We start from the raw sequence: 70,601 nt of genomic DNA on the forward strand, positions 1-70,601 counted from the left end.
TGTTGAGCAAAATTATTTTTGTAATTTTAAAACTTTAAAAGTGTATTTTTATAAATAAAAATTTACCCCATATAATGTTTTATTAACATTTTTATCAAATTTACGATTTGAATTTCTAAATTGGTTGCAGCGCTAGTTGCATTAAGGTCGGGTTTCTGTACGATTTTTTGTTGCAATTTAGATTGCAGTGCTAGTTGCAATATAGATTTCTATGTAGAATTCCGTAAAAATGTAAAAAAAAAAAAAAAAAAAAAAAAATTATTTTAAAATGTAAAAATGAAAAAGATCCAAAAAAAATTTATCTTGTAAAATTGTAAATAAATAAATAAAAATATTTTAAAAATTGTCCATATTTTAATTTGTTGCATTAAATTTATATGTGACTATAGAATTTGGATATTTTAAATAAGATGTACTCTACTACTCATGTGTTTGTCTTTTGTTTTCTCTAATTTGAACACAATTTATACATTTATTGTTGAATTAATGTTGATTATTACTGTCTTGTCTTGTGTCATTTATATTTGCTCATCACTTATACTTTCCATTAGTTCTCGAAATAATATTTTGTTAGTAAAAAACCTCCGTGCGTCGACAATATGAATGATAAATTAGACCATATCGTATTTAATTAATTATATATATTAACAAGTATCTATAAATTAATATATAATTCAAATATAAATATAGTGAAGGATGAGAAGAAAGCGATGCCTTTACGCGTACATCTAGATCTTAATTTGTATATATATTGTATTTATATATATATAGGGACACGATTTTGTCCCGTAATGTACTTTCACGGAATGTATTCTGTGGTACATTAAATGGGTCTTGGGGTACATTAAATGAGTGTCAGGGTACGTTTATACTTTTTAACCCTAATTATCCCTAGATCAATCTCAGCCGTCAGATCAAATAAGTCTCTCATCTGACGGCTGTCGTACATCACGGAATGCATTCGTGAAAGTACAATCACGGGACAAAATCATATCCTTATATATATAAATGTTAAGCTAATTAATAGTGATAAATAATATTAGTGAAAATCTAATTCTGCCGACCATTGCACGACGTGTGTTCATAATTATAGCTTCTCATTATAAATATATATATAACCTGTCTAGAAACACTCTTGAAAATCAGAATTAATTATTTGCATGATATGAATATTGATCATGAGTAATAATAATATATTAACTAATAATAATATATTTGGCCGGCTCTACTATAACAAATTGTAAACCAATGTGCCTTCTTTAACCAACTTGGCCATTCGATATAGGAGGAGCCCAAGGCAACAACCATATAATTCGTTCCTTAAAACAAGAAAAAAGAAACAAAGAAAAGCTTAAAGGAACACTCCATCGATCTCACTCCCAATTTTAGTTTTATATAATTTATAGTGTAAGTAGTGAAGCTATATTAGTTGGGATCGATGCTCATAATATAAGAAATTTTGGCTCAAAGGTTCAGTCTTTTAGACCTTTAACATTGCTTAACACTAAATTGAAAGAAAAAAAAATAGATTACTCTGCCTTTGCATGCAGGGGACGATGCCCCTATAATTTTTTGGTTTATTATAATAGTATAAAGGAAATTAAGTTTTATACAATGTGTACAAAAATATTTATTATTTTTTAAAACAAGTTTTGTATGGGAAAAAATTATAAAAATATATTAAGGAATATGGGAAAAACTATATTAAGGTACTAATTACTCCCCATGGGTATCCATCACTATTTTTTAACTCTTTTTTTGTCCCATAAAATATTTTTTTTCTAAAAAAACTCACATTTTTGCAAATTTACGCCTTAAAAATCATAGAAAAGATAATACTCATATATATACACTTTGCTTCCATATATAAAAATAAGTATTTAATTTTTAAAATAAGTACTATTATGAAAGGTGCCTTATGAATTGCCCGATTAATATTTAATAAATTTTCTTAGGAACTTGATCACTTGCAAATTTAAGAAGAAAAATGAATATTCATATTTGGCCCTCCTTACATATTCTTTAAATAAATAGTTAATTAGATGAATATACCCGTGACAATACACACTGAATACAAACCACTGATGTTAGCTCAGTAACTAAGAAATAATGAGAAAAAAAGAGAAAACATGAGTTCGAACATTATATATAATATCATATTATTCTTAAGACAAATTAAATAACACTGAATAGAGTGATGTGAAAACTGATCATAAGGACGAAAATAATGTTACACTAGCTCTAGGCGCTAGTTATATTAATCAAGTAAATATACCAATTAAAATTGTAAGACTAGTAAATTACTAATTGGTAAATAATAATGTTACGTACTATTAGGGCAACACATGGAGAATACTACAATGTTGATGAGGAGCCACGTATCTCATTCATTTATCCATATACATATCATCACCAAATAATTAACTATAAACTAATTAATTATCATTGTAATGATTAAATGTAGGTAGACGGTTTCCCAAATATTATGCCTAAGTTCATATACCAATCATTTGGAATTTGGCTGTTAATTGTTTCAAAAAAAAATTGAAAAGATATGGGGGGGACAAAATCCAGTCAGCAGATCATATAGAATAGTTGTTAGTTATTAATTTGATTCTATATAATAAGTAATACTTTACTATATTATAGGTAGTTTAGTTTCAGTTCGAGAGAAAATGTCCTACCCATCTACACGTCTTGCCAATATATATAATCCTTTAATTAATTTTATATAATTCATTTAATTAATTTCCTAATGTGTGTGTGGTTTTTGTTTTTTAAATATATATTATTATTTTTTTTATATGTGAATCCACATTTTATTCCACCGCACGTTCTCTTCAATGACAGATGTCATTCTCTCTTTCTTCTTTATTTTTTATTTTTGTCTTTTCTTCTTTCAAGTATTTCACCAAACTTTTATTCTAATAATAAAAGAAAACTTATTACTTTAGGCTAGGGAGGAAAGGTGAGTGAATGGAGAGGGGTGGAAAGATTTAGAGCTTCGTTTAGTTGGGAAGAATAAAAATATAAAAGTAGGAATAGGAATAGAATGAAATAAAATTTAAAATTTATAAGAAAATTATTAAATTTTTTTCTCATTATGTATCGGAATGGTCTTTACCTTTTATTTTAAAATAGAATAATCATTCTACTAAAATGGTAGAAACGTCATTCTATTAGAATGGCATTCCATTACTTTAATATGCAATCAAACAAAGGAATTGAATGAAGATTGTTTCATATGCATTTTATTATTTCCAACCAAACGTCACTTAAGAGATAAAGTGATAGGCGGAATGATTTGTTTGGTAAAGGAAAAAGTCTTATTCCTCCAAACTCAAAATGTTCATCAATCCCTCCTAAAATGAAAAAATCTAAGTACATATAATATGTCATATTTATCATGAAAAAAATAATATTAGAAAGGATACATAAATTTAGTAATTCATTTACCTTTTTGTCCTTTCAAACAACATTAAGGGAAGATACATTCCTCACTATCATTCCTATTCTCTATCTTAACTTAAAAAAAGAAGAATTAGTATTACATACTATTAATATTATTATGAGATACAAATTATTTTAACAAGTTTTTTAATAATTATTAAATTTAAACATATATAATTAAAGTTTAATACTAAATTACAATAGCAGTACGTATTATGACAATAATAGACACCACTGTGATTTTTAATATTTTTGTTAAAAAAAAAAAACATGATTATAATTTGTTAAAATCTCACATTGTTAATTGGTTTTAAAATAAAACTTCATACATCTAAAACACACACCTTACGTACTAAATTCTAACATAACTACACTGTTATATTGAAATTTTAATTATGATTAAAGTTAAATTAGTGAAAACTAATATTATTTTTATTCGCAAATAAGTTTTTATTATTCACAATAAAATTTATATTGTTACTAAAAAAACCCCATCACTAATTGTTAATACTCACAGCTTTACCAGCATGATCTATACTGGAACAGATATGGTTATATAACTAACTTTATATGTTATGTTATGGGGATATATATATAATGATGGTAATTTAAAAACATGGCATAGTCAGTCCTAATATATAAATCCACCAACAACTGCACATTTGTTTAAGTGAGTAAACGTTTGCTCAAACTGGTCCCCTCTCTGAGCTGTACAGTACTCCATGCCAACTGTTTGGGAAGAAATTAAACTTTGGTTTTATAATTTAATTAATAATAATGTCGACAGTATGTATTATAAATACATTCACCACTACTTGTATATATATAGATCATTAATTGAGATACTTCTACTCTTACATATTTATTAGCCAAAAAAAAAAAGAAAGAAACTAAAACCCTTTTCTCTCTTTACATATATATGATGGAGCATATTGGAGCTGAGAGACAATGGAGCTCACTTAGTGGAGTTCATACAGCTGAGGAAGCAGATTTCATGGCTTTGTTGCTCAATAGTAATACTAATCCTCAATTGATGAGTAGTAGTGGAACACTGCCACCATTGTGGTCTGGTCATCATGAATCATCATCATCATCACCACCATATAATAATGGAAGTAGTAGTTATTCTCATTATTGTTCTTTAGAAATCTCCAACTCTAATTTATTATACACTAATTTTAATAATGAACAAGATCATCATGATTATTGCTTGAAAAATATCAACGGCCAAGAATTAATGATCAGTAGTGATGAAAACTTGGAAGAAGAGAAGGTAATTTCAAAATCAATAATCCCAGCATCTCATTATAATAATAAGAAGAATAATTCTATGATGAAAAGGCCTCGAAGCAACAATGCAGAAAATAATGTGAGTAGTATATATATATTTATTTGTTATTTATTTTTTTTTTGTTTGAGGGATTGTAATTAATTAATTAATTATAATGATATTAATTTATGCAGGTTAAAGTAGAAAAGAGGTGTAATAATAATAAGAAGAAACAGAAGTTGGTGTCAACCAAGGTTAACAATGTTATCAAAGAAGAAGAAGAAGGTAATAATAATAACAATATAAATGGACAAAGCTGTAGTAGTTATTGTAGCTCAGGAGATGACTCCATTGATAATAATGGGTATGGCTCACAAGATCAGATGATGATTATGAGTCCAAAAGAGAATAATAGTAGTAGTTCAACTTTCGATTCTCAAGGCAAAACAAGAGCCAGAAGAGGCTCAGCTACAGATCCACAAAGCCTTTACGCTAGGGTAAGTATATATTTATCTACACAATACAATACAACTTCTTCTATTGATTAATTAAGAGAAATGCTGAAGGGTTAGTATCGGTATTGTCTAGCACCTTCTATGTGTTAATATATCGTTATTGGTCCAACTAAGTATCGAATCTCATATAATTTAATATAATAACTTTTAGTATCACTAGCCAATCGCAAAACGAAATCCCTGGAGATGCTAGCAATACTAATATTAATTGCTTTTTTGTAACACTAACAACAATTTCATGCCCTTTAAATTCTGAATTTGGTTATTATTTATTAAACTTGTGTTGTGGCCTATATTTTTGTAGAAAAGAAGAGAGAGAATAAATGAGAGGCTAAGAATCTTACAGAATATTGTCCCTAATGGAACAAAGGTATGTTAATTATATAATATGATTTTGAGTAATAAATTATAAAAGTGTTAATGCATGCAGAATAAGAATTAATGAGAAGGTATTTAATTATTTGGTTGTGAAATTGCATTAATGCAGGTAGATATTAGCACAATGCTTGAGGAAGCTGTCCAATATGTTAAGTTCTTACAACTCCAAATTAAGGTAATATATATAATATCTTTATATATAGCATAATTATCTCAATCTATATGTAAACAAACAAGTTTATTGTTATTATTATTTATAATTGATTATAATTAATTTGTGATTAAATAATGGAATAAAATTTGTAGCTTTTGAGTTCTGATGATATGTGGATGTACGCTCCAATCGCTTACAATGGAATGGATATCAGACTTGATCATCTCAGACTTGCCATATGATCATATCATAAAACAACAAAATGAGATCGACACCTATATATACCACGCTTTAATTTCTGTTTATTCAAAAGATTATATATGCTATCACTAAATAATTAAATAAACTATATATATTGTAAAGAAAAATCAGAAACAATTCTTTTAGTTCATTTATTGTTACGGTGGATCTGATCCCTGGGGAACCCCAATGCCAAATTTCAACATATCATATATATATGACAAGTTTTTGAGTTTTTTTTTATAATGTCCCATAACATATTAAAACATGAAATTAATTGATTAGTTTTTTTATTTCGGCTGCTATAAACTGTCTACTTTGCGGGGAAGATAATTTAGATTTTTTTTAATAAAATATAGATATTACGTATTGGATTGGATTGAAAATTTTAAAATTTATACTTATACGCATTGAATATTAATTTACATATACGCAAAAGTAATTGATTTAATTCAATCCACACTATTTAATGTGCAAAAGTGTAGATATTCAAAGTACAATCTAAAATTTGCAAAGTACAAATTTATGCACTTGTGCAGACTGGTTTTGATTGAAAAATCTAAAATCTGTACTTGTGCAAATTGAATGTTGATTTACATATGTGCAAAAGTAATTGATCCAATTCAATTTAGACGATTCAATGCAAATAATCACACTTATGCACATTGGATTGAAATGAAAATTTTAATATTTATACTTTGTGCGAATTGTGTGTTGATTTACATAAGAAAGTAACTAATCAAGTGAGTTTCTTCCTATCTCTGAAGATTATAAATAATTTGACAGCGTGATAGCTCTTTTGAGAATGCAGAATCCGATCTCTAAATAGTAATTTGGATCAACTATTTATAAGAAAAAATATGTCAAAGATATTACATTTTATTACTGAATAAATAATTGATGTTAGATTGATTCAATACCACAAAATCATCAAACCTACTTAATTCCCGCAATTTCATCATTGTAGGCGGGTTGATTAACCTATTTACAAGGAATTCACTTGAAGGAATGAATTTGGGCATCTTTTCTCACGAGGGTCACTAGTCGGACATTCCATTTGCCTAGTGCTTTTCTAGTTGCTCAGCAGGACATATATCGTGTTTCGTTCAGCACTTGTACAGTGCTGGAAGGCCCTAGCCTGTGCATGCTCTGCTTAATTGACACCTTTCGAGTAGATTATAAGTCCACCCCTCGTCTGTCCAATCCTGGCTATGCTCGCCACATGTCACATAGATTCACACCACATCATCAGGGAGATTTTTGGGATAACTTTTACCCCCCAAATTCGCGTGGCGACTTCTGGAGGCACGACGACTTTGTTGGTTTCTTCCTAATTTGCACAGTCCAGTGACGTGTGGCCTTACTCGGATGGTCCATTTAGTCTGGGCATCGTACCTACCCAAGGCAAATTTTTTCCTTGTCCTTTCAAATCTTTTGCCATGATTATTTTCCATTGAAAATAGCACCCTTAGAGATAGTGTCCGATAGTTACAAGTTTTCTCAAGTAGTTTTTAATGCAAAATGAGGCTTTTAGATTTTGGGGGTAAAAAACCAATCATTTCAAATTTAATTCCCAAAAATTTTTCTCACACTCTCATTTTTCATATAAAATTAAAAGGGAAAATCATTTGGAACGGTTGTCATCCTTGAAATTTCAAAGCAAAAAGAGAGTTTTCTTCGAGTTCTTGAGTCTTCTTCTCAGATTGATTGTTGTGCAGACCAATTCTTCAAGGCTTTTTCTTTAAACCATCAGGTCAAACATGGAGTAAGCTCCCTCTTCTTTTTTCTCTTAAATTTTTACGATTTTGCGTGTATTTTCATATGAGCCTGAATCTGTATTTTGTAAAAAATGCTTGAATGTTCTTCGTTTGTGAATTGTTGAATTCTTATTTGTTCGGATACAATGTTATAATGTCATCTGTTAGGGAATATTCTGGCTCGGTCTTTTGATACACTTAGTTTCTAGTAAGCTTTTTATCAATTTGAAACACTTAAGGAATTTTAGGTTTTTGAAAACCCTAAAATCCTTTTTCCATTCAAAGATTTTATAAAGAAGATGAAATCTTCTTATTTTGATTCGAACATTTTCACTGGTGAAAGTCGGAGCTTACAGAAGCCATGCCCCTCTTGAAGAAATCTAATAAGCCTCACCCCTTATAGAAATCTCCTCCATCCAGGCTGACGACGAAAAGGCTAAATAACTTTCGTTTTAGTAAAGCCGTTATTTTTCTTCCTCGCGAGGATCAACTGGCTGACAGACTCAGGCAAGGCCTTTGTGCATGGTCTGGGCCCTATATCGAGCAAGGTGTTATTCTTCCCCTCCACCCTTACTTCCAAAGGGTAGCCAATTATTACAATATCTACCCGCGTGCAGATTAACCCAAAAGGTTTGAAGTACTTGTCGACATTGTACATACTGTACGCCTAACAAGGTTGGGGGGAGCCCTCTCCCCATGAGATCAATTGGTTTTTTGATCTCAAATCCAACCCCCACAACTACAATTCAAGGTACTTTTACTTTTCCCTCTTGAGCTACCTGTGGCTCGAAGCACATAACGAAGATAGGAGGCTAAACTCAAAATTACTTTATAACAAGGGACGTTGAAGCTAACCACCATTCGTTCCAAATTGTTGGGTCATTCCTCCGCCCATTGTTCACCTTGGACTGGAGGAGTAAGGCCCGCCAAATAGTAATACTTTCCAAGGAGGCCAAGGACATCTCCAACTTGGCCACCGAGGAAAACTTTCGCAAGTTTAGGCTCTATCCATCCAATAAGGGAAAAAGAAAATCCAAAAAGGCCAAAGGGAAGTCCTCTGTGGCTCAAGTAGCAGTAAATATAGTAAAGGTCGCCTTAAGAGATCCTACCCCTCCTACCCAACAAGGTTGTTCAAACATAAGGATAAACAGAGCCTTGGTTGAGAGGAAGCACAATCTCCTATGCCCATTGTCAAGGGCAAAAGGAAGAAAGTGGTGGATGAAGAGCCGACCCGACTCTCATGTTTTGTACCAATGCTTTCAATTTCAACTCGACACTAATTAACTAACTTAAAAAATACCGAATTGGACTGCATCCAACCCGGAGAGTAAAATATGAAGAGATCATTATTAAGTTCCAATCCTATCAGATCCATTACTAATGTAGATAATATAGTCTTAAATGTGCATCTGGTTCCATAATTTACGATTGATAAGAATAAAGAAAAGAACTCCCTCAATCAACAACAATTGTGATCCTAGCAACAAACAAAAAATAACCAATAGCGATAACAAGAAATTCAAGCTGTCCTAAAAGTACAAAGTGGGTAAATTACAGAACTGCATTCAAATATGAAAACATGTTCCACAGAAATGAAATTCTGGATATTACTTAACTTCCTAACCCTTTGAAATCTTCCACTTCAAACCACACAAAATCAAATCCCTTCCTTCAACTGTCGTCCTCTGACTCTCGCTGTAGTGCATAATATAGTCCTAATAAACAACGGGCATGTTGAAATCTGCATTAATTTATTATCCAAATATATTACACTCATCTATACGGCGACACTCGGAGAATCAAATTCTGACTAGATGAAGAAAGGCTGTTTCTATTCATGATACACATCCAGATTTTCATCATAAAGGAGAATTCTTTCTCATGCGTGATTTTGGTTGACGTGGTTTGGAACTTCTCCTTGGCTGTCCAGCGGCATATATTGTGCCATTATCGCTCTGATTTCTGAATCCATGTAAGACTGCAACAATAACATTCAGAACATCACAAACCGAAACACTTGGGCTTATAAGGAATTAAACTTCATACATTTCTGCTAGTAGGCATGCAAATATCATTTCAGTCCTAATTAACCTGTTTGAGCATTGACCACATTCAAATTTTTGCAGATAGTAAAAAATCATTTTGACGGGGAAAGATAATCTAATATAAGCAAGTCTTCGTCCTCCAGATTCAACAACTTCGGGACAGAATCATTTTTCTTCATTTAATGATTTATGTACAACATTAGCACATGTTGTAGACATCTTTGTAAGAGTTGCAAACAGTATATAAGAACAGTAGTAGAACAAAGTACACAAACCATATATGAATTTCAATGTTGCTACGTGTACACAGCACAATAAGCTTACCCTTAATCTGTATTTGTACACTAGATATGCCCCAAAACCAGCCATACTCAAGCCTATTAAAATGACCCAAATAGCAGTCCAAGAAGAGCGTGTCTCTGAGGCACTTTTACCTGCAAATGATCCAAGAGAGAGCACAGAGAAAGAGAAACATTATATGATTACACATTATGCAAATCTAGAACATATGTATTTTGGTTGGATTAGGTTGCCAAACTCACTTATGCAGGTGTCATGGTCCCTCATATACAATAAGTCCCCACCACATGAGCAGTCATAGCTTCCCCAAGTGTTTTTGCAGCTGCATTCAGAACATTGGCAGGCTTTTCTCTCTTTGCATTCATCAATATCTGAATGAAAAATTAACAGTTTATGAATTTCAAAAAAAAAATATTGCCAGATTGGACCATAGCTACAAAAATTAAATCAAACAAGATTGCAATACAAACTAAATAAACTAGAAATCATATAGATTTTCTCCACATTGTTTTCTTGGATCTCAAATTTCCTATCATGATTCATAAACTTGTGTAACAGAAAAATTATCAGAATGTGATAAATAAATATCTCTTACCCACACAACTCTTGATGCCGTCGCCTCTAAATCCAGGAGGACACTGACACTTGACCTCTCCATCATCCTGTTACACAGCTAGGAATCAAAGTTAAATTGTTTTTGAGAGAAAAAAACCCTGGAAAAGAAGAAACTGAACTGAGAATCACGTACAGTGCAAGCAGAATATGCATGCCCATTTCGAGCGTCATGCCAGCAACCACCATTGTTTACCTTGCACCTCCCAGGCCCACTTGCTGAAAGCAAAGGGAATATGCATCATAGAATGAGCATTCATAAACAATTCTAAGTCCTCTGATATTGAATGAACAGAGGACTTGAATGAACAATTCAAGTCAAGATAATAATTTCAATCACATAGAGCTGCTTCTCAAAAACGAGAAACCATAATGATAAATAGGTACAGTAACCAGATTTTAAATGTTTCTTTCTTCTTGCTCTTTTATCTTTTTCATTTAGTGCCCCTCTTAATTTTCCCCTTTAGAAGGGGCAGAGGGGCAATTTCATAGCTTCCCTATCAAAATTTATACCGCTCATTAATATTTATTGCAAGAAGCTGGAGCAGTTTACCTTCACAGGTGGTATAACCATCTCCTTTAAACTTCAACCCATCAACCAGGGGACACTCACATACTCTCCCACGAAACGTGTCCTGATTATGAAAGATAACAATCAGAAAAGAAGAAAAAGACAACTAGACACCTGCAAGAAGAGAAAGGTTCAAACTCTGCCTTGCAGGCAGTGAGATTGGCTGATTTATCATGCCAGCAACCACCATTGTTATCCAAGCACTCATTCGTCTCCACATCTGCCACAAATCAAACAACCAAACCACAATAAATGGGCCTCAGTATGAAAAAGTAACACATAGGACACATAAGAACCACTTCATAATAACATTACAAATAATATATACCAGGACTCAAACAAACAGCTGGCTCAGTTGTTTCCTCGAAACCGGAACAGATAGCCTTCAAAACAGCACTTTTCTCCAACTTTCCTGCAAACAAATACATAATTAGAAAATGATGGAATCACAGAGCCAGATATTCAACAGAATGAAGCACAAAGACCAACCTCTGTACTGTCGATTATTGACAACAAGAGTAGGTAATATGGTCACGTCACCTCTTGATCCTTTCCCAACCTACATGGCGCTCCCATCATTAGACATACATAACATTTATTATCAACCAAGCAATTGCAAAAGGTGGCTAAATTACGAAATCATTCCAGCAAAAGGAAAATTCAAATAAATAACTCGAAATAAAAATAAAAAACAAAGTGTAGTAAGTATAAAATTGATAGATAGATAGATAGATAGATAGATAGATAGATAGATCGATAGATAGATAGATAGATCGATAGATAGATAGATAGATAGATCGATAGATAGATACCTGAGCATCTTGCTCTTCTTTCAGAACACGGTTTTCTGAGTCTGCAGAAGGGTCTCCCATGCACTGGTCAACACTTTTAACATCCAGTCCTATCATATATTACATGAACATTCAAATTCCATCCAACGGCTATGCCGGAAATTAGAAACGATTAAATGGAATGGAAATTTATATACCAAGATTTTGAATGACAGCAACAGCACAATCCTTGTTATACTTTTTCTCCTTCATAGGACATCTAATTTGGAAATCTGTCACATAGTCCCACCAGACCCAAGGCTTTTTGGTTTCATTTGCCACTTTAAAAACACAGAGCTGCCTCAGGTTTTCCAAAACCACATCTTTCCCTTCATAACCAGTGGTGAAATCCTGCTCAGGATCAGGAGCACAGTATCTTCCATGATTAATACACTGGGACTTGCACTGTTTGCTCAAGGTGAATGCCTCAGGACAGTACCAAGTTATGTAATGAGGCGTGAATTGAGTATAACCACCTTTCTCAAGAATTTGAGCTGCACCCTTAAAATCTTTCACAAATTCCATCAGCATGTCACACTTAACTCCGCATTCATCATTGCTGTTGGTCCATAGTTCATATTCCACTCGATCGTCTGGGTGTGGAACAGCTTCTCTCCAATCAAGATTCACGTTGACCATGTCCCCAGAATGGATTGATTTCTTTAATACTTCCCCAAAGTTTTTATCAATGAGTGCTGATGGGATGGTGATGTTCTCAATGTACTTGGCAGATGAACCATCTTCTTCAGGAGAATCCATTGTAATTAGAGGTTCCTCCTTGTCATCAGCTACCAGAACTGCAGAAGCTCCTGCCTTCTGGGCATTCCACACCTTCAAAGCAAAGAAACAATCTGAAAAGAAAAGTAAAGAGTGGTGAGAACAGTTTCTATGTAAGCAGTGTCCAATAACTATCCAATCATCCAGTCCCCAGATCATGAAGGTAAAAAAAATTAATAAAATCTTCCTTTCTTTTACAGCAAACCATTATGCATAAAAATGTAACTCTGAGATCTAATCAACCATAATCTCATGCATTGAAAGATCTATTCAAAAGAAAAGGCTTAGCTTAGCCAGCTATTCGTGTTCAAAAGATCACCCAACATGTATGCAGAGTAAAGCATGCAAACAACAGGAAAATGATTTTCCTTTTAGCCAATAGCTACACAATCTATAAGTGACGAACTTCAATTTTTGTATTTCATGACTGAACTGAAAATCCACAAACTTGACCAAAGTTGAGGGAAAGTTATTGACAAATAAAAGACAAATGACCAACAGAAACCTCAACCTAAAATAAAAATAAAAAGGCATGACAAACACAGAAACAAGCAAATCAAAACAATGAAAACCAAATAAAAAGGTTTGGATTGGAATTAGCCAATCCAGATAATGAAAATGCAATCTACCAAAGGTACAAATAATAGCTGTAGATAAAACCCAAGTTAATCAATTAGTAGTTTGAATAAGGTTCCAAAATTAACTGCTTGAACAGCCATTAATTTCCATTTAAAAAATGATAAGAGGGAGAGAAAGAGGAAGAGCAGTAGAAACATCACAGCATAAAATGGATAAACGAAATTTGATTACCAAAAGTATAATACAATAACAAACTTAAATCCCAATAAAAAAACATGGTAATAATTAGTTAAAAAAAATGAAAGTACCATTAACATGATCTATAAGGGATCATCTTTACTCAATCCGAAAAGATAAAAATATTTTAAAAAATAAAAGCATTTCAGTGAAGAAAGTGACAGAAAAGAAATCAATGTAACTAAAGTAACACAAAGAACTTAAAGAAAACTGCAAGTATAATTCAAAGAGTATATTTCACTACTAAGGAGCACCGATCTTCTATCAAAGCCAAAACAAATACAACCTAACTGTAAACATTTCGAATTTCAAGTTTACAGAAATAGTTTTATGAAACAATAAGTGTACGGATAATCATCAAATATGGGATAAAGCATAACTATGGGGTCCAATTAAAATGAAGAAACTAAATCCAATATTTGATCAAAACTAGAAGAAGGGGTGTCGATACAAAAACTGGAATCGACTTAAGAACCTCACAAAATCAATTGGAAACCTAAGCGAACATATTTTCTTGATTGACAAAAATTAACAAAAGAATATATCATCAGTAATAAATAGACCAAACCATGCAATAGCAATCAAATTAACAAAAATATGAGAAGATTACCTCCACGATCCAGCAAAACGAAGGTGGGAAGAGCTCCGGGCTTGGATTGGAACGAAATCCCAACGTCGGAAAACTCCTTGCAGCCCTTTTGATTATCTTTTGGGTACAAAACATTTCCAGCCATGCTGCCACCATATTGAGGTATCCCAAAGTTTCCAATGGCAGTGTCATGGGTTCCCCTGATTCGGTCGGGTGATGTTACCCTCAAGCTGTTCTTCTCCACCACGAATCTTCCATGAATTGAGAAGAAAGGTGCGAAAGACAGTAGCAGAAACCCTAAGAAGAGCCTCATCATCGCTGATCTCTGAAACTCCGTTCACGGAGATTGATTTGAAGAAGAAAATACAAAATGAGTCGATTCGAGTGTTTAAATTAACAAAATGGCTAACATTGAATTCACACTGTGCGATCAATCATATCATAATCGTCGCTTTTATTGTCGAGTGTAATTTTTATGAAAATTCTGAAAGTGACTATGTTTATCTAAAAAAAACGTTTAGGAAACAAACCGGGTTTTAAGTGTGCTATTATGTTTAGTAATAATTAATTAATTTTAATAATTTTATTAGTTAAGAATTAAATTTGTAGGATTTAAAATTTTATGAAATCTATAAAGATCATTCATAATAATATGAAACCTAACATCATTGATACACAAAAATTAAAAAATTTTAAGTTATATTAACTCGAGATACACAGTTAATTACCATTTTTTAACTTGTGTTGTAATTAACAAAATGATAAATTGGATCATAAACTTTTAAAATAGTATAAAATAGAGTAAATATTATTTTGGATCTTGTATTTTGTAAAAATTATCGATTGGATTTTCTGTTCTCTTAAATAACAAAATAAATTTTGTATTTTTTAAAATGGTACAAATAAGACGCTAAAATGATTTTTTTGTCAAAACATAACCTAATAATAATCCAACCTAAAGATATTAGGACAAAACTAATTAAATTTTTTGCATCTTTTCACGTTAGGAATTATTTTCAAGTTGATTATATTAAAAAAAAATTATCGAAAATTGAGTTCAGCGTCTTATTTGTACTATTTTAAAAAATACAGAATCCATTTTATCATTTAACAAAATAGAGGGTCCAATTTATAATTTATGCAAAATACAATGTCCAAAATTATATTTATCTTATAAAATAAAATTCTGAACTATTTTTGTTAAAATAAAATTTAATAATAATTTTATTTAGAAATGTTATCGCAAAGACTTGATTAGTTATATTACAAAAAAAATATCAAAAATAAAACTCAAAATATTATTTTATACTATTTAAAAATATATATTATATCATTCAATTTATAATTTAATAAAATGGTATAACCACTTTTATAATTTAAAAAATAATAATGACTTTAAAATAATTTATGATTATTCTTTAAAAAAAAGTGTTTATGATAATATATTTGTTTTTATTTCAGTTGTTTTTTAAAATAAAATCATAAGTAAATACGTGTTAATGTATACTTTTTTTTTTAATAAATACATACTTCGTTTTTTTAATATGCTTTTGGGTTAAAAAAAATAATTTTATTGACTATCATTTTAAAGTTTCACATTCCTCAACTCTCAATTTCGTCTCATTTTTTAATTATCAACCGTCTTCATATAAACAAGTCGTCTTTAGGATGGGACAGTGGGGTCGTTGCCTAGGGTCTCTCAATCCAAAAGATCTTTGATAATTTATTTTTAATGTTACAGATTCATAATACTTAAGCGCACTCATAATATAATAGCTAAAATAGATAAAAGGTAAAAAAAAAAATTGTTCTTCCATCAAATGAATTATTATAGCTAAAAGATTAAACTCATGAATAATTCTTAACTACATGTAAAAAAAAATAATGTTAATTGAGATATAAGTATTATATTATTTTTTTTAAAAATCTTTATGTAAATATGTGTGAAATTATTAGTATTTTATTTATTTATTTATCAAAATGAATAAATAATCATTTTTAAATGATAGTGCAAAGTTATAGAAAATTTGATTTATAATATAATGTAAATATGGGAAGTAAAATAGAGTAAGTAAAATTTTGATAAGATATTTTAAAAAAATAAATTAAAGAAAGTGATGTGAGTAGTTTGGCAAACTCATTTACTTGTTATAAAAATACATGAAATAATTGTTATAATTCAAGAAGAATTTTTACAGGATCATAGTTGGAGGAAGTGGAAGACATTCTATTTTGTGTGAAATTATAATTTATTATATATTTTGGGTAAGTATTTCATTCAACTCCACTCCTATTAGATCCATTACTAATGTAGATATAGTCTTGAATATGCATCTGGTTCCTTAATTTATGAGTAACAAGAGAAAAGAACTCTATTGAGTCAACAATAGTGATCCTAGCAACCAAAAAAAAAAAAAAAACCAATAGTGATAACAAGAAATTCAACCTGTCCTAAAAGTACAAAGTGGGTAAATTACAGGGTTGCATACAAATTGAAAAACATGTTCCATGGAAATGAAATTCTGGATGATAAGTAACTCCCTAACCCTTTGAAATCTTCCTCTTCAAACCACATAAAATCAAATCCCTTCCTTCAACTGTCGTCCTCTGACTCCTGTTGCAGTGCATATGACAGTCCTAATAAACAACGGACATGTTGAAATCTGCATTAATTTATTATCCAAATATGTTACACGCATCTATACGACGACACTCTCGAGACTCGAAAAATTTTGACAAGATGAAGAAAGGTTGTTTCTATTCATGATACACATCCAGATTTTCATCATATCGAGTTCTTGGAAGAGTACAAATGGAGAATTCTTTCTCATGTGTGATTTTCGTTCACGTGATTTGGAACTTCTCCTTGGCTGTCCAGCGGCATATATTGTGCCATTATCGCTCTGATTTCTGAATCCATGTAAGACTGCAACAATAATATTCGGAACATCACAAACCAAAACACTTGGGCTTATAAGGAATTAAATTTTATACATTTCTGCTAGCAGGCATGCAAATATTATTTCATTCCTAATTAACCTGCTTGAACATTGACTACATTCAATTTTTTGGCAGAGTAAATAATCATTTAGACAAGGAAAGATAATCAATTAGAAGCAAGTCATCGTCCCCCAGACTCAACAAGTTTGGGGTAGAATCATTTTTCTTCATTTAATGATTATGTACAACGTTAGCACATGTTGTAGATATATTTGTAAGAGTTGCAAACAGTTGTACCAGATCAGTACTTAATCAAAGTCTCCCCAGTCGCCAGGAACCAAATAATAACGTACACGAGCACACAAATAATATATGAATTTCAATGTTGCTAACACAACACAGTGCAATAAGCTTACCCTTAATCTGTATTTGTACACGAGATATGCCCCACCAGCAGCCATACTCAAGCCTATTAAAATGATCCAAACAGCAGTCCAAGCAGAGCGTGTCTCTCTGGCACTTTTACCTGCAAATGATCCAAGAGAGAGCACAGAAAAAGAGAAACATTATATGATTACACATTATGCAAGTCTAGAACATATGTATTTTGGTTGGATTAGGTTGCCAAACTCACTTATGCAGGTGTCATGGTCCCTCATATACAATAAGTCCCCACCACATGAGCAGTCATAGCTTCCCCAAGTGTTTTTGCAGCTGCATTCAGAACATTGGCAGGCTTTTCTCTCTTTGCATTCATCAATATCTGAATGAAAAATTAACAGTATGCATATGAATTTCAAGAAAAAAAAAATATTGCCAGTTTGGACCATAGCTACAAAAATCAAGCCAAGCAAGATTGCCATACAAACTAAATAACCTAGAAATCATATAGTTTTTTTCCACATTGTTTTCTTGGCTCTCAAATTTCCTACCATGATTCATAAACTTGTTCTGTAACAGCAACATTAACAGAATGTGGAAAAAATATATCTCTTACCTACACAACTCTTGACACCATCACCCCTAAATCCAGGAGGACATTGACATTTGACCTCTCCATTATCCTGTTACACAGAAAGGAATCAAAGTTAAATATCTTTTTGAGGGAAAAAAACCTTGGAAGAGAAGAAACAGAATTGAGAATCACGTACAGTGCAAGCAGAATATGCATGCCCATTTCGAGCGTCATGCCAACAACCACCATTGTTTATCTTGCACCTCCCAGGCCCACTTGCTGAAAGCAAAGAGAACATGCATCATCGAATGAGCATTCATCAAGTGCAGATATTGAATGAACAGACAATCAAGATAATACTTTTAATAACATAAAGCTGCATCACAAAAACGAGCTACCATAATGGTTAATGGGTGCAGTCACCAGATATAAAATGTTTCTTTCTTCTTGCTCTTTTATCTTTTTCTTTTGGTGCACCCCTTAATCTTCCCCATTAGAAGGGGCAGAGTGGCAATTGCATTGCTTCCCTATCTAAATTTATAATAATTATTAATATTCATTGCAAGAAGCTGGAGCAGTCTTTACCTTCACAGGTGGTATAACCATCTCCTTTAAACTGCACCCCATCAACCAGGGGACACTCACATACCCTCCCACGAAACGTGTCCTGATTATATAAGATAATAATCAGAGAAGATGAAAAGGACAACTAGACACCTGCAAGAAAAGAAAGGTTCAAACTCTACCTTGCAGGCAGTGAGATTGGCTGCTCTATCATGCCAGCAACCACCATTGTTATCCAAGCACTCATTTGTCTCCACATCTGCCACAAATCAAACAACCAAACAAAATAAATGGGCTTCAATACGAAAAAGTTACATAAACTACACACAACAACCAGTTCACAACAACACTACAAATAATACATACCACCACTCAAACAAACAGCTGGCTCAGTTGTTTCCTCAAAACCAGAACAGATGGCCTTCAAAACAGCACCTTTCTCCAACTTTCCTGCAAACAGATACATAATTAGTGAATGATAGAAGCACAGAGCCAGATGGTCTACAGAATGAAGCACAAAGACCAACCTCTGTACTGTCGATTATTGACAACAAGAGTAGGTAATATGGTCACGTCACCTCTTGTTCCTTTCCCAACCTACACAAAGTTCCCAATCATTAGGAACACATAACACTTATTATCAGCCAAACAATTGCAAAAAGTGGCTCAAAATTACGAAATCACTCCAGCAAAAGAAAAATTCAAATAAATAACTCGAAATGAAAATACAAAACAAAGTGTAGTAAGTAAAAAATGATGGACAAATACTTGAGCATCTTGCTCTTCTTTCAGAACACGGTTTTCAGAGTCTGCAGAAGGGTCTCCCATGCACTTGTCAACACTTTTAACATCCAGTCCTGTCATATATTACATGAACACTCAAATTCCATCAAACAGCAATGCCAGAAATTAGAAACGAGTGAATGGAATGGAAATTTATATACCAAGAGATTGAATGACAGCAACAGCACAATCCTTGTTATACTTTTTCTCCTTCATAGGACATCTAATTTGGAAATCTGTCACATAGTCCCACCAGACCCAAGGCTTTTTGGTTTCATTTGCCACTTTAAAAACACAGAGCTGCCTCAGGTTTTCCAAAACCACATCTTTCCCTTCATAACCAGTGCTGAAATCCTGCTCAGGATCAGGGGCACAGTATCTTCCATGATTAATACACTGGGACTTGCACTGTTTGCTCAAGGTGAATGCCTCAGGACAGTACCAAGTAATGTAATGAGGCGTAAATTGAGTATAACCACCTTTCTCAAGAATTTGAGCTGCACCCTTAAAATCTTTCACAAATTCCATCAGCATGTCACACTTAACTCCGCATTCATCATTGCTGTTGGTCCATAGTTCATATTCCACTCGATCATCTGGATGTGGGACAGCTTCTCTCCAATCAAGATTCACGTTGACCATGTCCCCAGAACGGATTGATTTCTTTAATACTTCCCCAAAGTTTTTATCAATGAGTGCAGATGGGATGGTGATGTTCTCAATGTACTTGGCAGTTGAACCATCTTCTTCAGGAGAATCCATTGTAATTAGTGGTTCCTCCATGTCATCAGCTACCAGAACTGCAGAAGCTCCAGCCTTCTGGGCATTCCAGACCTTCAAAGCAAAGAAACAATCTGGAAAGAAATGCAAAGGGTGGTGAGAACAGTTTTTCATGAGCAGTGTCCAATAACTATCCAATCATTCATTCCCAGATCATGAAGAAAAAGAATAGTAATAATAACTTCCTTTCTTTCACAGCAAACCAATATATATAAAAAAAGGTAACTCTGAGATCATATCAACCATAGTCTCATGCATTGAAAGATCTTTTCTAAGGAAAAGGTATTGACAAATAAAAGACAAATGACCAACTGAAACCACAACCTAAAATTAAAGAAACAGGCATGAGAGACACTGAAAGCAAGCAAACCAAAACAGTGAAAGGCAAATAAAAAGGTAGGAATGACCCAATCCGGATCATGAAAATGCAATCTACCAATGAAGCAAATATGAACTCTAACAGCTGTAGTTAAAACCAAAGTTAATCAATTAGTGGTTAGAATAAGTTTCCTCGTTTAACTTGTTAAGTTATTAATTTCCATTTAAAGAATGATAAGAGAGAGAGAGGGGGGGGGGGGGGGTGTCAGTAGAAACATCACAACATAAAATGGATAGATGAAATTTGATTACCAAAAGTATAATGCAATAACAAACTTAAATACCAAAAATGAAAGTAACACTAACATAATATTTAAGGAGTCAACTTTACTTGATCCGAAATGATAAAAATATTGTTAAAAATAAAAGCATTTCAGTGAAGAAAGTGACAGAAAATAAGTCAATGTAACTAAAGTAACACAAAGAGCTTAAAGAATACTGCAAGTATAATTCAAAGAGTATATGTCACTACTAAAGAGCACCAGTCTTCTATCAAAGCCAAACAATACAACCTCACTGTAGCTTCAAAAAGGAGTGCCGAGCAAGCACTACGACCCAAATTATGAAACAGCTATCTTCTTCATCAACCAAAAAGCAACCGGTAAACATTTCGAGTTTACATGTATAGTTTTATGAAGCAACAAGTGCACGGATAATCATCAAATCAACTATCGGATAAAGCATAACTATCGGGTCAATTAAAATGAAGAAACTAAATCCAATCGTTGATCAAAAGTAGAAGAAGGGTGTCCATATGTGTTAGATGATAAAACTGGAAACGACTCAAGAACCTCACAAAATCAATTGGAAACCTAAGCGAACATATTTTCTTAATTGACAAAAATCAACAAAAGCATATATCATCAGTAATAGATAAACCAAACCATGCAACAGCAATCAAATTAACTACTGGAAATCGAAATTAATTCTTCCAATAATGGAATTGGAAGCTATCAATACAAATTAATTCATCATAAAAACAGTAAGTCCAAAAAACGATCTAAACGAACTAGGCGAACTCCAAAACCCTCAAAATCAAGCAAATTACGCAAAAATATGAAAAGATTACCTCCACGATCCAGCAAAACGAAGGTCGGAAGAGCTCCAGGCTTGGATTGGAACGAAATCCCAAAGTCAGAAAACTCCTTACAACCCTTTTGATTATCTTTTGGGTACAAAACATTCCCAGCCATGCTACCACCATATTGAGGTATTCCAAAGTTTCCAATGGCGCTGTCATGAGTTCCCCTGATTCGGTCCGGTGATGTTACCCTCAAGCTATTCTTCTCCACCACGAATCTTCCATGAATTGAGATAGGTGCGAAAGACAGTAGCAGAAACCCTAGAAAGAGCCTCATCATCACTGATCTCTGAAGCTCCATTCACGGAGATGGATTTGAACGAAGAAATACACAAAATGAGTCGAGTCGAGTCTGAGTCGTCGTCTCTCTTCAGAATAGAAAATATTAAAGACTAAATGGAAATATAGAATATAGGCTTTTCAGCTTAAGAAAATGAAAGTGAAATTACAATAATGCCATTGTTTTCATTATCACAATTAGTCTGGAAATAATTAGTTTTTTGTAATTTAAAAAATAATAATAAACTTTAAAATAATTTATCCTTAATCTTGGGCGGATTTTTTTTAATTGATTAGTTAGACTGTTATTTTCAGGTTTTTATTCATTTTTCACGTATTAAATAAATAAATATTATTTATTTTTCTCGAGATTGAGAAAGACAAAACTATTAATTGAAAGGACTGTTTTTCAAGATATATTAACTAAATTTATTTATTTACTTATATAGCTTCAGGACCTACCTCTTTGTGTTTTTCTGCTCTTTACAGAATTTCCATGCTTTGTTCTTTAATGAAGTTTTTTCTTAAAAAAAAAAATCCAAATATTTTTTTTTAACTTTATTTGTTACAAAAAAGAAAAAAAGAAAAAAAGAAAAAATAATTTCTGCTATTGTAGATTAATGTACTATATCGACGTCGTATGAAGTTCCAAAATTGCCCTTTAACACGCAAGGTAAGAGTATAAGAGTGGAAATGGTATTATTGTAAATTCGTATATTTACCTTACCTAACAATTTAACCTCTTCTTGAAGAGTCCAAAGAATACTTATCCACGTGTTACATGAGGAGTCTTTTATTAATTTCTTTTTTTTTTATTTTATTTAATTTGAGATTGAATATGAGCCGCTCGATTCACCCTTCCCTTCCACGTGCGTTTCTTTTTTATTCTTTTAATTTTAAATAAGGATTTCTTTCCCTAAAAATAAATAATAAATTAAAAAATAAATGTCTCTTTCATATCTTTATTTATTTTGATTTTTTTCTTGAGGGGATAGTAGCACATTATTTACTTTTATTTTATACTTTATTATGATATATTTCTCTTATAATTTAGTTAAAATCTTATCCATAGTAGTACATATATTTATAGCACAATCCTATATTATAAATATTCTCCTTATTTGATTTTTTTTTGTGTGTCCAATTGGAACACAACAATCAGTCGAATATGTTTCATTCAATCATTGTGTAACCATATCATGCAAACTTCTAAAATTGGTTCTTTTTTAAGGAAGTTGAACCCATAAAATAAAGCCTAAAGGGACATATACTTCTAAAATTACTTTGTAAAGAAACTACATTGTTTATAATAATGAGTTAGATGTTATATTAAGATTTTTTATTCTATTTTTTTTTTTTTTGGGAGAAATCTACTTTTTTATATTAGTCACAATTTTAATTTTGCAGCATATTGACTAAGCATATGAAAATATTTTCCATTGATGTAAAAAAGAAATAACTTGATCCAATATATACAAACATATTCTTTTGTTATTATTGAACAATGTATAAACATATTCAGTACATCATAATTATTTTTTTCCTCATGAATTTCAATTATATATGGAATTACATTGTTTATAGAAAATAAAATTTTAATGAATATATGTGATTATATTTTTGACATTAAAATTCATCATTCTCTTTATTTTTCTATTTTTCACTATCATATAAATTCATTTGTTCTTTTATCCTTCTCCCTTCATTCTCTCCTATCTACTAACTAAACATAGTGTAAAATTTATTGAAAAAAAAAATAAAAACAAAACAAAATACATTATGTAAATACTCTCGTTGATGTTAGGAAAACGTCAACTAACATACATCATATCCTAAAAATTTAGTTCATGATATTCATGTTCACATTTATAATAAAACTAAAAACAGAATTTCACATAAAAAAAATAAGAAGAGAAGAAAGAAACTGGCTGTGGAATGAATTCAAATTGTCACTCTCGCTCTACCAATCGTCTTTTTCTGCTTCTAGGGTTCAATTTTTGCGTCCCCCACTTTCTAACTCAAAGTTTATTTAAATTAGCATCAGTTTAAACTCAAAATATCGCAAAAAATACGAAATCGCCCTCAAGTCATACGGACTCCCTCGCCGCGGTGAGTCCAATGCTTCGAAAACAGGCCATTCGACCTCGATCGTCGCAGCCATAAGTCCTCTAGTCGCGGCCATCAATAATTTGTCGCGACCACCTTCTGCCTCGCCGCGACCATTGAACAAAACACGAAATCCTCTAATTTGTAGCAATCTCACCGTGGGGAGATTGTCTAGAAAATAAAAATTTCAATGTAATTTTTCTCACCTCGGTTCTTTATCAAATATTGATGAACTAGACTTGTAAAAACCACATAAACCTAAAAACACAGCAAACAAGCATAATTTTGTCATAAAAGTATTAAATTGACTAAAAATAATTCTAAATATAACATGAAATTTGGACTAAAAATAGCTTAACAGTCACTCTATTCACTAGTCTAAGAACATGAACAAAATAAATAACAACAAACTTATTACAACAATCAATAATATCTCTAATAATACAACTCAAATTTAAATGATCAGTAATACGCTTGTTTTTTACAACAATAACAGTAAGGCAATTCGATTCTACAATCAACTTGTCATACCCCAACTAAATGCACAAACCCAAGCTTTTGTGAACCGCAAGAGCTTTAGCCACATCTGGTTGGAAAATGTCATCAAAGCACATAAGTAATTAATTGTAATAAAATTCAATACTTAAGTATTTTTGCCGCCAAATTTTTACTCGCGTAATTAACTATAGAGTAATTTATGGTGTAAATACTTAAGTTTAGTTCTCAGTTGTAGATAATTACATAAGTTTATTTTTTTATAGTAATAATATCTAAGTTATATTTTCGAAACTTCCGTAAATACTGTTAAGTGTCAAGTTATTATCTATATGTCAGTTTTTATTGGTATATTTAAATTAATTTTTAAATAAAAAATTAAAGACAAGAATCAATCAACAAATCACACGTAATCATTCACTTCACGGTCAAGTCTTTACGGAAGTTTTAAAAATATATAACATATGTATTTTTAACAAATAAAACGACATACGAAGTTTTGCTACAATTATTATTTTTTTTACAAAAGTATTTTTTTTATTTTTTAATAGAAATATTGATTTTGGTTGTTTATTTGTTTTTTTTAGAACATAGTTTTTTTGGTTGCATTGAATGCCAGAAGAAATAATTGCTTAAAAAATTTTCATCATAATTCTATATATCTATATCTCATTATTTTGGTTTTGTATACTCGCGCGTCTTATTTTATAGCGTTACACCTACTCCCACTCCCACTTCAATTCTGTTTTTTTTTTTTTTTTTTTTTTTTTTTTTTGAGGGAACTCCCACTTCAATTCAATCTCTACTCAAAAACTGAAAAAACATTATTCATTACTTTCTTTCTTTTTAAAGAAAAAAGTGATAAATATACTTAGTTTACATGACCAGCGTTTTCTTTTTTTTTTAAAAAAAAAAAAAAATAAATAAATAATTAGAATTTTTTTTCCCAAACTTTCACGTGTATCAAATCATACCCCTGAACTTTTAAGGTCGTTAAAAATGCCCTCTGAACTATTGAAATTGTTGAATTTAAGGACTTTTGTCCAATTTTAATAAAAAAATTCTAACATAGATGAAAGTTTAGGAGACATGATTTAGTACATATCAAAATTTGAGGGGCATAATTTGGTAGATATCAAAGTCTGGAGAGCATAGTTTAGCACATAAACAATCACTGAAATAGTAAAATTGAATGAAATTAGACAAAAGTTCTTAAATCTAACAATCTCAATAGTTCAAGGGAATTTTTAACGACTAAAAATATTAAAGAGCATAATTTAGTACATATCAAAGTTCGAGGAAAAAAATCTTAATTAGCCAAAAAAAATAGTTTTTTTTGTTAGAAAAATAAATTAAATTTGATACTAGAACTTAATTATATTAATGACATCAGGACAGTTATTTGTCTATTTATTTATTTTAAAATATGATAAGTTTTATGTCTACCCATATATATTTTTACAAACATCAATTAAAGAGCAGTTAACACAGTTGCACTAGGAAAAAAATTGTGTTGTGAAAAAAGTGCAAGAAAATTATGTAAAAAGCTGCAATTAATTGTAACTTTTTATTACAATTTTTTAGTCAACTTCTACAACTAAAATTACATGTTAAAATGTTTTTTAAAATATTTTTGATAGGCTAAATTAGGAATGTCAATGGGGCGGGTCGGATCTGATCCGACTATGATCCAACCTGATCCAAATCATGTACGGATCTGCCCCGTCCCGCCCCGCCTAATCGAATCGGATCCGACCCGCCTTATACGGATCGAATCAAATCCGACCCGACAATTTTTTTTAAAGAATTTTAATATTAACTTATAATTTTATATCCATTTTAATTTTATATCAATGGGTCCGGGTCCGGGTCAGGGTCAAGGTCTGGGTCCGGGTCCCGGGTCCCGAGTCCGAGTCTCGGGCAGGTCCGGGTCCAAGTCCAGGTCCCGGGTCGGGGTCCGAGGTCCTGGGTCCGAGTCCAGGTCTGGGTCCTGGGTCCAAGTCCCGGTCCAGGTCCGGGTCTGGGTCCTGGGTCCGAGTCCGGGTTCGGGTCCCGGGTCCCGCGTGGGTCTGGATCCGGGTCCAGGTCCTGAGTCCTAAGTTTGGGTTCGGGTTCCAAGTCCTGGGTCCGGGTCTGGGTCCCGGGTCCCGGGTCCGCGTCCTGGGTCCGGGTTTTGGGGTCCGGGGTCCAGGTCCGGGTCCCGAGTTTGGGTCCCGGGTCCTGGTTTAGGTCCAGGTCCGAGATCTGGGTCCCGGTCCCGCATCAGCGTCCGGGTCTGGGTCCGAGTTTGGGTCCGGGTCCCGGTCCGAGTTTGGGTCCGGGTCCCGGTCCGAGTTTGGGTCTGGGTCCCGGGTCGGGTCTGGGTCCTGGTCCAAGTCCAGGTCCCAAGGGATTTGAGTCTTGAATTAAGCTTTTTTAAAAATAAATTGAAATCGGGTCGATCGGATCTGATCCAAGATCCAATAAGTATCCAAATGTTTCGGATCAGTGGTGATCCGTCGGGTCGGAGCTCCAACCCACTCTAACTAAATGAATCTTTTTAACATGCCTAGGCTAAATTTAAATTTAAATACTTAACTAAAAAACTAAAACTCCTTAAAAATAAAATCCCAACCAGACATTTAATTATGAAACACAATATTTAATTATACTAATATCACCGAACTCCTAAACATTTGTTTTTATAGCACTTGTGAATTTTTGTTGTTATTATTATCAATGTTTCTTTTCTTTTTTCTTTTTCTTTTAAAGAAAAACATAATTTATTATCTATGTTATTGTTTGTTGGGGAGTTAGTGGACATAAGACAACCTTCCCACTGACGAATCATTTCCAAGGATGACGAGACTGTTCCAATAGTTGAAGGACACGTGGACTGAAATTCAGTGAGACTTTAGTCTCCTTGGAAGGAAATACTTTTCAGAAAGTAGAAAACAGAATATGAGATTTACAACCAAACAATTATCAAAGAAAATTGTTTCATCAAAAAAAAAATTATCAAAGAAAATTGAACTCATAAATAAATTAATTAGTTGGTTTCTATAACCTAATGGTTCTATGAAATTTCATTATATAAATTAAAATGAAAAAATATTTTATTTTCTGAGCCTACTTTGTTAAATTTGTATGTACATATAAATATTTATTTATCAAAATAAACTTAGATTCCAATTTATCAACTAATGTTATTTTGGTCATGTTCTTGAGAATATTTTGATTATGTGTAAAAATGTCAATGTTATGGGTTTCACCCAGTACTGTAATAGAGTTCATAATAATACCACTGTCCATAATTTAGCTAAATTGTCTTTATATTTGGATACTGCAGCTATGTGGTGGCATAATAATGAGCATGGTCCTTATATTTGGTTCCTTTAATAATAATAACAAAAAAAAAAAAAAAACTAATATTATATTGTAACCAATTTACTCAATAAAAAAAAATATCATACTCTACATAGTTGATATTTTTTCTGCTTGAAATTTAATATAAGTTCATTTTGTTATTGTCCTTTAAATGTAGGTTAATTACGATGATATATACTAAATTATGCTCCTTGAATTTTTTACGCCGTTAAAAAATCTCCCGAACTATTGAAATTATTATATTTAAGGACTTCTGTCTAATTTCATTCAATTTTACTAATATGACGATTGTCCACATACTTAATTATGCCTCTTGAACTTTGATATCTACTAAATCATGTCCTCCAAATCTTTCAAAAGTATAAAATTGTGGCTCCTAAATTTTCATTCACATGAGACTTTGTTTAGTAAAATTGGACAAAAGTCTTAATATCTAACAATCTCAATAATTCGAATGGAATTTTTAACGACTTGAAAAATTTAGAAGACATAAATTTAGTACATATCAAAGTTCAGGAAATAAAAAATCAAATTAACCACAAATATATGAGAGCAAGTATTAATAAACAAAAAAGAAGATTAGTTTGTGTGGACCTTACCAAATTTATTGCATAAATTTTACAGATTCCACGTGCAATATTAATAATAATAAGTAAAGTAGATATGATTTTGTAGTTTATTTGTTTATTTATTTATTTTGAGATGTAGGAATTTGGGATGTTATTGGATCTATATGTTATTATCAACTCAACAACAACTAGTCTCATCCCAAACATAAAAAAGCCACAAGCAATGGGAGACTTTTGGCCTATCAACCTTTGCAATATGCTTGGTTTCGAAAAACAAAAGAAATCCTTTGCAATGTGCTGACAAATTGATTTCCAAAGTATTTGGTTATCCCATTTAAATAAGTCTTGCTTTTGTAATATAGGAAACTTAGAGTATTTTTTTTTATCTTCAAAGAAATAATGGGAAAGAAAGGTTAAACTTAATATGAATAAAGGCTTTTAAAGAATTGAATGGTATTTTTCAAAACACCACATCAAAAAATAAATTAAGATTTCTCTTAAAAATTAGTGTCCCATATTAATGTTAAACCTATCAAAGTTTGATACATCAACTAATCTATTTAATTTTTTTTTATAGCAATAATACTAGTAGTGAGGTACGGGATTCTATCTGTGCTATGCTGGAAATTTATGAGGCAGATGAAAATAGCTATTACCTACGCCTTCCTTGTTTGGTTGGGAGGAATAAGAATGCTATCATTGGCTTTCTTAAGAATAAGCTCCAGAAGAGAATTCAAAGGTTGGGAAGGGCGTATTTTGTCTCGTGCAGGAAAGGATGTATTGCTGAAATCTATTGCTCAAGCATTGCCAAATTATGCTATGAATATATTTCTTTTGTATTTAGACACTTGTAAGGAGTTAGAGCTGCTTATGGCTAAGTTTTGGTGGCATTCGGCTTCGAGCAGTGGTAAAGGTATTAATTGGATGAGTTGGGAGCGGTTGTGTTGTCATAAACATGCAGGAGGATTGAGTTTTCAAAGCTTGAGAGACTTTAATTTGGCTCTTCTAAGGAAACAATATTGGCGGTTGTTGGTTAATGATGACTCTTTGGTTAGTAGGTTCTATAAGGCAAAATATTATGCTCATGATAACTTGTTTTCTGTAGAATTGGGAGATAATCCTAGTTTCATCTGGCGAAATATTCTTGAAGCTAAAGATCTAGTACATTCTTGTGCACAAAGAACAATCGCTGATGGGGAACATGTATCCATTCTTGCATATCCTTGGCTCCCACATAGTTCTAACAGCTATGTCATTACAAGGCACCCTGCTCTTGTGAACGAATCGGTCAGCTGCCTCTTTCAAGTTGGCACTCGCGCTTGGGATGAGAATGTTGTGAGAGACTTGTTTGTTTCACGTGATCAGGACCTTATTTTGTCCATTCAGCTTAGTAATTCGGCCGTAAATGATGGTTGGAACTGGAGACTTGAGACTTGTGGGAATTATTGAGTTAAAAGTACCAATAAATTTTTGCAAGAATCTAAAGGTGCTTGGTGCCATGATGCCAATACTGATTTTTGGAAGCGCCTTTGGTCGTTATAAATACCTCCTAAGATCAGTAATTTCTTATGGAGGGTTACTTCGGGTGTGCTCCCAACTTGTATTCAGCTCAAAAAACGTCATGTTCCCGTCAATGTTGACCGTTCGTTGTGTATCGCTCATGCAGAAACCGTTCAACATGCGTTGGTGGAGTGTGAGTTTGTTAAAGCTGTTTGGAATCGCAGCATGGTCGACGTCGGGGCTGGGGCTGCCACATTCAGCAGCTGGCTGTTGGGGATATTCGGTAGAGGGCACGAAGGTGAAATGGAAGAAGTGGTTGTGGTGAGTTGGGCTATTTGGCGCGCGCAGAATGAATTTGTTTGGCAAAACAAGAGTTGGTCTACATCCAATATTGTTGCATCAACTAGGAACATGCTTGATCAGTATAAATTTGCTCAAGGAAGGAAGGGTCTTTCGTTGTCTCCGCTACATGATGGGGGGCAAAATCTTGAGCGTTGGATTGCACCTAAGTTAAACAAGATCAAAGTTCGAAATCATCATGGTGCTATGGTAGAAGCATTCAAGAAGGGGAAGATTGGTTGTGTTCAACCTAAAATTGCTGAGATAATAGGCATTAAAGAAGCTTTGAGTTGGATTGCAACTCATTCGTGGGATAGAGTCATGTTGGAAACAGATAGTTTGGTGTGTGTCCAAGCGATTCAAAGCGGTATTTTTATGCCTTCAAAGTTTGGTCTTATTGTTCAAGATGTTCGAAATTTACTTTTGGCTATATTTTTTGTTGATTTGTGTTTTGTAAAACGATCTGCAAATAAGTTGGCTCATTGCTTGGCAAGAGACTCTTATTTCTCTACAGGTCGTGTGCTTCAGTTGGAGGATTGTTCCTCTAAAGTGCGTTATATTGTTTTGAACAAATTTATTAATTAATAAATCTTATGATTTTTATTCAAAAACAAAATTAATTGATGTGTTAAATTTTGATTGATTTAACACAGTATGGGGACACCACTTTTTAACCGAAGATCTTGATTCTCAAAAAACAGGTTTTCACTTTAGATAAATCATTCTCATTATGCAATGTTTGTCTATAGACACTTTTCTTTTTATGCTGAGATGTAAAATGATCTTAGATTTAAAAATTAAGTTAATAAATGTCTCTTTTTTTAAAAAAAAATCAAGAACATGACTACATATAATAAATTAGCTAATAAAAATTATAAAAATATATAATAATTAAATTAAGTTGTATAATTTTTTTAGTATTGCATATTATTATATTGTAATAAAAACGAATAAATATATTAGATATACCATAATCTTTAAGTAATTTACTTCTTATTTTTTTAAAAAAATTATTAATTTTTTTATGTGATAAAAGACAATATAAATAATAAATAATTTAAAAAGATTATTTTACTAATGAAAATATTTATTAATATAGTTCTATAATTTGAGACCATTTACTATAATTTTCCTAATACATTTTGCCTACAATGTAGAGACTTGCAAATAATTTTGGCATTAAAAAGAGACACATTAGTGTAACAAAAGTGCTTAATTTTCTTGTTAAAAAAGAAAAATCTTAATTTTCTTTATATTAGTTTTGTGCAGCTAAAGCAATGGTAGTTATGAAATTAATAGCACTTATTATTAAATCAATATGGGTATACTATTATTACTTTTGCATTGGTAGGCTTTATAAGCATGGTGTCTTCCTTAGAAGACACCCTTCCTATCCTCCTATCTCTCTAGACTCTTTTTTTTTTTTTGAAAATAAGCGTAGATATATATATGAAAAAGATACTAGACCTCTCGGTCATTACACAAAATGTTCTCCGGTAAGGAGTCAATCGGAATGGATCCGTACATCCGGTTGTTAAAAGCCCAATAAGCGACATTATGGGCCATAAAATTACAAGACCTACTAATGTTCGAGAAATTACAACATATGAAATGAGGAGAAGACCTAGAGCAAAAGGAGGCATAGTTCTCTAGCGCCCAATGGGACGCCTTCCCATTAAGGGCGTCGATTGCTAGCCTCGAGTCACTCTCCACGATAATATACTGAAGCTGGAGCTCCATCGCAACGGACATCGCCAAGCAGCAGGCCGCAGCTTCGCCACAAAGAGCATTTGAGAAGTCCAACCGAGACGTGTGAACACACACCACCCTTCCCAAATGATTCCTTGCAACAACAGCTGTACACATACTCTCTAAGCCCACACGAACATCACAGTTAAGTTTGATCCACTCCAGAGGTGGTGGGATCCAGCTATCCCTCGCCGATGGCGGAGGAGTAGGCACAATGGTAGTATGAATCTCTGCAAAAGAAGAGCAAATAATGTCAATAGATTTCAAAATATCCGGAGGGTAATTGTTGTGAACCGCATCATTACGCATCCGCCAGATATTGTCAACAACAATAGACGCATAGAGAAAAACATCCTCAGCCCTAACGCCTCTATTATTAAGGCTCCAAATGAACTTCACCCAGTCCCAAACTCGAATACCAGAATCACTCACTGGAAAAATACCCCAAGGTGACGAACGCCACAAGTGCATCGCCACATCACAAGTTAGAAAGAGGTGCTCCAAGGTTTCCTCTCCCCTTCCACAGAGGGGACAGTTGGAATCATCAATCGCAAATCTCCTACTAATGGCAGCTCTTACCGGAAGGGCATTTGAGAGGATACACCACCAAAGAACCTTTTGGCGCTCCATAATCTTACTATTCCAGAGTTTATTCCAGAGTGAAGGAGCGACATCACAGTAGGGCGCTCTCTCCAAAGCTTGGACAAGATAAGCAGATTTAGAAGAGAAATGCCCATTACTTTCCAAAGTCCATACCCAGCTGTCCTTGCCAGTCCCAGAAGGAATTCCATCCTTGAGAATAGCTGAAATGGTCTCATGGTCGAAGAGACTATGAAGCTTTCCCATATCCCACCCCCCCTGGGTGTCAAGAGGTCAGCAACACAATTGTTCTCCTTCACCACACCTTCTTTTGGTTTCGGAACGAAACCTTTCAAGTGAGGGATCCACGGATCCCTCCAGATACTAGTATTTCTGCCATCTGCCACCCTTTTACACGCTCCTTTCCGCAGGATGGAGCTTGCTTTAACTACATTCTTCCAAAACCAGGAGTCAGAATCTTTATAACTGCTGTTGAGAAAATCTCTCCCCCTCAGGTACTTAGCCTCCAGAATCTTAGAGCATAACGACTGCTTGCCTGTTAATAAGTTCCAGCCCCACTTAGCCAAAAAAGCAAGATTCATTTCCTTTGTTTTTCGAAAACCCAGGCCTCCCAACGATTTGGGAAGGCAAAGTTTATCCCAGGCTCTAAGATGAATACCATGGTTTCCTTTCTCAAAACCCCACCAGAAATCACGTATTAGGCCATCAATCCGATTCACAAGGCGATTTGACAGTTTGGTCGTTTGCATGGCATAGATAGGCATAGACAAGCCCACCGACTTAATGAGAGTGGCCCGACCAGCTTTTGATAATGTTTTGGCCTTCCAGCCTTGCAACTTGGACGTAAGATTGTCCAGGATGAAGTTAAAGTCAGCATCTTTTTGTCTAGATCTGAAAAGGGGTAATCCCAAATACTTAGTAACCCCTTCAGGAGACTTTATGCCCAGAGCTTCCTTAATTCCTCTCCTCATGCCATCAGGGGTATTCTTGCTAAAGAAAATGGAGGTCTTAAGTTTATTGACCTTCTGACCAGACCACTCACAAAACTTCTCAATACAATTCCAAAAGCCTTTGGCCTCATTTAAATTAGCACGGCCAACCAGAATTAGGTCATCAGCGAAGAAAATATGGGATAGCACCGGGCCCCCTCTACTTAATTTAATACCATGGATACTTCCCTTTCCTAACTCTTCCTCCAGCAGTCTGGACAGCACTTCCGCTGCACAAATAAACAGATAGGGAGATAACGGGTCCCCTTGACGGAGGCCACAAGAAGGAAGGATCTTACCAACTGGACCACCATTGATGCATATATTGAGGGAAGAGGTTGAGATACATTGAGCAACCCAACTACAGAATTGTTGGGGGAATCCTAAATTCCGTAGAACGTGATCGATAAATTTCCAACTCACTCTATCATAAGCTTTAACAAGGTCAATCTTGATCGCGAAAAATCCTTCTTTTCCTTTCTTCCTATTGAAGGAATGAATAATTTCTTGCACCATAACATTGTTATCTTGGATATTCCTCCCAGGAACAAACGCAGCTTGGGTAGGGCATATTAGTGAAGGGAGAATAGGTTTTAATCTATTTGCAATAATCTTCGAAATAACCTTATACAGCACATTGCAGAGAGAGATAGGTCTGAAATGGTTTGGTTTCTTCGGATTCTGCATTTTAGGAATTAGAACGACATTCGTCGAATTAACCCCCTTGTGCATTCGACCCTTGACAAAAAAATCTTCAACAGCTTCGCAAAAGTCATCTCCAACAGACTCCCAGTAGTGTTTGAAGAAAAGAACGGACATTCCATCAGGACCAGGGGCCTTGTGGTTACTCATGGCAAACAGGGTTCTTCTGATCTCTTCACGGGACGGGCAACAAACAACATCAGCTTGATTCTCAGCCGAGAGCTTCTCCCGAAATAAATGACCACAATCCATCGGACGGTTACTATCCGAACCAGAGAAGATGCTATTGAAAAATTCCAGGAATTCCTGGCCAATCAGCGTTCGGTCATTAATCCATTCATTGTTTTTATTCAGAATGCACTCGATGGCATTCCTCCTTCCTCTTATAGCAGCAGAAAGGAAGAAAAATTTTGTGCATTTATCACCATCCTTAAGCCACGATATCCTAGCCCTTTGCTTCCAATAAATCTCTTTTTTGGCTCGGGCTTCGTTCAATCTTCGTCTGACATCGATCTCTGAAGTCCAGTCTCTTGAACCCGCTGGTAATTGTTGCATTTGGTCCAGTTTTTGTTCCAGCTCTCGAATGACCCCATCAATTTTACCAAATTGGGATCTATTCCATTGAAGGAGCGCTACCCGAGTGGCACCGATCTTTTTAAAAACTCGAGCAGGGGCCCAAGGATGGGCCACCGACTCCCAAGCATTGGCAACAATAAGGTTGCTTCTACAATCCCTTGTCCAGCTTTCCTCGAACTTGAAACATCTGGAGACTTTAGGACCGAATCCCCCGGTGTCCAAGCATAAGGGTCTATGGTCAGAAGTACTCGTCTGAACAGAGCAAAGAACAGTTTTTGGAAACAGCTGCATCCACGCGCCATTCACAATGCCTTTATCCAGCGCAGATTTCACATGCTTTATTCCACTCCGATGATTATCCCAGGTCATCATATCTCCTTGAATATTCATATTTATTAGGCCCCGGGACTCCACTAGTTGAGAGATGAAAGGGATGAAAGGGTCCCTTCCCATAGATCCTTCCCGCTCCGAGGGACTAAGCACAAAATTAGTATCCCCGAAAATCAACCAAGGACCACCAAATCTATCCCCTAGAGCCATAATCTCCGACCAGAATTGTTTTTTTGCATGGTTATAAGGCGGTCCATACACACACGAGAGGAGCCACGGGTGGGAGGGGGGGTCCGAATAGACAATCCCCGATATATGGTTACGAGAGCAAGAAATACATTCAAAACTAAAGCCAGATTTCCAAGCTAATATAATACCTCCCGCATTACCGATAGGTGGCACAAACATATTAAAATAAAAATGAGAAGCTTTTAGAATACGTACCAGCGGATTAGCATCCACCTTGAGCTCAGTCAAAAAAACAAAATCAGGAGAGCGCGATCTGAGCAGGGACTTCAGTTCGCGAACTGTAGAGGTCTGCCCCAACCCTCTACAGTTCCAAGCTACACCTCTCATGGCTCCTGTGGAGGAGATAAGACATTCTCCTCCACAGGGTTAACCGAGTGCACGGATAGACTGGAACCAGATTCTTCAATTACAAAAGAGCCAATCAGGTGACTCCTCCTAACACCATTGTTGCAGCTAGGAGAGCTCGACCCCTCTGAAGGTTCTTCAGAAAGATCATCCAAATCCACCTTTGACCCAAGGTCCCTCTCATTATGGTCCCAAGGAAAATCTCTAACCACATCCGGGTGACGTCTCACGATTTTGTTGGGTCGAGTACAGAGTGAAGCGGAGCCCTCAAATTTCCTCTTCTTGAAAGGTGTGGTGCGCTCATTAGTTTCCGACGAAGGCTTCACTCCAATGTCACCGCCAATTTTCTTAATTTCATACAAGTCCATCTTCCCAAAATGCTTAAGGTCATAAAGTAACTCTTCTTGGGCTTTAAGAAAGAGAGATAAAGCCCTCTCCTCATCATCTTGGTGCACGGCCCCACTAGCAAAAGTCTCATGGGTATAATTCTTTTTCCCCACTTCCACCAAATCACCCCCAAATCCACGTGGCCCACCATTAACCTCACTCTCCTTACCAATATGAGCTTTAACCTCATTCGGCCTTGCTAAAACAATGGATCCAGCAGCCCAATTAATTTCCCCTTCTTTCCCACGGCCTGGCCCACCATTTAAAACATTCTCACTATCATTACCCACATTACAAATCAATTCAGGCCTTTTACTCAAAGAAAAATCTGACCCCGGCCCAAAAACCTCAAGGCCCATTCCACTCTTGTCTTTATTCGGCCCATCTTCCCAAAATTCATCTTCAGTACACAGCCCATCTTTGACCAACGGTTCATTGGGTTTTATTAATACATTCGAGGACTCCAAACAGGGAAGGGAGTCAGTCCTCCTTTCCCCAGAATTCAAATTTGCATCAACCATATTACCATTAACGGCAAACTCAGCAGCATGCTCACCAGAACCGCCCTTTTGCACCCATTTCTGCATCACACCCTGCGTATGACCAGGAAAAGCACGACCCGTCACTTTCTTCCATCTGTTTCGACCCCCAGCCGCTTTGGACCGAGAGCCACCAATCTGACCTCCGTGCCCAGCGACGGCCAGCCTCCCATCACGCAGGGCCGAACCCGTCTTCACCTCCACAGAAGGCCGCGACTCCGGATTCGTGACACAAGAGAAAACATCTTGAAATCTAGACGCGGTGGACATCCAAGGACCAAATAACGGACAAGGAGATCCAGCCACCGATTCGACCGTCACCGGCGAAGCTAAAGAGCATCCTCTTCGCTGGTGGCCCAACCGACCACAGTTATAACAAAAGATGCCGATTTTTTCGAATTTAAACTGTAACCACTTTTTCTCCCCAGAGGATAGATCAAAATAACAACCCGACATCAACGGATTGAGGAAGTTTAGATCAACTAAAATCCTGAAAAAAGAGCCCCAGGTCATTGGCTTCTCCTCGTCCAACTCGACTTTTAAAACCTTGCCGATCATACTTCCCAAACGGATACCATTGTCGAGCGAGTAGAACTCGTGGGGAAGGTTGTGAACCTGCACCCACACCTTTAACATATTCACAGAACACGATCTTTCAACGCCAGGAAACCAAGCATATAGAATAAAGGTATATCCTCTAAAGGACCAGGGACCATTCTCTAAAGCCCATTGTTTATCTTCCACACATTCAAAGCTAAGCTTGAAACAGTTACTCATGGCAGGGGGGTCCGAAACAGAGCACACAGCCACCGGTTTCAACCAATTTTTAGTTACGTACTCTATAATATCCTCAGCAACAACATTCATGGGAGCTATCACTTTTCCAAATAAGCACAATGACGCCAGGGCCTTCAGCGAGGTGGCACACTGAGACAAAGAAATCGAGGCTTCGGCGCACGAAAAGCTTTTCCCCAAAAGTGGGGCATTTTCAGTGGTAACTAACTCCATTAAATCACAGACAGCAAAAGACAATAAGGAGTAAATACACACCCTGTAGGACCAACTACCCTACCCCAGACACAAAAAGGAAAAGAAACACCTCACCACAGAAAACACACAAATGAACCAAATAACAAACTCCACTCACTGAAAGACAACAAAAGAAGAGACAAAATAACCGAATGAAACCAACTTTAAGAGACGAAAACCAAAGAAATTAGTAGAAGACTAATCTCTACGAGCAACACTCATACAGCCAAAAGATCAACTGCCAGAAAACTAGAGAACTCAGGACTCAAAAGACACACTCTCTATCCCACTCTCTCACTCTCTCTCTCACTCTCTCTCTCACTCTATCCACTCTCTCACTCTCTCTCTCACTCTCTCACTCTCTCTCTCACTCTTTCCACACTTATCTCTCTAGACTCTAGACTCTAGTTTACACATGTTAAGCTTAAATGGATGATTTCTTCCAATCATTAGGGATCTGTGCTTGCTTGAGACACGTTGGCAGTATACATTATCAAATTACTCATTCTTATTGATACAAAAAATAAAGGAAAATTATAACAAATGATCCCAAATTATAACATTATGTATGTAAATATTTTCATTCCAAAATTTGTAGAGAAATAACTATTATTTATTTATTTATTTATATTACCTTTTATTATATGAAAAAATCAATAATTTTTTTCATACATTATTTTTTAGAATTTAAAACAAATCATTGAAGATTATGGTATATATATATATTAGTTTTGTTAATTTTTTTTGTTTATTTTAAAGTTATGTCATTTTTCTTTTAATTTTTTATGGGTTGTCAGTATTTTTATTTTGTTGTATGATATATTATTATTTTTAGATGATATTTATTTTTATTTTACTATGTATAATAGTGATATATAATTTTGTTAGCATAATACAGATATTTTAATGTATGTATATAATTTTATTGGCATGCTACATATATTTAATTATTAATTTTTATATATTTTAATTATATAATATATTATTTGTTTTAAATAATATTTAATTAGTTTTTATTTTATTATATACAATGATATATATAATTTTGTTGTCATTGTATATATATTTTAATTGTGGTATATAATTTGATTAGTATAGTTTATATATATTAGTAATATATTTTTTTTATTATATATATTTTGGTGAATAATATATATATTTTTTGTTTTACATAATATCATTTTTTTAAAATAATATTTAAGTCTTATTTTTTATTGTACGTTTGTTGACGAGACATATAATGTTATTAGCATGCTATACATTTTTATTTTTATTTGTTGTTATTATATATATATTTTTTATTGTAAGGTATATATTTTTTGTTATATGGTATATAAGTTTATTGTATATTATATTATTTTATTTTAGATTTTAATTTTAATTTTATTATATATAAAGGTGATATATAATTTTGTAAGTATAGTGTATTTATTTTATGCTTATATATAATTTTGTTAATATAGTATCTACATTTTTTTTAATAATATTATATTATATTATATTATTTTATTTTTTATTATAGGTATATATATTTTGTTGTATGGCATATGATTTTTATTGTGTATAGTATATCTCTTATTTAAGATGATATTTAGTTTTTATTTTATTATATATAAGGATTATATATAACTTTTTTGGTATGTATATTTTTATAGTGGTATATATAATTTTGTTAGCATGATATATATTTTTTGAGTATTAATTTAGTATTGTTATAATATCTTTATGGTATATAATTTTATTACTAAGATATTTTAATTTTCAGTGCTACGATCATAAAATAGAGTCTTTTTCATTTTTACACTTTAAAACAGTTCTTTTTTGCATTTTTATAAAATTCTACATAGAAACTCCTGTTGCAACTAACAGAGCAACTTAAATCGCAACAAAAAATCGTATAACAACCCACATAGAAACTACTGGAGAAACCACTTTAGAAACCCAAACCGTATATTTGAAAAAAAAAATAAAAAACAGTATATAGGGTAATTCTCCTATAAAATATTATTATATATATTTAATAATCTAATATATTTATTCATTTTTGTTACAATATATTATTATTCAATACTAAAAAAATTATATAACTTAATTAATTATTATGCACACTGAAGGGACTTCTCGAAAAGAAACGTCAACAGTTGGAGTCGACTATTTGGGACTCCCTTCTAAGAGGGAATAACTAGCCATTTAAAACTCTTTTTCGGAGGAATACTAGCAAACCCTAGAGACTCCTTCTGGATGGACTAGTTAGACTTCTGAGAACGCCCTTCCAAATAATATTTTACATTCCATAAACAAATAATTTTTAGAGACCTTTTTATTTTGAGGAACTATACTACAAGATCAATAATCAATTTCGTAACCAATAAATTTAATATGGTTATACGAATGAATATTTAAAAAATTATATAAAAACTATATAGTATATATTAAGGTTAAATATGGAGTAGATAGTATCACCCTCGATCGTACCCCGAACTCGCTTTATGTAAATAAAATTGTTCCCACCCCCGCTCCATAACCCACCAAAGCTGGTATTTCCTACCCCAGTCGGGTAGTTATGGTTAACCACAGGTACGCATTCCCCCAAGTCAAAAATTTCCATCTCTAATATATGCATAAATGAATTTATATTGTTGGTTTTAGAAAAGTAAATACACTTGTCTTTGAAATAGTTTTTAGTGATTTAAAAAAAATGGTTTTTAGTGATAATATGTGGTTCAAATATTAATTTAATTACTTCTTATATTTGTTCATTCTTATTTCATGTATATACGTAGTTTTGAAAGATTGCTTTGTTGTAAAGAGATTAACAAAGAAAACAATCCATATTTTGATACGAATGAAGGGACCAGGTTAAGCTGAGTACTCTTGACCCTTACGAAGAGTAATGGGACCAGGTCCTTTTGGCTCATCCACAGAGGCCCTTTCCTATTCCCTCTAAATCATATTCCGATCTTAATAAAAGCAAGAGAATGATTCCACAAGCTCTTTCCTGAATCTACAAGCAATTACTCTTTACAGTCTTAAAAGATAAAAAAGTACTTTAAACCCCACTTCATGATCTAAACTTCTTACTATAAATACAAGCACAAACCAACTAAACATATATCAACCCAAAAGAAATGAAGTTATCCCACAACAAAATAGTTCTCATAGTCCCTTTATATTGCCTTTCACTAATAGCTATCCAAATAGTCCCAAGTACCACTCAAAAACATGCATGCGACCAAAGTTTCTCACAAACGAACAATTCACCATTTTGCAACACTTCCTTATCCTACGAGGCCAGAGCAAACGATCTCGTTTCGCGTCTCACTCTCCAAGAGAAAGTCCAACAACTCGTGTCAGGAAGCTCTGGCATAAGCCGGCTTGGCGTGCCAGCCTACGAGTGGTGGTCCGAGGCTCTTCATGGTGTCTCCAACGTGGGACCGGGGACAAAGTTTAATGGAACCATCCCCGGTGCCACCAGCTTCCCAGCTGTCATTTTGTCCGCAGCGACTTTTAATGAGTCGCTGTGGTACAAAATGGGACAAGTAGTGTCGACCGAGGCTCGAGCCATGTACAATACTGGCTTAGCTGGGTTGACTTACTGGAGTCCAAATGTGAATGTTTTCCGTGACCCTCGGTGGGGCCGCGGTCAAGAGACTCCTGGAGAGGACCCTCTTGTGGTATCCAAGTATGCGGTGAATTATGTTAAGGGTTTGCAAGAAGTGAGTGATGATGAAGGTGATAAGCTTAAAGTCTCTAGTTGTTGCAAGCATTATACTGCTTATGATGTTGATAATTGGAAAGGTGTCGATCGGTTTCACTTTGATGCTAAGGTAAACAACTACAACTTTATTAGATAAGCTTAGAACCATCAATTATTAGTTGGAAGTATAAAAAAAATGTAAGTATTCACTTTTCATTGTATACTAAGAAAAGTGCCAAGTAAAAGTGACTTGAGGAATAACAAATGAATAAAAATTATTAGTTAGAATATTCATAACTGTTAGAAAATCTTGTGTAAATATTAGAACATATATAAAATTTATAGACTATTTTTCTAATTGTAAATTGGTTTTGAGATAAAATCTCATTTATCTTAATCTCTTTCATTCCAAATTCTAACATGTTATCAAATCCAAATTAAAACTCTAACGAGTAACCGATCCAAATACAAAAATTGGTTCAAAAAAAGCCGCTTGTGATTTAAGGATAGTGAGCCAAAAAAAAATCATTTTGAGCTAAAAAACCACTTGTGATCAAATCAAGATTGGTGAGCAAAAAAAATAGCCACTATCTTGAGAGGAGATGTTAGAGAGTCTTACATTGTTAATGTGTAGAAATATTAGACATATATAAAATCTATGGGCTACTCTTCTAATTAATTTTGAGATGAAACCCCATTCATCTTAACCTCTTTCATCTCAAATTCTAACAATAACCAATTAATTTTAAAATGAAACCATACTTCATACAATACGATTCTTTGTAGTGTTAGCATAGAATTTAACTACTATGCTTACATTTTATTTATTTATTTATTTTTTGAAGAATTTCTTTAATAATATAGCTATATTGGGGTTTAATAATGATGCAGGTGACAAAACAGGATTTGGAGGATACATATCAGCCACCATTCAAAAGTTGTGTGGAGGAAGGTCATGTGAGTAGTGTAATGTGTTCATATAACAGGGTTAATGGGATTCCCACCTGTGCTGATCCAGACTTGCTCAAAGGAGTGATTAGAGGCCAGTGGGGCCTAGATGGGTAATTTAATAAATCTCTCTTCCTTAAACCTCACACTTCTTATATTAAGCTTCATGATTTAAAAAGCACCATTATTACACTTTTCTCAAGTTGCAGTAAACTATAATTTTAAAAGAAGAGAGAAACATAATTCAATTAAGCAATCTCTTTTATTATCACATCTTTAATTTTGGCTTTTATTTCTTTCTTTTGAGCAGATATATTGTTTCAGATTGTGACTCAGTAGAAGTGTATTACAATGCCATACACTACACTTCAACACCTGAGGATGCTGTTGCTCTTGCCTTGAAAGCAGGTGCTGAGATTAATTTCTGACCAATTGGGTACTCTAAAAATTTAGTGACCGAGTTAATGTTAACACTTTTGAGCTTCAAATGTGATGAAATAGTACTTAATCATGCAGGTTTAAACATGAACTGTGGAGATTATCTAGGAAAATACACAGCCAATGCTGTTAATCTAAGTAAAGTGGAAGAATCTGTAGTAGATCAAGCTTTGGTTTACAACTACATAGTCCTTATGAGACTTGGATTTTTTGATGGGAATCCCAAATTTCTCCCATTTGGAAAACTTGGGCCTTCTGATGTATGTACTGATGACCACAAGGCTTTGGCACTTGCTGCTGCAAAGCAGGGAATAGTGTTGTTGGATAACAATGGTGTTCTACCTTTGTCTCGAAAGGGTACAAAGAGCTTGGCTGTTATAGGGCCCAATGCAAATGCCACAACTGTTATGATAAGCAACTATGCTGGCATACCTTGTGGTTACACTAGCCCCTTGGAAGGGCTAAAGAAATATGTTCAAGATTTGAGATATGAGCCAGGGTGTGTTAATGTCAAATGCAGCAACGAAAGCCTCATTGAGGCAGCAGCCAAGGCGGCGGCTGCAACCGATGCTTCGGTTGTGGTGGTGGGGCTTGATCAATCCATTGAAGCAGAGGGACTAGATAGAGAGAACTTGACATTGCCCGGGTTTCAAGAGATGCTTGTTAAGCAAGTGGCGAATTCGACTAATGGAACAGTTATTCTGGTTGTTATGTCAGCTGGTCCAATTGATGTTTCATTTGCCAAGAATTTGAGTAAAGTTGGGGGGATTATATGGGTAGGTTATCCTGGTCAAGCTGGAGGAGATGCTATAGCTCAAGTCATATTTGGAGACCACAACCCAGGTATTCTTGTTTACACTAACATTGATTCTACTAGTCATGTTATTTGTTAAAATTAAGAGTACTTTGTTTACATTGTTAGGTGGAAGGAGTCCTTTTACATGGTACCCTCAAGAATATGCAGATAAAGTATCAATGACAGACATGAACATGAGAGCCAACACCAGTAATAACTTCCCTGGTAGAACTTACAGATTCTACAATGGAAAAACAATTTATGAGTTTGGTCATGGCCTAAGCTATTCAACATTTGCCAAGTACATTATAAAGGCACCTTCCACTGTACTAATCAAACCAAAATCCACTTCCAATCAAAACAACATTCTTTGTCTAGCTTCCAACTCATGTGCTCAACTGAAACATGAAACCCTTAACGGGCAAGCTATTGATGTTTCAACCTTGAATTGCCAGAACTCTACATTTGACCTTGTTGTTGGCATAATGAACAGGGGACCAAAAGATGGTTCTCATGTTGTGCTGGTATTTTGGAAGCCGGCAAGCTCGGTGGACTTGAGTGGAGCACCAAATGTGCAGTTGGTGGCCTTTGAAAGAGTATTTGTTATGAAAGGAAAGAATGAGTCTGTGACTGTGAAAGTTGATGTGTGCAAAGTACTTAACCTTGTGGATAGTAAAGGGGAGAGAAACTTGATCATTGGACAACACACTCTTATTGTTGGCTCCCCAAGTGAACGCCAAGTTAAGCACCATCTTAATGTGAGATTAGCTTCTGAGATAGAATTACCAACTGAGAGCAACATTTTATCTTCATGAACTCATAAACATTTTCTAGCTAGTTAGTGAGTTAAAAGTATGAATAGATGCTTTTATATGTTGTGTATTTATGTACCATGTTGGTATTTGTTATTTATAGTAAAAATTATATTATTATGCAGACCGTGGGGTAATTGAGTTTAAACTAGTGACTCTTAACATGTCAGCAAGATTAGTCTGTCAGACTCGGATGCATGACAGTACTGGTTTACACGTGGAAAGCATCTTGACCATTTCAAAATCTTATGTAAAAGTTTCAACTACTCTTCAACTAGACATTAGAGTCCAAGACTAGTTCAATAGAACTCACTGAAAAGTTATTGAGCAAGTTCAAAAACTAACACTCACAGATATAAATTGGATGTCACTTGGCTTAGTGAGGACAAAATCAAGTGTATTTATCAAGGTATAATCACCACATTGAGTTGTGTTTTCTCTTAATGTAGAAAAATGCACCAAGAAAAAACAAGGCCTTGGAAACTAATCTTGGTTCTCACCTTACTCATTCATGCTTGCCAAGTTTGCACATACCACCTATCGAATTCTCCATCACCTTCACCAGTGAGTTTTCTAAATCCTAAAGAGTAATGCAATAACTCAATTTTTCATTTTGGTTGAAGAATTTTTATGTTGTAATTTTCATGTAGGCCAACAACATGATGCCAAAAGAAATGAGTCATGGGAAGGGGAGAAGAGGGTCATCTGTGATTAAATTATGTAAGGCAAAATGTAATGAATGTGAACCGTGCATGCCTGTTGAAGTGTCAATAAGGAGAATGGGTTTGGAAGAGGAGTACTATTACTATCCACAGGTGTGGAAATGCATGTGTGGCCACACTCTATTTTCTCCTTAACTAATAACTTGATTTTCTCTATTGTTTAATGCTATTGTTCACTCAGTACAGATGAGAAAACTTTGTCCCATATTGATAGAGAGAAGAAAGTAGTGTATTCAAATAATATATTAATAATGCTTCTAGACTTGTATCTCAGTGTCTAGTCCTCCCAACGAAATTCTAAAACTAAATTCTACAAATAATATATTTTTCAATTCTTGCAACTAATATGATTTCTTAAGAATTAGGAAACAATTTTCATTTCATTCATTTCTAATGCAATGCTTTTTCCACTAAAAAAAAATTTAATAATTTTTTTATCAAGTTTTTAAACGACACCTTAATGCTTAAATGAGAAAAACACTTGACTGAATTACACTTGAATTCTGCAGATGAAATTGAGAATTGAAATTCAAATGTTATATGGTCTTAAAAACTTAAGAATAAATATAAGAATGAAATGGAAAAAAATTGTTTAATTTTTTCTTATCTTACAATAAATTGGTCTTTTGTGTGGTGTTTATAATTCACCTCAAAAACACAAGAACGTGAATGAATTAATGCAATGCCAAGATCAAAACTAACCAAAGAAGCATAAAACATTGAGACAAAAAAAATAAGCCACACCAAAACGTTCGATTAATTACTGGCAATTGGCTACTCTCTGAATGAACAACCTTTGATTTGAATCTTTATTAATGGAATTCTTGGAGAACACCAACATGATGACACTAGGAACTCACAATGAGAATCGAGTTCTCTGGTATTAGTCTATACAATTACTTTAGAGAAGAAAATTAGAATTAGTGATCAATGAGATCAACAGTACTATATTTATAGACTTTACTCCAAAATTGTTGGAATGACACTGTCATAACTAACTTCGTTTAACTGGCTAAGACCAAGTCGAACTATAGCTGGCTAGCTGAGAAGAATTAAAAGTTAGTTTTAACTAACTCTAACAGAGATTACAACTTTTCTTCCATTTTAAAATAGAATAGTCATTTTACCAAAATAATGAAAAATTATTTTATTGAAATGATATTCCGACACTTTAAAAAAAAAAAATCAAACAAAGGAATAAAATAAAAATTGTTTCATTTCTATCTCACTCCATTTCATTACCTCAATCAAACACCACCTCAAAGAAAGACTCAACTCTCTTAAACACCTGAACAACTCAAAAGACTTGGTTCATCTTTCATTCTATCGTGAAATGACTTGAGTTGGTCTTTATATAGATACCAAAATGTAACAAACTTTTACTAAACATTCTTAGTAGTCATTAATATCTTGCTACATGTTTAAATATAGTTTCAATCCCTCTCAACAAATCTACCAGCTTGATTGAACTACTTGAATTATTAATAATACCATTAGGCATAGTGCTTCTAACAATTTCCAAAGAAAATACCTCAAACGTTGAGGCAGCTCAACATGCTTCATTGTTTCATTGTGCATCAGATTTTGTCTTTCACATTCTTCCATACACTATATTGATGAACTTAACATTACATCTTCTCTTTGATCGTATTCTTCCCATAACAAAGATTTCCAAACTCAGTTATCATATCTTTCTCCACCACCCAGTCTTCATCTTCCTCTTCCATCTCTATTGTCACACACATAACTCATCCACTTCATTAGAGTCATTCATTACAAGTTGTTATAATAGCAAGATACAGAAACGTTGACTACTTAGAAACTTTGAATCATTACACTTTTCTCTTGTTTTTTATAATAAAAATACATATGATATCATGATATATATATATATTTAAAAGGGTATAGAATAATATACGTAATACGTAATATATATTTTGAAAAGGGTATATAAATTAATATTTAATGTAGTGACATAATATATAGCTCCCTCTCACATCACATTAAATATTGCATGCTTAATTAGGTTATCTTTGATATCTAGCTTTGACTTTATCACTTGCGTAAAAATAAAAACAATAGATTCCAAGGAGTAGGTTGAAACAAGTTGTAATTGGAAGGAAGCCCAAATATAAATTTTGGAACATCCACTATAGTATATATAATAATTCTTTTTCACTATATAATTATTTTAGTAAATAATGTTAGCTAAGCAGGGGCCAAATCTCTCTTAATTTTAATCTTAAATATAAATATAAGCCAAAAATGCTTAAACACAAATTTATTTTAGCATGAACAAAATACAAGTGTAGGCCTACTCAAACATGTGGTAGGCTCGTGCCTAGAATTCATTTAATTTAAGAACTAAAAAAATTATTTTCTTTTAAAATTACATATTTTTTTACCAAATTTAAAAAATATTACTGTTTTTTATTTAAGAACTCAAGTATTTTTTTTTAGAGAAATTTACATGGTACACTAACTTTTGTCATTTTTTTTACAAAAATATTGTTAGGCGGAATTTTTTACTTTTTTACTGTGTTTTTTTTATAAGTTTCATACTGCAGTATACTGTGTTAAGTTTCACTGGTATTTTTTAGTCGTTCTACTGTTGTTTTGAGTTGTTCTGCTTTGTGTTTTACTGGTGTTTTATAAAAACACAGTGTATTTTTTTAAAAAAAATCATGTGACAGTATTTTTTGTAAAAATTCACTTAAATTCCAGTATTTTTGTAAGTTTCTTTTTTTTTATATATAACCTACTAGGCCCTGGACACTTGGCTCTTAACTAAAACCAGTTTTGAATTCGTTAATTGTACTACCATAAAACTAATTAGTGCGTGACAATACATATAGAATGATCAAGTAAGCAGATAAGTCTTTACAATGTGATTAATATGACAAACAACTGGTGTCCATATTATTGGCCATTAATAAATAGCTAGAAATAATGACTCGGAGTATAAATTGTAGTAGGGACCAGAAAACCAAAATGTCAAAAATCATATTTTAAGAAAAAACTAGCCCTGAATTCTTCTTTTTCAAAACCAGTTTTGAATTCTCTTTTCCCTCTTTTGATCTTATCCTACAAACAAGTAAATAATTTGTAGGTGAAGCAAAAGTCAACCCACTGAATCATTAAGCTAGTAGAATTAAGATTTCTTGTAACTAAATCATATCCTTTGTTTTTGGGTTATGATAATTAATTACCCTTTGCTTAAGAGTTGAGACTCTCTCCTTATTACCCTTTTCCTTTCCTTTCCAATCCTATCCTCTAATGTTTATACGCGTCAAGCCGCCATTACCATCTGATTAAGATTGAAAGAGCAGTCAAAATCAACGCCCCCAGTTGGGACCCTGAAAAATTTAGTGAGTCAATTATGATTTCCCACTCATCTTCTCTTAATGACTATTACACCCTTACTCTAAATTAACATAATCTTTTCCATTAGAGGGTCAAATTAGTCATTAACCAACCATTACCTACCTAATCCCACTAACGAAATTCCCTCTACTCACCCTAATATAAATAGCAACTTTCATATTTCATTACATCATTTCTGTTCTGTCCTCCTCCATTTATTCAAACACAATCAAAACCAACCAAAGAAATATTAAGCAAAACTTCCATGGAAGGTTTGATTCCTTACCTTCTTCACGCACTCAAGAAAGATAAGCCCAGAAATAGCTACAGAAGCTTTTCCGACACCTCCAACAGAAGCTACCACCGCCTTTCAAACGAATCTATTCATAATTTGGCTGAAGGATCATCTCACCGCCGTACTCGATCAGAGTTTCAACCACCTCCGGCTCTGAATTTCTTGGAACAGAGATCGCGTAGCTACAACAACAGAGGTTTTCCTTCGCCGACTTTAATGGCCGTCGTCGACGATAGTAAGGACTCTTCTCCTAGTTTCCAAACTTATAATTTGGGGATGGATGGTTCTTCTGGTATGAGGAGGAAGAAGATCAATCATGTTTCTAAGTGAAATCTCTTTATTACATTAATATATGTATATCATCAAATTGATTTGATTTTTATGTGTAATTATACTGTTTATTTAAGGGTAATGAAGTTTCACTTGCAATTAATTTGTAATCAAAATTCAAACTGAATTATTTTATTAGAAATGCTTGTGAAGATTCGAATGTAATATTAGAAGTTTTTTCTTTTAATAATAAAAGATAACAAGTTAATTAGAATATAACTAAAAATATATATATTTTGTATACTAATTAATATATAGAAACAAATATATTATAATTAGGTACTATCTTTGGTGGATTCGCCTTGTTCTTAGGTACACTATTGTTAGAGTTAGTAAATCTAGCATTGTCAAATGAAGAACGTCTAGTGTCTGGTCACCATTTTGATATTGACTCTTTAATAATAGATTTTCATCAATCATATTCTCTTTATACCCTCTTTCAAGTTTTCTCACTTTGGATATTTTGGATTTGTTCTTCTGGGATTTTAACTAGACATGATTTTTTTTTTGGTACTTTTTTATTTTTTTTCATTAACTACTAAGCGTATTATAATTTACAATTGTTTTTACATATAATAATCAAAAGAAGCTAACTCTTACATCATAAAATAATACTATTTTTATGTCCACCTCTAGTTTTCAAACTAATGAAAACTGTTTTCAAATTGTATACAGTAAAAGGGCGTTTGGTATCAGGTGTTCAAAATAATTAGATTATATGAAATAATATGAAGGAGAATATGATTATAGAGAAATGTGTAAACTGTGTTTAGTTGTGTAGGGTAATATGTAATCATATTCCCATTAATTGAATTATACTGATTGAGTACAAGAATTTTATATATTATTTTAAAAAATTAAAATTAAAATATTTTTTTATTTTATCTATAGAATGTTAATTATACATAAAAATAAAATAATTATTCATTAAAGAAATATATTTATTAATTAGAAAATATTACATTTTATTATATTTTTTATTAATTAAAATAAATATTTTTATATATCACTATGTTATTTATCTTTGTTCGCTATGTCATTTATGTAAACCATTCTCATAAATTTATCTATGATACATTTATATGTTATTGCTAATAACATAAAAATAATTCAGTTATAAAAAAATCGATCTTACAGACTAAATATATATATATCGTAATATTTTATTTATAATAATCATAATATTAATGGTATTTAAATTTATTTATTAATTTAAAAATATTATTCAAATTAATATAATAGAAGAGAATAACTAATTCCACTCTTTTTTAATGTATCCACATTACCCTCCTTTAGGGTATTTATATTACCAAGGGAATGACATTTTAAGATTAAACCTTCCAAACAAACAAACTAATGTTTAACATTACTATTCTCTTGCTAACATTAACCTATTCCAAACACCCCCTGAAACCTTTAGAATAATTTAATGTGAAAAATAATGTAAAGTGTGATATTTTTTTTTATATGTAACTGTGGGAAATTTCAACTATTGTGCATAATTAAAATTAACTTAAATGGAATCAAGAAATAATTAGCAATAACAATAATAACAAAATGCAATTCAAGAATTGGCGAAATCATAGTATAATAGCGCACATAAAATTGGAAATAAACAATGCAAGAAAATTATAAAATTAACACCAAAAATTATATTGGTTTAAGTGTAATAGATCGATGTAATTTATGGTTCTACTCCAGTTTTAGAATACTACCGAAATATCATTTATTGATTGAGCAAGAACACATATACAATACAGTTGAGAGCAATTCTCTGTTTAGATTCTCTCAATGTGTTTTTTTTTAACACTCTTTTCTGAGAAGCTCCGTCATCTACATAAATTTCTCCTTTACAAAACTCAAAACCCAATCATCTCTTTTCTCTGTACCTCTCTCTCTCTCTCTCTCTCTCTCTCTCTCTCTCTCTCTCTCTCTCTCTCTCTCTCTCTCTCTCTCTCTCTCTCTCTCTCTCTCTCTCTCTCTCTCTCTCTCTTTCTCTCTCTCTCTCTCTTTGTCTCTCTCTATCTCTCTCAATCAAAACCACATATTGTAACTAAGCTTTCCAACAAATACAATGTGACAGTCAGTAGTCCCGTGATCCGTAAGGGGAAACACCGGGTAAGCTGTGCAATCCCACACCGCCTGGGGAAGGTCAAGTGGGATGATTCTGAGACTGTGTAGGTATGGGACTACACAGTTGAAGAGGGCTTAAATGGATTGATTGGTACTACCTATATCAACAAGGTGCATCTTGTTTTTCGGTAGCCCATCACGAAAGAACTCCACAGTTAAGCGTGCTTGGCCTGGAGTAATTTAAGGATGGGTGACCTCCTGGGAAGTTTTCCCAGGAAGCGTGCGAGTGAGGACAAAGCATGCTGGAAACACTCGTGTTGGTCTGTAGGGCCAGTCATCAATCCAGGAAGCAGCCAGAGTGGTGTACTCGTGTATAAGAGCCATTAGTCCGTGGGTGTAAGGGCCCAATGGATGCTTGAAGCGGGGGCGTTATAGTTGGTATCAGAGCCTTGACCCAGCCGGAAGTGTGGTCGACGAGGACGTCGGACCCCGTAAGGGGGGTGATTGTGACAGTCAGTAGTCCTGTGATCCGTAAGGGGAAACACCGGGTAAGCTGTGCAATCCCACACCGCCTGGGGAAGGTCAAGTGGGATGATTCTGAGACTGTGTAGGTATGGGACTACACAGTTAAAGAGGGCTTAAATGGATTGATTGGTACTACCTATATCAACAAGGTGCATCTTGTTTTTCGGTAGCCCATCACGAAAGAACTCCACAGTTAAGCGTGCTTGGCCTGGAGTAATTTAAGGATGGGTGACCTCCTGGGAAGTTTTCCCAGGAAGCGTGCGAGTGAGGACAAAGCATGCTGGAAACACTCGTGTTGGTCTGTAGGGCCAGTCATCAATCCAGGAAGCAGCCAGAGTGGTGTACTCGTGTATAAGAGCCATTAGTCCGTGGGTGTAAGGGCCCAATGGAGGCTTGAAGCGGGGACGTTACATACAATTCTGGCTTGTCATGAACATGTAGGCTATGGTTGATCTTTTGGTATCTTTGTTTGACATATAATCGGCATCCACGAACCCTTTCAATTCCAGTTCTCTTTTTCCTTTCTCATAGGTCAGACTATAATCTCATGTGCCCTTTAAATACCTTAATAACCATTTGAGGATCTTCCCATGTTCAATGCATGTATTGGATATGAACCAACTTAGGATGCTCAAAGCATGAGCAATGTCCGGTCTGGTGCTCACCATTACATACATTAAGCACCCTAAAACCACTACAAAAGCTACATCTTTCATTTCCTTTAACTCTTTAGAACTGGTCGGACACTGTTCTTTTAATAGGACAAAATAGAACACATCTTACATTTTCTCCAACTCTTTAGCACTGGTCAGACACTGTTCTTTTAACAGGAAGATATAGGGTACATCTATTATTTCCTCCAACTCTTTAGCACTGGTCGGACAATATTCTTTCGACGAACTGTTCACCCAATGGTATGGATGTACTCTTTGCATCTTCCATGTTGATGTATCTGGATTGCTTCAAGCTCATTGTTTTATTTTTGAAGGAATTGGTTGTGTCCGCATCTTTTTCCACCAAGCTTGTGTAAATGTGGTGTTCGAGGTTGTAGGGCTGAGGTTGTATAGTAAGCTATGGGCTTTGTGGTAACCAGAGTTGGCAGTGTAAGTTCCATGAGTTGTAAAGGGCCAATAGTAGGTGTTAGGAGTGGGGATAGTGGTTAAGGGTATGGTTAGAATAGCTCAACAGACGTCAACGGGAAATAAGGTGTGAATGCGAGGGATGTCCCATGTTTTGGCTGGAGTGATAAGATCTGCTACTACCCGACTTCCATCTGAAAGGTGTCTAAGATAATTTAGTTTGCCATGTCCTGGGATCTAGGCATCATGATAAATAGAAATGGTTGTACCATCACCTACAGATTTTCGAATACCTGACATGAGAAGTTCCTTTTCCCAAGAAATACAACTTACCCGATTCAAGGAAGGAGGTGTGGGGGAAATAGCAGGATTTTAGTAATGTTGCAACTAAGGAGTGTGGAGCATGTTAGATTATTTTTAGCCTATGTTTCGGGTCTTTAAAGTTAGCATTTTCTCGTCTATTGGTGTCTTTTGGAGCAGTTTTACGCTTGATTTTCATTGTTTCAGGTTCCCGGGGTGTTAAAGTTCAAATTCAGTCAAATGGTGAAAAACTGGGACAAACTGGAAAAAATTGGAAAATTCTGCTCCAGACGCGTCAGTAGTCGCGACCTCCAGAGAGCTAGGTCGCGACCCTTTTTCCTGGTCGCGACTCTGGTCGCGACTTCGACATTTGGCAGAACCTCTGATTTTCGAGGTTTGCCTGTAGTCGCGACCAGCTTAAGTGCCAGTCGCGACTAGGTACGGAAATCGCAGATTTGACCTAATTTTGATTTTTTCTCAAATTGGAGGCACACCTCTCATCCCTATATAAGGAATACGACACTGAAGGTCAAAAAAAGGAGAAATAGACCTAAAAAGTGGATGAAGGTGGAGAGGAAGCTATCTTGAAGACCCGGAGCGATATCACCTTCTAGTTTCTTTCTTTTACCCTTAATTTCTTCTTTTATGTTTAGTTTTGTTTCTGAATTAATCATGGATGTTTTTAGAGTTATGTTGAACTAAATTTCCCAATAAGGGAGGATGATGAATGTTGTTTAAGTTTATGCCTAGTTAATAAATAATTGTCATTCATTCATCTTGTATGTGAATACTATCTATATTTGTGTTAATTCCATGTGCAAGCTTGATCACCTTTTACATGTTTAATGATCTCAATTCGAAATCTGAAAAGTGAGAATTGAGAATGCTAAAATTGGATAGTCTAGGTTTTGATGTGAAACGAAAGTATTTACATAGCCTCAGTGACAAATAGATTATTGCTTAATGCTGATTTTGTGTTGATTTAATTAAGAAGTTAATTAGATAACATATTATTTAGAACCTAAAAGATCTGAAAGGAGTTAGGTTAATTTTTAATCTGTCATTCACATTGAGATAAGGATAGCAATTAGGTATTAACATTGGTAACTTATCAACAGGATTCACCTCCCTAATCTCTCATCTTGATTAATCGTCGTTTATTTTCTCTTTAATTTTCTGAGTTATTTACTTTTAAATTGCAAAATTATTATTTTACCAAATAGAATCATAAGTATAGTTTAGTAGTACTTAATCCAATTCCCTGTGGTTCGACCTCACTTGCGTGAGATACTACTTGATTGCGTATACTTGCGTAGTAACCATAATTTTCGTAACAGAGCCTGAAGAATTTGCCAAGCTTATTTGGCTAACATTGCTTGGTTGGAAGCTTTCATTGAACGGAAGCCAAGACCGCCATGAAACTTTGAGAAGCTAAGGGAGGACCATGTTTTCCAATGGATTTTACGATTGTGTTCGGTCCTCCCCACCAAAAGCGAGCCATTAGGGACTCAATTTTTGTATGAATGAAAAAAGGAAGAAGCAAGCCATGGCGTAAGAGGGTATGGCTTGGACCACCGACTTCAACAGAACTTATTTGCCTCCTTTGGAGAAGTGCTAAGAATTCTATTTGTTCAAATGAGACCAAACACGATCCTGAATGTAGTTGAAGGCTTCTTTTTTAGATCGCCCAAACGTTTGGGGAAGCCTCAGGTACTTCTTGATTGAGTCCTTGTTAGGCTATTTTTAGCCTAAGTTTCGGGTCACATTTTATAGTTGATTTTCTTCTTTTTTATTATTATTTTTGGAATAGAATTACGCTTGTTTTCTTTGATTTCAGGTTTCTACACTTGGGATGTATAAATTGGACAAATTTCGGAAAACAGTGATCTATAAAATAGAGAAAATTTTGAAAGAGAATAAAGCTGAAATTTTATGCCTAAATTCGACTATGTTCTGGTCAGATTTTGGACAAAGTCAAAACATAAAAGTTTTAGATCTCTTTCTTATCTTTCCAATTCATCTTGAATCAGCTCATTTGGAGTTTGTATGAGAAAGTTATGCCCGTTTTACTGAAAGATGTCGAAGTAGAAAATTCCAGTCGCCGCGGCGAGATTTCCATGGCCGCGGCCATAAAGTCTGGGCAGAAACGTGATTTTTAGAAGCCCATCTGGCCGCGGCGAGATACCCTGTGGCCGCGGCGAGCGTCCGTACGGCCAGGGGCAAAATCGTCTGAAAAACCCTAAAAATAACTTATAAATAGAAAACTGCGATTAGAAGTCAGGGGAAGCGATTTGGAACCCTAAAACACAGTAGAAAGTGGCAGGATGAGTAGGGGAAATCAAAGTGAAGATCCAGAGTCATTCCACCAACAGTTTCTTTCTCTATTCCTTTTTTAATTTCTTTATGTTGAATATTGTTATAGGAATGGTTATGGATTTAATTATGAACTAAATTTCCCATTTAGGGAGGATGATGATTGTTGTTTAATGTTTTTGCCTAGTTAATGATTAATTGCCATTTCTCCATTCTTGATTGTGAAATTATCTATATTTGTGTTTAATTCCTTGTGTAAGCTTGATCACCTTCTACATGTTCCATGATCTCAATTCAAAATCTGAAAAGTGAGAATTGAGAATGCTAAAATTGGATAATCGATGTTCTATGTGAAACGAGAGTATTCACATGACTTATGTGCCAAGTATATTATTGCTTAATGCTGATTTCATGTTAGTTTAATTAAGAGATTAATTAGAGAACATGTGATTTAGAACCTAGAAGATCTGAAAAGAGCTAGGTTAATTTATAATCTGTCATTCACTTCTAGAAAAGGATAGCACTTAGGCATTGATAATTGGGTAAACAAACAACAGGAATCTCCTTCCTATTATCTCATCTTGCTCAACTTTCAATTGTGTTATTTAAGTTTTCTGAATTACTTTCATTCTTTTCCAATCATAAATACTTTTGATTTGCCAAATAGAATTATAAGTATAGTTTAGTAGTAATTAATCCAATTCCCTGTGGTTCGACCTCACTTGCGTGAGTATACTACTTGATTGCGTGCACTTGCGTAGTATTTAATAATTTTCGCAACAGTCCTTTATAGGAATACCGAGTAGGGAAGTGATGTGGTTCATGATTTTCTCGCTCGTATTAGGGAAGAAGTAAAGTGACGACTTCACGTAATTGACCAGAAGCGAGGCTGTAGTCATACAGGATTTCCTTGATGGTAGTTGCCATAATTGGAGAAGCTAAGACAAAGAGGAGACTATCGTCAATAAAGAAAAGGTGAGAAATTTTCGTGCCAATTCAAGCAATCTTAATACCAAAGGAATCTTTTCGGGGTTGGGATTGACAAGTTTTTTGACTAATGAGGGAGGAGAGCCCTTCTGAGCACAAGAGAAACAAATATGGGGAGAGAGATCCCCTGTCTGATTCCACGGGAAGGGGCAACACTACCGAGCGCCTGATAATTAATAGAAGAAGAGAAATTTGTAGTGGAGACACATGCCATGACAAGCTTTATGAACCGTGATGGGAATGCAAATTTCTGAAATGCATAAAAAACATTTTTGAAAAAAAAAAATTAAAAAATATATTAAGGACTTTCATAAGTAAACGACAGCGTTTCTTGTAATATTGTATTTTATTTTGCACCCAGACTAGTGGCAACAGTGCAAACTCACATCACATATAATCGAATCAGAAGCCACCGGTCTCCGTCTCAATCTCAATCCCAAATTCGACCAAAAGAATCAAAGCTCGCATCGAACGACGATGCCGTTTCGGTCAGTATTCGACGCCGGAGCGATTAGGTCGGAGTTTGAAAATGCGGGTCTGAACTCAAAATTCATCCCTCTTATATGGAAGTACGTGGTTCAGAACCCCGACTGCGACGACTTTGAACCACTCCCTTCCTTACCCTCCGCCGCATACCTTCTTCTCCGCTCCAAGTTCAAGCCCCTCACCTCCACTCTCCACTCCGCTTCTGATTCCTCCGACGGCGTCACTACCAAGCTTCTTATCAAGCTTCAGGTTTGCTAATTTTAATCAGGTTTATATAATGTATACCATGTGTTTGAAGAAATTCCCATGTGAGAATTAGTGTTCATTTGTTTAGAATGGAGCTCTCGTGGAGGCGGTTATAATGAGGTACGACACTCGTTTGGGGAAATACGCTGGGAAGCCACGACCTGGTGGTCTCAGATCAACATTATGCATATCATCTCAGGTGTGAATATGTTTTCAATTTGTAATAGAATTGTTAATCATTTCTTTGAATGTGTTGTTAATTCTTTGAATCCTGGCTTTGGTTTTCTTTTCTCTAATGTTTCTGTAATAGGTTGGCTGCAAGATGGGTTGCAAATTTTGTGCTACTGGGAGCATGGGATTCAAGAGCCAACTTTCTTCAGGGGAAATTGTGGAGCAGTTGGTTCATGCCTCTCGCTTTTCGCCTATACGAAATGTTGTTTTCATGGTATATTTATGGCTTGTTCTTATGATAGTGAGTTCTTGCAAGTCATGGAGGGTTTATATGTGCTGTTTAAAGGAGGGTAAATGATAGGATAGTGATGAAACGTGACTATTGACATTGAGTAATATATACAGTATATAGAATGTGTCATCACTTAGTTACTTTTTCCATCGATATGATGTTTCACCTAAAATTTTCTTAATGTCATCTATCTTATTGTCAGGGAATGGGGGAGCCGCTAAATAACTATACTGCTTTGGTGGAAGCAATTCATGTCATGACAGGCTCTCCCTTTCAGTTGTCTCCAAAAAGAATAACTATTTCAACGGTATGTGGATGAATTGATATCATTTAAATTTGCTGTTATTTATGAGTCAATGAGAACTGCATCATTTCCTTTTTAAGGTTGATTATTCATTTAATAATCGAGCTCTTAGTTATTATGTTAATTTTATTGGTGACCCTCACAAATTTCTTTGTTGAATTTGCCATTTATGAGTGTGTAAATGATAGGTTCCTTGTTTTATACATTGGCTAGCTTAAAAAGTTGCCATATTCTTTAGTAACTAGTAAGGTAGGGGTATCATAAAGAAGTACCCCAGCTTAATTCTAGATGATTGATCTTTTTATTTATGCGTGAGTTTGACACTAAGCAAGAGTTGTATCCCCCTTTCTCTAGATTTTAAGAGTTCTAAATCTGGACAGTGCTGTCATTTCACAAGCACATAACTAGTAACTTTTATTAATGTAATGATAACTGGGAGATCAATATAGGAATCTAATGTTAGATCCTTTTATTTACTAATCTTTCGACGTTGTGTTTCTCCTTTTCCTTTCTTCTGTTTTCAATTGGTGTTATACAGGAAGCTATCATTTGGTATTTATGTAAAACTGTAGTAAATATTCCATCTGTTGTTGTATTGATTAATATTGAATCTTTTGTAGGTTGGTATAGTTCATGCGATCAACAAACTTTATAGTGATCTTCCTGGTCTAAACTTAGCAGTTTCGCTGCATGCACCAGTTCAAGATATTCGTTGCCAGATAATGCCTGCAGCTCGTGCATTTCCTTTGGTAAAACTTATGGATTCTCTGCAACAGTATCAAAAAATTAGGTTTGTTGGACCTCATTTTTCAGTTAAAATATTTGCAATATACTTTGTTTTCGTTGAGATCGTATCTCACTTTGGTCTACCTGCACTCTTTATCTTTAGTAAACAAAAAATCTTAATAGAGTACATAATGCTTGACGGGATAAACGATGAAGGGCAACACGCACATCAGCTTGGGAAATTGTTAGAGACACTTGAAGTGGTAAGCTCTTATTCTTATAATATTGATGGAAGGGAACTTATAGAATCCTTTAATCATCTATGCATGCCATGTGTCTATACGTCCCATTTGCATATCTCACATTGTCCCATTTGCCATGTGCCATGTGTTGTTGCCATAAATAATTGAGGGCTAACATTTTAGGTTGAAAAAACACATCATGGCTTTTGTATAAGTATGTAATTTAACCTGTATTGAGTTATATTACCTCAATATCAGATATCAATAAGTAGCTTTATTTACTGTGTTCTTATAACCTTCTGCATTTAACTGTTTCTTGTCCGTCAGGTTGTGAATTTAATACCTTTCAACCCAATTGGCTCACTAAGTCAGTTCAACACCAGTAGCGAAGAGAGTGTATCCGAATTTCAGCAAATATTAAGAGGTACCTACAACATCCGAACAACAATTCGTAAGCAAATGGGTCAAGATATAAGTGGGGCTTGTGGTCAGCTGGTGGTGGATCAATCTAAAAGAAGGCCTAACGAGAATCTGCCCCTAATAGACATAGAGGATCTTCACATCAGATAGGTCTTTCTTTCCTTGGCGAAGCATTATATCATGTCAAATTCTGGTCAAGTACTGAAAATTTTCATTCAACTAAAGTTACTAAATAGGAATGTTCTCTTTATCATGTCATTCAATATTTATGTATAGTTGTTTGCGGTCTAATAACAGTAAAATTTTGCCCTGGTATTTCAGGAATGTAATATTCAATATTAAAACTCTTTTCTAAGCTTCGAAAAGTCTCAAGTGGTCAGATATGGATACACTATCTGAGCATTAACACTATGGGTACACTGTGGTCAGATTTGATGCTCCCACATAGACTCTTAAAAGATTGCACTAGAAAATATCACTTTTGTTTTGTTGTACAAATTCCATGTGCAAGTTAGACAACTGAGTTGCCTTGCTTTAATCTACCAATTTCACCCTTAACAATGTGCCTCTTGAATCAGTAAATCCTTCTATCATCGATCATTGCAATGCAAACCAAGTCCAAAATCGAAGGCCCTGGAAATCTAAAGCAAAGATGAAATTTAAAATGACCACCTTCGTTTTCCTTTATTGATTTCACCACTTCGTACTTTCACCCGCTAATTTATGCAAATGGTGGAGTTGGATTTCCCGCACTATGTTTGAAGCTTTGATTTTTCTTTTATTACTAATTTTCGATTTATTTAGCTCAAAATTACTACAAATTAAAAAAGTTCGATAATTTGATAATAATAATAATAATCTATTTATTTATCATTTAAAATTATAATAATATTTAAATTCTAATTATTATTATCATTATTTTTTATGCGATTGTATGTAATTATTGTTGAAGAATTATATAAATATAATTAAAACTATAAAATACACACATATTTTAGTAATTAGTTTATCAATTGTAATAAAAATATAAAAATATAGAGTATGAATTTGAACTCGTATAATAAGTTGGCTTATTTATAGAAAACATGTTGGTCCGAATAAAGCACGACACGAAACTATCGAATTTGCAGGCCGTGATGGACCTATCCTATTTTTTGCACGGCACTACATGGCACGTGTCATATTTTCTATGACCCAACATGATACAATCTATATTTTAAAAAACTTAAAAAAAATATATCTAGCTAGCACGACGCGTACATATTTACAACAATACTCAAGTCCAATTCAATATGCTTAGTCTTTCCATTTCCATGAAAAATATAATTCATATTGAACATAACTATGCTCAAGTTGTTACACAAGATTGTAAGTGGCATTGGAATTGAAATGTGTATCTTAGTAAACAGTAAACGCAGCCAAAAAACTTCAGCAACAACAATGGTAAGATACTTATACTCTTCCTCAGTGATAGATTGAGAAACAATATGTTGTTTCTTGCAATACCAAGCCACTAGATTAGAGCCAATTTTTTTTAAGGTTGACCTCTTATCATTAGGGTCTTCAACCCTGCATCATAAAATGCAACTAAATCATGATGTTGTGGCTTTGTCAAGTGAAGACCAATGTCGATGAAACCATTAAAATATTTGAGAGTTCTTTTGATTTCTATTAAATGAACTTGAATTCATTGGGGAATTATTCTATATATTATTTTTTTTTTTAAATTTACGTTTTAAGTTGCATCGGTGGTATCTATGTACATTGTTATGTAATTTTTTTATTACGATTTAGGTTGCTATAAATTATTATATGAATTTTTGTAAAAAAAAAAAAAATTTTAAAGTGTAAAAATAAAAAAAATCATTTTAGTGTACTTCTTTTTGTTTGATATAATTTTTTTTTCTCTTGTTGTTTCCATTATTTATGTTTTTGAAATTTTTTTTCTTGTTATTATCCGAGAATTTGAATATTCAAAGCAACTATTTGAATTTGTTTTTTTTTTTTTTTTTGAAATGACACAACTATTTGAATACTCCATTTCCATCCGTTGAGAGCATTTGGCGAATTCAAATCAAATCCCATATTCCTCTCTATCTTGCATTTTCATTATTATTAATTTTTATTTATTTTTAAATCTTTCTATTTTCATTTTCAAATCCAAATTCCCTCTCCCTCTCTTTCTCTCTCTCTCTACTCAAACCCACAACCCTCTTCTGCTACACTCTCTCTTTCTCAATCCAAACAAAAACCCTAACAAAATTCCTCACTACGGCCTAACTCCAATCGCGTCATGACAGCTGTCCCCTCGCCGCTCCCCGGCCGAGAGCTCATCAATCCACCGTCCGACGGAATCTCAAACCTTCGCTTCTCCAATCATAGCGATCACCTACTCGTCTCCTCATGGGATAAGGTACGCCTTCACCTCTTTCCTCCCTCTCTCTCTCAATTTTCTCCTCAGTTCCTTATTCTTTTCCTCTTCTTATTCACCAGAGTGTCCGATTGTATGACGCCAGCGCCAATGTGCTTCGAGGTGAGTTCATGCACGGTGGTGCCGTTCTCGACTGTTGCTTCCACGATGATTCTTCCGGGTTTAGTGCCGGCGCCGACAATACAGTGAGACGGTTAGTTCGTTTTTCTTTTTTCATATGCTTTAGTTTTCTGTTTGGTTTGGTGATTCAAATTTGTAACATTTTTGAAGATTAGGGTTGTTCTATCGATAGTTATAATTTGACTGGTTTTGGTATTTTAGGCTTGTTTTTAACTACAATAAGGAGGACATTCTAGGTCGGCATGATGCACCTGTACGGTGTGTTGAGTACTCTTATGCAGCAGGTTCGGTTTTTTGTATTTTAACTTTGTTTCCATTTCAGATTTACTTTACATTTTGTCTTTTCGTATTCTATGACGATTTGGGCATTGGAGCATGTAATGCTTTTCTTAGAGTGTATCTTTGAGATAATATGCTAATAACTAATCTGTAGCAATCTTACTACTTTAGGTTGAAACAATAAGATATCGGTTTGGATAGTCCAGCGATTGAAATTATTAGTCACTTCATTTATGTTTTAGCTTATCACATTGCATTTTCAAATCAATAATCGGAAATGGTTACCCGTGCAAGATCAGTTTTCTAGGCCATTCAAATAGTAAAACCCTGCCATTCTTATCCTGTTAAAGTTTTATAGTGCATTAATTGCTTCTATCTATTTTTAAGTAGCTAATATGCTATGGTATTTACTCATTACTACATTTGTAGTGAGCTAAACCTTTTAATTCATAACTTAGTTTACATTTTCACAATTGAAGATCAGAATAAGATATAATATATAATAAACTTTCTGCTGTCCTGATCTGTTTATGGTTGCAGGTCAGTTGATTACAGGAAGTTGGGACAAAACACTGAAGTGTTGGGACCCTAGAGGAGCAAGTGGGCAGGAGCGCACCCTTGTTGGGACATATGCTCAACCAGAGCGTGTATACTCTCTTTCATTAGTTGGAAATCGTTTAGTTGTAGCAACTGCAGGAAGACATGTGAATGTCTATGATCTAAGAAATATGTCCCAACCTGAGCAACGAAGGGAATCCTCATTGAAATATCAAACTAGATGTGTGCGCTGTTATCCGAATGGAACAGGTATTTATTTGTTAGGTGTGAAATATGGATGATGTGTCACGGACTTTACTTTGTTCAGAGTTGATTTGAATTTCTCAAAATGTTCCTCAAGAGGATTCAAGATAATTTCATGACCTTTGTATGTGCTTGTATCGTTGTATTTATGTATGTATGTATGTATATGATGGTTTTTGGGCTCTGATTTGTGTCATTTACTCATGTTTTCTTCTACCTAGTATTGGGTATGCTTACTGATTTCTCTACATTTTGCAGGATATGCCCTCAGTTCTGTTGAAGGACGGGTTGCGATGGAATTTTTTGATCTATCAGAGGGTAGTCAAGCCAAAAAGTATGTCTTTCTGTAGTAATAGACATAGTAGTATATACAACAAGAAGCTTAAAGCTGTTAACGTTTTGCTTTTTATTAAATGATTTTTTTTTTTGCAGTTTTATTAGGAATAAGTGCTGTTTATCCATTTGACTGTTTTTCTATTTGCTTGATCCTCAATTTATAAATGAGGGATTGATGTGTTATTTTGGAGAATACCCCTGTAAATTTGGATTAAATGATTTGTTTTACAATTTTGTTTCTCACTTTTTTCCCTTGCCTATCATGCAAACTGAAATATCCACGTAATGATGGTAGAATGCTCTATGATGTCAATAGTCATTTAATTAGGATTTGCAGGCTTTCTTAAGGAAGCTTCTATATAAAAATATAATAACTTTTATGTGGTACTAGCAGACCACTTTTTCCTTTTATCAGTGTTAATGGTGTGATTTTTTTCTTTTTCTTACAGGTATGCATTCAAGTGCCACAGAAAGTCAGAGGCTGGAAGGGACATTGTCTATCCTGTAAATGCCATTGCATTCCACCCTGTGTGAGTTCTTATTATCCTTGTGTATTGAGATGTTTAATTTTACAACTGCTGGGTAGAAAAGTAAGACGCCACAAACCAGAACTTCTGATAACGGGGTTGTTAGGACAATCAGCAGTATTACATAACTGACATTAGCGCATCAAAGATGCTTGCTGAGATAACTTATTAAGCCTATGGGAACGTTAAACTTGCTTGCCAATAAACTTTTCTCAGCTGGGAAAATGCAATGCAAGTTCATAACTGACATTAGTGCATCAAAAATGCTTGCTCATATAACTTATTAAGCCAATGGGGACGTTAAACTTGCTTGCTGATTAACTTTTCTGAGCTAAGAAAATGCAATGCAAGTTTATATAGGTTATGTATTGATATTTGACGGAGGTCCATATATATGGGACAAAGACAGGCTAGTGTACCAAATTCATTTGATAGGCAGCGGCTAAAATGGATTGGTCTGTTGGTTGGTCCATGGTAGCCTTTTTGTGTTTGCCCATGAAATTCTTATCGCTCACTTATATGTTCCAACTTCTCATCCATTCAAATTTTCTATCTCTTGTTCTAAAAATTTCTTTTAAAAAATAGAAATTTTATTTATATTTAGTATTTACCTTGTATCAATCTTGTTTTGTGCAACATATCATATGCAATGGCTGGCAGTTATTACTTTAGTGTCAGACCAGGATCCAAAAACTTTTGAAGTGTGGATGGATTTGAGCTGTTTAGATTGACAACCCATGCAGTTTGATAATACCTTTAAACTGTGGTGCGTCTGATCAAATTGGCCAAACCAGATCACAAACACACTTTTTGCATCTTGCTGAATGTTTTTTTCTATCAGTATTTGTATGTTACTTTAGTGTATATTTTAAACTCGACTTTCAACATTCGAAGTAGAAAATGATTTCTGTTAGCCTTTGTTTGAAAAATGTCCTTGAACTCAATCATTTCTATTTCTTTGCATGCATCGATTATTTAAATCTTTCTCTAAATTCAATATCTAGATATGGTACATTTGCGACTGGTGGTTGTGACGGTTTTGTGAATGTGTGGGATGGCAACAATAAGAAGAGACTTTATCAGGTAAAATTTCAACAAGGACCACTTGTTTCATTTCCTTTAGATAGAAACATTATCAAGTGTGGAAATTTACTTTCATTTTATTTTGCCTCCCTTAGTACTCAAAGTATCCGACAAGTATTGCAGCACTGTCTTTCAGCAGAGATGGCCGTCTTCTTGCTGTGGCTTCTAGTTACACATTCGAAGAGGGAGATAAACCGTAAGAACAAATCTTCACTTCTCACGCAATCTCCTTACTCAACAAATATTTGACATATAATTTTGTTCATTTTGCAGACACGAACCAGATTCCATATTTGTCCGCGGGATAAACGAGATAGAAGTTAAGCCGAAACCGAAAGTGTTACCATAATCATCCTGAATGATTGATTGAAATTGTAGAATTTGTTTTTGTTGGACATAGTATTCATCCATAGTAGCCTGCAATGCTCTCGGTCTGCAATTAAGTTTGTTCTACTTGATATGTATTTTAAATATCTAGTTGAAGTGGCCAGACAATAGAACAATGTACCTTTTCATCTTATATAGTCTTTGTGGTAATTACATCCATAACTTTCCTACTCATTGAAACAGATACTTAACTATTGTCACAAGGATACGGTGTCAAAATTTGCACGAATTTCAGTCAAGTATAACTATCATTTTAGGCATATTCACAAGCAACAAAAACGTCACTTTGTGGGATAAGTCATAAGATATTGAACATTAGCCTTTGCCAAAAAGTACCCACATCTAAGAAAAACTACTGTAAATGCATAAAAGGACTAATTGGTCGTGAAATGGGGATTACAGTATGTCTTTATAGCTAGGAAGTTCAATAAAGCCCCAAACTTTAACCCACAGTTCCTCCATGGCACAAGAGAACACGAGGTCAAGCATGTTTCGCTCGGTATATCATAGTAGCCTTTGATTTCTTGTGCTTCACACCAACTACCTAAGTCCAGAAGGAGCTGCTTGTGGACTGCCTCCTGCCACTCCTCGCCTTGTAGCTCTTGATTGAGCAAGCATCTCATCATAGTTCTGATCAGACAAAAATGATCAGAATTTCCATACAAAGTTTATCTAAAAAACAAAACTTATCATGAGCATGACAAAGAATACACAATTAAATTACCCGTTTCTCAAACGCAATGTCACGTGAATTGATAATTTTGTCAGCAACACCATAATCTATGGCTTCTTGTGATTGTAGATATTTAGGTCTTTGGATATCTTTAGTGATTTCTTCCTTGGTTTTACCAGTGCCTTTTGCTAGCAGCTCAATGTAATACTCAGTATTTGCATCCAGTTCTTTTGCCTGAGAAGTTTACACAGCGTCAGAACTTAGAGAGAGACAGAGAGAGACAGAGAGAGGCGCAGTCCTACCTTAATCCACATATCTATGACAGCCCCGCTTGATCGGTTGACCTTTGGCAGATATAACTTTGCTGCGATTCAATGCAAGGTATCAGAAATGATGATAGCAATTTGTTTACCGCGCTTTGTAGACATAAAGCATGGTATATTATATTTATGAAACCAAGTAGATGAGGATGTAGGACAATGCTGGTGCATAAATTATTCTGTGTTAATTCAGTACAATGCAGCAGATGGATGCAAATAGCCACTAGGTTTTTCAAAGATCATGAGTGCATTAATTTGTGGTATATCAAATTTCGAATAGAAGTAGAAACCATACTGGAGCAGTTAGGTTGCACAGCACGATAACCCTTTGCTCCAAGTGATAGAAGCATCGCTGCTTGACCATAGGCCATACCACAGTTCACCGTGTAGACTTCTGACTTAACATACTTCATTAGGACATGCAGATAGTGAAAATGAAGCAGGGTTAATCAAGAGAAAGGCATGGGATAATTTTTAAGATAGTTTCTTTTACTGGATAAAATAATATAAACAGTTGATCAAAACTAGAGCCTGAAAAAAATTAAAATGGGATATATAAGAAATTTCTCTGACCCACGTGAAAAAGATGGTGGGTAACCAATTCACTTGTTTATAGTGTTGCATTTAACCTGTAAGTGAAAAAACAATCTTTTTATAGATACTAGTACTTACAGACATCATATCAGCTATAGCATATGCCTCCGTTTCAGATCCAACAGTCTCCATCTTCTCATTCTAATTATAACAGAAAAAAAAAATATGACTTAAGTAACACACGAATAATAAGATAGTGAATCATTGCCATGTGTAGATTGAGGTTGTTTGTACATGTGTACGTATCCTGAACACTAACCTGTGTCCCGGATGAGTTTATGTATAAATAGATAGGCTTAGCAGGGTTGTCATAATCCAACCACATAAATTGAGCAACAAGAAGTTCAGTTACTGCTGGAACAATCTGCAACAATGAGATAGGATAAAATGAATATTATTACATTTCAAAAGTGATAGAAACATAAGTATTTATTAAATCATGCCTAGGAATTTATTAAGACAAGTTTTAGTGACTTACAGGCATGCCCAAATAGCATATCCGAGCATCTAACAACAAGGAAGGCAAATCAGGAGGAGCAGTACGGGGTCTTCCATATCCTCTTGCTCCTCCACCACGGTACATGCTTACACTCATACTATATTTTGATGGACCTTTCTCGTGCATGCCTGAAAGACTCCACATACCTCCATGATTCAAATAGTTGTGAGAAGATGAGATGCTATCCTGTCAATAGATTTTAGAAATATAAATGAGTTTAATTAATTATAAAATCGAGGTTCTTTAAGGAAAAGGGAGCAAGAAAATCGATTTTAATTTTGTAAGGTTACATTATACGTGTCTTCACCAAGCCAAAGTGGAAACAAAGATAAAAAGTATGTTAAGAGAGTGTACCTCTGTCACTGCTTCTGACTGACGTCGGACAGGGTTATCTTCGGTCATGAACATGTCCATTTGAGAAGGAGAAAGACCATACAGATACTGGGGTGCATTCTTGAAATTATCCATCACTGTAAACAGAAGATTACTCTAGTCGTCAGATGAAACATATAAGATTATGAATAATCAATATTCCTATATTCTAACAAAGAGTGCCCTTACAGGGAGTCCCAAAAGCACTTACGAAAATATGAAAATCTGTTATTGGTATCACAGAGGCTTACTGAACACTCACAAATTACCACAGAAGACAAAAAAAGAACATAGGTCTGCATACTTGCAATCAAGCTAAAACAATATGCAGATAGTAAGTGGATAAACAATCATTTGAACAAACTATTTTATTTGAAAATTTTCCAAAGCATCTTCAATATTCCTTCATTCCATTCCAACCTAAATTAGTTCAAATGCTCTTTCTGATACAGAACTCGATATCTATAGTTCTCCAAGCATGCCTAGCTAGACCCTTCATTTTTAATTTGCATCACAATGTAAATAGAAAACCAACTTGAGGCCTGCAGACTTATGGTCCTGTAATTATTATCATCCTTAAAATCCCTCAAACATCTCAACTTCGGGTGGAAATTTCATGTTCTGTGCTGCAAATGACTCTAAAAATGAATACAACTTTTACATATCCAACAGGCTCAACCACTAGCTACTTTAACAAGACAGAAACAACAACAATGATGGACAATCCATAAGTAAATGAACTACAAAAATGATTAGAAGAACCATCACAAGAAGATTGCTTTGTAACATAACTTCAAATAAAAATTCTTCGGAATATAACCAACACACTGTATCCTCATTTGAACAAAGTCCTCCCACATAATAATTAACATTCACCACAAATATAAACAAAGTAGTTTGCATCATTCTAATCCATGAGATAATCACTATAAATTCACTCTTAAGTACTATTTTATCAAATTTCACTCTTCTTCTCAGTAACCAGCTGCAACCCAAAGCTTCCAGCATTGAAAATATAGGAAAAAGCATAAAAATAAATAAAAACTTGCAGCTTAAATAAGGTTAAATTGAAAACCTAAACAAAAAAGTATTGAGGTTAAATTGAAAACAAGCGACATGGGTATGTTTAAAATTTGAAAATATTGAGAAATAGAGCAAGAGATACTCACAGCCATCTTTAAGATTTTCTTGCCTGAACTGTTTCGGAATATGGTCGAAAGATTTGGCGGAGGCAGAGACAAAGGACCTTCGAGCTGTGGTATCCCTCTCTGATAAAACTCTGAAAGAAGAAGGAGAGTAAAAGAGGTTGGTGGTGGCATGAAGGAAGGAAGAGTTTGTTGGAGCCAGATAGCGAGGTGAAGAGGAGGGAGTGGAGAGGGATGAGATTAGAGAAGTCGCCATGGATTTTGAGGGTGGACTGGAGGGAGAGACTCTTCGTTCGTGCCTTCAGTTCTCAGTAACCAAATCTTGGACGCTATAATTCTGAAGCACAGGATTGCGGTCACTAAACGACGCCGTTTTCTTCTACATGCTATGCTAAGCTAAGCTAAGCTAAGCTAAGCTAAGCTAAGAGCAATTTTCTTGTCGTTTTTGTAGTATATATTAACGAATAACACGACATGTAGTTTTGGATTTTTGAGCTGAATCATGAAAATGACTTCAAAAAGGAAAATTCTCCCCCAATTAAGAATAACCATCACTAAATTTTTAGGAAAAATTATAGCAAATGACTCCAAATCATAAGTAAATATTTTCTTATTTTGTTGAAAAATCACAATAAACTTCATTCAAAAGAAGATAAAATAGTGGTGATCAGGTGGGGATTCACCTCCCAAAACTTCAAAAAACCATTACAATTACTGTTCAACTTCCACTAAGCCAAAACATGAACAACCTTATTTAATCTTATAGGCACCCAAATAACATTACAACACGAAGTAGAAAGGATATCTAAACTAGAGAGAAAAGTAAAAGAAACCTTCTAGTGAGGGGACGATGAAGAACTAATTTAGCTGAAAATTTAGAGGCAGACAGAGCTAAGGCGCCATCCTGCTCACCCCTAACCGCGATACACACTGCCTCGAGACCATTCTTAAAAGCAAAATCCACATTAACTCTAATCATTTCTGGACCTGGAATCCTCCAACTCAGAGCATGAGTCTCCCGCAATACAGTAAAAGAGGACATACCAGCCACCCTAGCATTAACGCGACCATTAAACTTTGCATCATTCTGCCTTTTAATCTCAGATCAGGCCAAATTCATCAATTGTGAAAATTGGCATTCCTGCAACATTAGAGTTTGTGATACAAAATTATTGCAAACAAGATAAAATCTCTCTTCTCTATATTGATATGAACTCCGTGAGAGTCAAATGGATTTAAAATCCAATTTACAACCTCCCCATTTGTATGGAAAATGATTTCATTAATACGTACCCCATTTACTAGTAAACTATAAGAACTTGGTAATAGGGCATTGTGAGAAAAAAAAAATGAGAAGCACCATCACTCCCCTCAAGGCCACATAGAGAACAACTTCCACAGTAACTATTGAAAATGGTCGAGAGACGAGAGCCAAAGGGAAGACACTCCTTATATACCTTCCATAAGAAGAGCTTACGTCGATCATGAATACTCGACTTCCATATCTTAGCACAAGTATCCTCAAGAGTGAACCG

The 70,601-nt window shown here is 34.3% G+C and overlaps 8 protein-coding genes across 10 annotated transcripts; 5 read left to right on the forward strand and 3 right to left on the reverse strand.

The window, feature by feature from the left end:
• The first annotated feature begins 4,306 nt into the window (after positions 1-4,306).
• On the forward strand, positions 4,307-6,221 carry LOC115702433 (transcription factor bHLH84). The gene is made up of 5 exons (XM_030629894.2): positions 4,307-4,819; positions 4,915-5,217; positions 5,540-5,605; positions 5,723-5,788; positions 5,920-6,221. Exons 1-5 carry the CDS (start codon positions 4,370-4,372, stop codon positions 6,007-6,009), a joined length of 975 nt encoding a protein of 324 aa, XP_030485754.2. The 5' UTR covers positions 4,307-4,369; the 3' UTR covers positions 6,010-6,221.
• A 2,935-nt stretch (positions 6,222-9,156) lies between these two features.
• LOC115703087 (vacuolar-sorting receptor 1) lies at positions 9,157-14,873 on the reverse strand. Its single transcript, XM_030630572.2, has 12 exons — positions 14,326-14,873; positions 12,281-12,973; positions 12,105-12,193; positions 11,782-11,851; positions 11,621-11,704; positions 11,436-11,512; positions 11,275-11,356; positions 10,858-10,940; positions 10,705-10,771; positions 10,352-10,480; positions 10,134-10,243; positions 9,157-9,742 (listed from the first exon to the last, which is right to left on the reverse strand). The coding sequence occupies exons 1-12, from the start codon at positions 14,618-14,620 to the stop codon at positions 9,644-9,646; spliced, it is 1,878 nt and encodes a 625-aa protein (XP_030486432.2). The 5' UTR covers positions 14,621-14,873; the 3' UTR covers positions 9,157-9,643.
• Positions 14,874-16,534: 1,661 nt separating this feature from the next.
• Positions 16,535-22,372, reverse strand: LOC115703086 (vacuolar-sorting receptor 1). 2 transcript variants are annotated; one of them, XM_030630571.2, is made up of 12 exons: positions 21,774-22,372; positions 19,708-20,400; positions 19,532-19,620; positions 19,291-19,360; positions 19,130-19,213; positions 18,946-19,022; positions 18,785-18,866; positions 18,396-18,478; positions 18,242-18,308; positions 17,879-18,007; positions 17,661-17,770; positions 16,535-17,230 (listed from the first exon to the last, which is right to left on the reverse strand). In XM_030630571.2, exons 1-12 carry the CDS (start codon positions 22,084-22,086, stop codon positions 17,132-17,134), a joined length of 1,896 nt encoding a protein of 631 aa, XP_030486431.2. In that variant the 5' UTR covers positions 22,087-22,372; the 3' UTR covers positions 16,535-17,131. The 2 variants fall into 2 exon arrangements, with proteins under 2 accessions (XP_030486431.2, XP_060963046.1); XM_061107063.1 differs by having other exon boundaries at positions 16,535-17,770; positions 21,774-22,241.
• Positions 22,373-40,904: 18,532 nt separating this feature from the next.
• On the forward strand, positions 40,905-45,688 carry LOC115703083 (probable beta-D-xylosidase 5). 2 transcript variants are annotated; one of them, XM_061107064.1, is made up of 7 exons: positions 40,905-41,761; positions 42,523-42,692; positions 42,890-42,987; positions 43,096-43,860; positions 43,940-44,571; positions 45,075-45,189; positions 45,276-45,688. In XM_061107064.1, exons 1-7 carry the CDS (start codon positions 41,063-41,065, stop codon positions 45,338-45,340), a joined length of 2,544 nt encoding a protein of 847 aa, XP_060963047.1. In that variant the 5' UTR covers positions 40,905-41,062; the 3' UTR covers positions 45,341-45,688. The 2 variants fall into 2 exon arrangements, with proteins under 2 accessions (XP_060963047.1, XP_030486428.2); XM_030630568.2 differs by lacking the exons at positions 45,075-45,189; positions 45,276-45,688 and having other exon boundaries at positions 40,911-41,761; positions 43,940-44,753.
• Positions 45,689-48,899: 3,211 nt separating this feature from the next.
• Positions 48,900-49,438, forward strand: LOC115703084 (uncharacterized). Its single transcript, XM_030630569.2, has one exon. The coding sequence runs from the start codon at positions 48,976-48,978 to the stop codon at positions 49,333-49,335; it is 360 nt and encodes a 119-aa protein (XP_030486429.2). The 5' UTR covers positions 48,900-48,975; the 3' UTR covers positions 49,336-49,438.
• A 7,489-nt stretch (positions 49,439-56,927) lies between these two features.
• Positions 56,928-59,864, forward strand: LOC115703081 (uncharacterized). The gene is made up of 7 exons (XM_030630565.2): positions 56,928-57,347; positions 57,433-57,543; positions 57,655-57,789; positions 58,010-58,114; positions 58,732-58,901; positions 59,001-59,100; positions 59,407-59,864. The coding sequence occupies exons 1-7, from the start codon at positions 57,090-57,092 to the stop codon at positions 59,647-59,649; spliced, it is 1,122 nt and encodes a 373-aa protein (XP_030486425.2). The 5' UTR covers positions 56,928-57,089; the 3' UTR covers positions 59,650-59,864.
• Positions 59,865-61,527: 1,663 nt separating this feature from the next.
• LOC115703082 (mitotic checkpoint protein BUB3.2) lies at positions 61,528-65,637 on the forward strand. Its single transcript, XM_030630566.2, has 9 exons — positions 61,528-61,912; positions 61,993-62,123; positions 62,252-62,334; positions 62,870-63,136; positions 63,389-63,464; positions 63,916-63,996; positions 64,998-65,076; positions 65,172-65,272; positions 65,350-65,637. Exons 1-9 carry the CDS (start codon positions 61,793-61,795, stop codon positions 65,423-65,425), a joined length of 1,014 nt encoding a protein of 337 aa, XP_030486426.2. The 5' UTR covers positions 61,528-61,792; the 3' UTR covers positions 65,426-65,637.
• Positions 65,638-65,692: 55 nt separating this feature from the next.
• LOC115714780 (ATP-dependent Clp protease proteolytic subunit-related protein 1, chloroplastic) lies at positions 65,693-69,490 on the reverse strand. The gene is made up of 9 exons (XM_030643534.2): positions 69,091-69,490; positions 67,904-68,019; positions 67,529-67,735; positions 67,310-67,414; positions 67,129-67,191; positions 66,752-66,863; positions 66,439-66,500; positions 66,188-66,370; positions 65,693-66,093 (listed from the first exon to the last, which is right to left on the reverse strand). Exons 1-9 carry the CDS (start codon positions 69,320-69,322, stop codon positions 66,004-66,006), a joined length of 1,170 nt encoding a protein of 389 aa, XP_030499394.2. The 5' UTR covers positions 69,323-69,490; the 3' UTR covers positions 65,693-66,003.
• Between the last annotated feature and the right edge of the window lie 1,111 nt (positions 69,491-70,601).

The sequence above is a fragment of the Cannabis sativa genome, chromosome X, assembly GCF_029168945.1.
Source record: "Cannabis sativa cultivar Pink pepper isolate KNU-18-1 chromosome X, ASM2916894v1, whole genome shotgun sequence".
Lineage (NCBI taxonomy): Eukaryota > Viridiplantae > Streptophyta > Magnoliopsida > Rosales > Cannabaceae > Cannabis > Cannabis sativa.

Coding starts and splice junctions, on each gene's coding strand:
- LOC115703081 (XM_030630565.2), top strand. CDS start 57,090: ATGCCGTTTCGGTCAGTATTCGACGCCGGAGCGATTAGGTCGGAGTTT. Junction 58,115..58,731: donor AAAGAATAACTATTTCAACG/GTATGTGGATGA, acceptor AATCTTTTGTAG/GTTGGTATAGTTCATGCGAT. Junction 58,902..59,000: donor CAACAGTATCAAAAAATTAG/GTTTGTTGGACC, acceptor CTTTATCTTTAG/TAAACAAAAAATCTTAATAG.
- LOC115703087 (XM_030630572.2), bottom strand. CDS start 14,620: ATGATGAGGCTCTTCTTAGGGTTTCTGCTACTGTCTTTCGCACCTTTC. Junction 11,852..12,104: donor AAGAAGAGCAAGATGCTCAG/GTATCTATCTAT, acceptor AGCGCCATGTAG/GTTGGGAAAGGATCAAGAGG. Junction 9,743..10,133: donor TGTACAAATACAGATTAAGG/GTAAGCTTATTG, acceptor TTATTGTTGCAG/TCTTACATGGATTCAGAAAT.
- LOC115703086 (XM_061107063.1), bottom strand. CDS start 22,086: ATGGAGCTTCAGAGATCAGTGATGATGAGGCTCTTTCTAGGGTTTCTG. Junction 19,621..19,707: donor TGCTGTCATTCAATCTCTTG/GTATATAAATTT, acceptor AATATATGACAG/GACTGGATGTTAAAAGTGTT. Junction 19,361..19,531: donor AAGAAGAGCAAGATGCTCAA/GTATTTGTCCAT, acceptor AACTTTGTGTAG/GTTGGGAAAGGAACAAGAGG.
- LOC115703082 (XM_030630566.2), top strand. CDS start 61,793: ATGACAGCTGTCCCCTCGCCGCTCCCCGGCCGAGAGCTCATCAATCCA. Junction 61,913..61,992: donor TCGTCTCCTCATGGGATAAG/GTACGCCTTCAC, acceptor CTTATTCACCAG/AGTGTCCGATTGTATGACGC. Junction 62,124..62,251: donor GCCGACAATACAGTGAGACG/GTTAGTTCGTTT, acceptor TTGGTATTTTAG/GCTTGTTTTTAACTACAATA.
- LOC115702433 (XM_030629894.2), top strand. CDS start 4,370: ATGATGGAGCATATTGGAGCTGAGAGACAATGGAGCTCACTTAGTGGA. Junction 4,820..4,914: donor GCAACAATGCAGAAAATAAT/GTGAGTAGTATA, acceptor TAATTTATGCAG/GTTAAAGTAGAAAAGAGGTG. Junction 5,789..5,919: donor TCTTACAACTCCAAATTAAG/GTAATATATATA, acceptor TAAAATTTGTAG/CTTTTGAGTTCTGATGATAT.
- LOC115703083 (XM_061107064.1), top strand. CDS start 41,063: ATGAAGTTATCCCACAACAAAATAGTTCTCATAGTCCCTTTATATTGC. Junction 41,762..42,522: donor GGTTTCACTTTGATGCTAAG/GTAAACAACTAC, acceptor ATAATGATGCAG/GTGACAAAACAGGATTTGGA. Junction 42,693..42,889: donor GGCCAGTGGGGCCTAGATGG/GTAATTTAATAA, acceptor TCTTTTGAGCAG/ATATATTGTTTCAGATTGTG.
- LOC115714780 (XM_030643534.2), bottom strand. CDS start 69,322: ATGGCGACTTCTCTAATCTCATCCCTCTCCACTCCCTCCTCTTCACCT. Junction 67,736..67,903: donor AGTCAGAAGCAGTGACAGAG/GTACACTCTCTT, acceptor ATCTATTGACAG/GATAGCATCTCATCTTCTCA. Junction 67,415..67,528: donor TATGCTATTTGGGCATGCCT/GTAAGTCACTAA, acceptor TCATTGTTGCAG/ATTGTTCCAGCAGTAACTGA.
- LOC115703084 (XM_030630569.2), top strand. CDS start 48,976: ATGGAAGGTTTGATTCCTTACCTTCTTCACGCACTCAAGAAAGATAAG.